The sequence below is a fragment of the Numenius arquata genome, chromosome 11, assembly GCF_964106895.1.
Source record: "Numenius arquata chromosome 11, bNumArq3.hap1.1, whole genome shotgun sequence".
Taxonomy (NCBI): Eukaryota; Metazoa; Chordata; class Aves; order Charadriiformes; family Scolopacidae; genus Numenius; species Numenius arquata.
The window spans coordinates 25,361,375-25,433,332 of record NC_133586.1 but is presented as its reverse complement, the minus strand read 5'-3'; the positions used below and the strand labels follow the sequence as shown (position 1 = coordinate 25,433,332).

The 71,958-nt window shown below is 40.9% G+C and overlaps 1 protein-coding gene across 1 annotated transcript; it reads right to left on the bottom strand.

The window, feature by feature from the left end:
* Positions 1–11,286: 11,286 nt before the first annotated feature.
* On the bottom strand, positions 11,287–57,951 carry LOC141470441 (protocadherin alpha-C2-like). The gene is given in 5 exon segments (XM_074156460.1): positions 11,287–11,589; positions 44,901–44,995; positions 46,521–46,522; positions 47,235–47,293; positions 55,438–57,951. Coding segments are annotated over 5 exon segments (2,973 nt in total).
* Positions 57,952–71,958: the final 14,007 nt, after the last annotated feature.

The following is a 71,958-nucleotide window of genomic DNA, read 5'->3' as shown; positions in this document are numbered from 1 at the left end:
GCTGACAGCACACATCAACACTAACAGAAAATGTCATCGCTTGGCAAAAGTGAATTTAAAAAAAAGGCAGAAAGAACAGAAAAGGAAAGCTCTCCTAGCAACTGAAAGAGCATCTCCTTCAAAGCAACAAGGAAATCCCAAATACCTTTCCAGGTAACAATATGGTTTCACTAGGCCCCCTCAGTCTCCCCATTGTCACTGTTCAGGCTAATGTTGATTGGAGCAGGCTATGAGGAGGTGCAAATATTGCAATGCTAATTGTTCATTAGGCTTTGGGATGTCAATCGTTGGGTAATGTTTATTAGTTGTTTAAATGACCAGCTGCCTCCTATTGTTATCTACTAAGCAATGTGGTCCCTAGTAGTTTTAGATTAAAGCTACAAAGCAGGAGGTGGAAAAAGAAAGACAATTAACCCATCAGTGTCCCACCACAAATCCAACATGTCGTACCTAACAGGTATTTACAGTGCCTTGGTGCAAGGCCCTGAGGGTTAGAGGACTTTGGGTGCAGAGGTGAAAGCACTGTCCCGGAGCCTAGTGGAGATAACAGGGCTGGAAGTGAAAGACAGACTGCAGGGATATAAAGGAAAATTGCAAATATCAGGAAGTTCACATTACGGATGTGAAAACACTATGACCAAATCTTTGCTATCCTTGCCTATTTTGGAGGGTAACAATGAAGTTCAACCTCCCATTAGTAGAACTACAAATACATATTTTGTGGCACAAGACAGTCTTTCTCATTAGAGGATGTCTTAATTGTTCACCCATCTTTCAATTTTTAAGTGTTAGAAGTAGATCTTCACAAGCTCGAAAAATCATTCTCCCAGGTCTCAAAAATCTAACAAAAAACCCCTTCAAATTCATAGCCAAAAATATTGCTATCCTGTACGGAACTAATAAAATTTGAGCTATTAGGTACTTAACACACAGAACTTCCAAACAATAATAAATAGGCGTTTTCTCCTCTCTTCTCTGTAACCAAATAATTACTTCACCTTTTTGTTAAAAATACTTTTTCCTCATGGTGTTGACATGGAATAACCTTCTTTCCTAGTCTGAAATATATTAAGCTGTGCATTAAAAGAAACTCAGCTATCTGTTAAATGCCAAAATCTTTTGTGAAACAATGTATTATCTTTTAAAAAATTACATGAGTGAGAAGTGCATTAGATAAAGCACTAAAGGATCATATTATAAATTCACAAAATGTATAAACTAGGTTAGTAAAATACATAAGATTTCTAACCTGAATCAAAACAATAAGCCCAGCTGAGCAATTATTTTGCTCCTCATGGTATTCAATTTCCAGACCAGCTATTCTGGACAAAAAGCTAAGTCATTAAATGTATATAAAATTGAGTTTCATTGTTCAGGATGGGATCTCCCACACAATACACCCTGGCAGTATACACTCAGTGGCACTATGAGATATTTTCCAACAGTGCCAGACTTCTTAAGGAGGCAACTACCTAAAATTGCCAGTTCTGGACCATTTCTCTAACAGCAGTACACCCATGCAGCTGCTCATGCACTCATTTCTTTGTAAGATCTGGTGTGATCATTGCCTGCAGCAGAAACGTATAAAGAACAGATGCTTTGTTACTCACATCACTTGGGTGGAAAAGAAATAGTGCCTTTTAATGCCTTGAGTGTACATGTGCCTTTTCTTAGCCATATTCATAGTAAGTCACAATGATCTTATAAGCAGCAAAAAGAAGCAGTGATATGATCACAGTGACCTTGCTGGACATATTAGAGGAAGAATCCCATTTATGTGACTGTAGCAGAAATAGTCTTGTACTGACTGAGGAAAGCAGTGTATGTGATAATCCACTGTTTTCAAAACATGCCAGCAAAGGCAAACTTGCCGCAGCTTTTATCGTGGCATGTTATTTCATTGTTACATTATTGTTCAAAGTCAGAGGCTGACAAAAGACCTTGTGCCATTTGCCCACTGCATGTTCAAATTCCTATTTTATTTCTGTTATTTCATGCTTGTCTTTGTCATACAGAAGACAATCTTGACAGCACATCTACATTTTGAAGGGGTTGCCCTAAGTCACCAGTGAGCCAGAGAAATATGAATCACCACACCTCAAAGAGCTGCAAATGGTGAAATGAAACATTCACAGGTCAAAAAAAATCTTTAAGTCTTTCATTTCTCTTCAGATTTACAGGAAATCTCCCTTTTCTACAACTCCTTCCCATATCTTTTTATGTGTCAAAAGCTCCAATTTTCAACAGTTTCTATGAGAATATTTTGTGATAATAGGACAACTGGGGCTCTTGAGAAAAAAAAGGAAAAGTGTGTCATGTATATAATTTCATATTAAAGCAAACAGTACAGAAGAACTGATTATGTGAGCAATTGAAAATTAAACCCCTGCAAAATTTCTAGTCTTTTGCACCAGGGACTGAGGAATGAGATACTTGAAAGTCGGATTTAGAACTCAGTTTGCAGCAACACATACATTTGAATGTATTGACAATTAGATTTGCAACATTTCCCTACCTCCACTAAACTGCATTTGGCAGAGGCATTATACTGAATATCACACTTCACTGTGGCCAGAGTAAACCAATGCATTGGTTTACTAACTTCAGTCACCCCACTAGTAACTATAAGATAAGAAACAAACTCTGAGAAGCTGTAACAACTTCATTCTACAGAGACATGAAGGAGCTGAGAAATTGCTAGACAAGTATCTGCCAAAAATGACTGTAATAAACGAGAACATTTCAAGGCAGATTTTTAATGTGCATGGATTTTCACTAGCAATTGTTATTTTATTAAAGCCCAGAAGCTTCACCTGAAATGGTTGTTAAGTATAAAATAAATAAGTATAAAATAAGTATAGACTATATACTATATACTATATACTATATAGTCTATATATATAGACTATATACTATAGACTTAACTATATGCGTTAAGTATAAAATAAACCTCTGCTGTGATAAGATGACAGTCAAAACAGATAAAATGCTATGAAGTGCAACAAGTGAGTGTCTTTTTACATGCGTTTACATTTGTGCATGTGTAAGTGAACCTGGAGCTGATGGAAGGTAAGACAGATATCTTCATTCAAGAACAATACAAGAATTAGCTCAGGTCCCTTCAGTGATTGATTATTTTAACACCTCTTGGAATTCTGGAGTAAGACCAGTGAAAGAGGCCAAATAGCAGGAGCTAGAAAATTATAGGGCAAAGGGCCTGAAATTTGTGCCAGGAAAAATTAAGGCTGGTATGGTATGGTATGGTATTAAGACTGGTATGGTATGCAAGCAGTCAAGAATAAAACTATGGTTTTATGAAAAATGGGTCTTGTCAAATAAATACAATACAATTTTTTAATGGACTATTGGCCTGATTTATAGAGAAAACTGTGCGAACAAAAAATGTGATCAATTTGTGTGCCTTAGTTTTACGCAACAGTGATCTTAGATAACAAAGCTGTAAACTGGCTACTAAATGTCTTACAACAGATAGAATGCAGCAAGTGTAAATCTTTCTCTGGGATCTTCTGTGCATCTCCAGGGGATTTCTTCTTCACCAAATGCTGCTAAATTAATAATGTAGAAGAAGATATAAAACTATTAAAGGAAAAACATGCAGATGGCATATATAGAAATAGAATAGAAAATAGGAATAGAAAACGAGACACTTAGATCAATTTTACAGACTAACTTGAACTGGTTTGGAAGGTAGAGAGCAACTAAGACACACATACTTTTACCACATCCAAAGGCATTGTCATTTATCATCCAGAATGTAGGTCACGTGTCTGACTAGAGGAATCATATTCATAACAGCCGTGTATTGAAAAGGACTTTGGACTAGTGAGCGAACCAGTTTCATTGGGAGCTTATGCTCAACATGTCACATAGGATTGTCCCTGGATGTACAATTGTTGCCCATGCATGCCAGGGAAGGACTGGGACACTGGTCGATGGAGGGTTGGGGATGTTTGCCTTCTTGTTCTGTGTCAGCCCTTGGCCGCTCAGCTTTACAAATGGCTAAAAACCTGTGAGTCATCAGCTGCCAGGAAAGAAGGAAAATGGCTTTTCAGAACATTTTAAACAGTTTTCTGAAACAGAGCTTGGAAGGTGGGTGGATACGAGAGCAGAAGAGAAGCCAACGTGATAGGATCAGACAGGAAGCATTTTGACAGTCTCTTCATTTCAAGGTGTGTCTGGACATCAGCACAAATCCAGTCTTGCTGAATTTGCCCAGTTCTGCATTTTAAAACAAGTTTTTGCAGGAGGCTTGGGGAGCTGGACTAAGGCAGGAGGAGTTAGTGCATGGTTTTCACCACCAAATTCTTTCATTTGTTTTGACAGTGTATAGAAAATACACAAAGACGTAATCCCCCCCACGCATTTAAAAGAGGATATAAGACGTGTGGTTGAGCTAACTTATCAGAGCAGAGGAATAAGCCCTGCCCTCACCCAGTTGCACGGATGTGAAGAGACCATGGAAGCTTTCAGGATGGGTTCAAGCAAATCACTTTTTGCTATATGGGTGAGCGAGCATCAGGGCATCTGTCTCATTTGCCACCATAATCCCACCATTGATCAGCAGCATGTGTGGATTCTGTAGCCAGTCCTTTACCTTTACACAGAGCAGGTACCAGCAGCCCAAAGCCCACTGGCACCTACAGTCGACAATATGGATCTGTATGGTGGAGCACACACATGATCTTGCAGAGTGAGGTCAGGGAGCATGGACAAGAGCCTCCAACATTGTTTTTACTACATACCGCTGTGTTGGGGAGGGACAAGACTTAGCATAACATAAAAACTTTCCAGAGTCTACCCTGTGCGGTGTGCAGCCACCCTGTACATGTTTGTTGCACAGCAGACTGTTTGGGTGGCACATGCTTACACCTGCAGTTTGCCTGTGACCTATTTATTATTTTACACAGATGCACAATTCTGGCAGGCACTGTGGCAGTGAGCGCTTTGCCACAAAACTCACTTGCTGTAGGGGTTTCGCTTCGTAAATTAATCAATGCAGAACTAACCGCACCATCAACATTGACCAGGTTGTGAAGGGTTTGGCACTATAGCACTGCAATATCCTGTTGCTTCCAGGTTGTTTTGCATTAGCCTGTGTGCATACTAATGAATGCCAGCATCTACATAACTTGGCTTGGCAGGTTCACAGGGGGAGCCCAGCAGGGCACAGTAAGGGCCTAAGCAAAGATATTTGACAGGAATTTTAATTTTTTCTTGGGTACAACCAACTGGAGCAATATAACTCACAGGTCAGCAGTTCCTACCATCAGCCAAAGAGCATATTTGACAGCTTTGCAGATGATAAGGGCTGCCCATTTGCTTGCTTGAAAGCTTGCTTGACCCAGGGGGCCATTAGGAAGATCTATAGGCAGGATAGTCCCTCCCTCTGACCGAAAGTAAGTGCATTTAGTGCCCTGGGTTGACCTGTCACACTTTGAATCCCTGGTATCTGCTAATGTGAAAAAATTCACCCACATAACACTCCCACTACTTTCTGGCTAATAAGTGTCTCCCTGCTTATGCTGCTGGCCAGAATCTGACCCTTTGTGGCCAGCTGAGACCTTCTCTTGAGCATGTGAAGGGAGCCTGAGGATAAAATAATTTCACCTTTTTGTGCCATATACTCCCTGAGAACAGAGCGAGGTACTTGTGCCTGCCAGTTGTCAGTGCAGTCACCCTTCAGGGTAAGATGCAGCTTATCTTCAGGATTGCATTTATATTGCAATTGCACTGAAGTAGATTAACAAAAGATTGTTATGTATGGCTCTGGAAAGATTAAGGTAGCTTTTGTGATGTGCCGTGGCAGCTTAAATTCAGTCCTACAAAAAACTTTCTGAATCTAGAAGTAGCTGCTCTAATGCAATTTACACAACCTTGGGATCAGGCAGCTCCTCTTTATTGGGTAAACACCCATCAGGAGCTTTTTGAATCAGTTTCTCCAATGTCAATACCTTGCATAATCTCTTTTTAGGCATCTAAGAAGACAAGCAGAATTTCGTGGTTTTTAGGCTTGTCCCTTACCTAACATGCAGTAGAGTCTGCACCCCAGGTAACTTCCACACTGTGAGGTATGAAGTTCAGACCAAATTCAGCAAATTTAAGCCCCTTCATCCTGTCACCACACAGCCCTGGTGCCAGATGAAGATGCCCACAGCTGGGGTTCACAGCATCCCCATACCAAGAGCTAATGGAAAACTAACAGAACATGGGACTCTTGGCACTAGCTTGAAAAAGTGTCTGTGTCAAGGAAGAGCCAGTAGCTTCCAAACAATTAAATAACAGCAAAACTCATTCTTTATGACTCAAATGAGGATAATGGTTCAGCTCCTTCCTTAATACTTGTCTTACACAAACTCCACAAAACCACTGCTGGGGGAGAACAGGATGAGGAAGGAAGATTGTACATGGTTTATTTTATCCAGCTGTTGACACAAACTTGGCTATATCTGGATTAAAATAAATGAGGCCAAATGTGTAAAAGAAAGGCAGTATCTGACTTGACATATTAAGAATGTAAATTACAGTTTGAGAACAGGTAATTTTAGAAACACAGAAAGCTCTAATTGAAGTGTGTAGTGGCATGAAACAGGAAGAATCATGGACTCCTTTTATTACATATAGATTAGGGAGCTAATAAAATGAAGTTTCCTGGAAGAAATGCTATTTATTGGAACCTTGAGACTGTTTAGCCCCAGAATGGTTAGGTCTAAGTTTTTGACTAGACAAAATGAATGATGTATCCTATTGAAATTGTAGTCACTGTATCGTGTTCTAATAAGCACTGTTCTATAAAGGTACCTTACTCACATTTCTCCTGGGGAGAAAGCCAATTAACAGTGTAACAGCTTTTTCCAAAAATGGAAGTGGTTCTTGAAATGCATTAAATGAGAGAAGAAGAAGGGAAATTGAAAGAAGATCCTAAAAGGTATCAAACCTGGCTGTGATTAATTCCATAATGGATTTTCATACATGAAATTTGGGAAATGCAATTTGAGTTTTATGTTCTTCTCCGTATGTAAGATCATTGGAAAACTTAAATTGGATCCCCCTCCTGTGATATGCAATGACCCAAGTACTGAGCAGAAAGAAACTGCATAAGACTAAGCCCCAGCCTAATGTAAAATGAGCTATATTTTTAATGACAGGATGTAATTGATATACAAGCTAACTCAGGCTTAATTGTTATAAACGCCTAATAGTTTCAGCCACTGATCTTGTATGCATACAAAACAGACTTCGAAAGACAATATTCTCATAGAAAGCATATGGATTCTGAGAGAAATAAATTGTTCTAGTGGTAAAAAGCCCCAAAATTGTAATTTCCTTGTTAACAAATTATGCAGTGCAAATTATGTAGTGCATTTATGCACTGGGGGTGTTGGTGGATGAGAAGCTCAACATGAGCCAGCAGTGCACACTGGCAGCCCAGAAAGCCAATTGCATCCTGGGCTGCATCAAGAGAAGTGTGGCCAGCAGGTCGCGGGAGGTGATTCTACCCCTCTACTCTGCACTCCTGAGACCCCACCTGGAATACTGTGTCCTGCTTTGGAGTCCTCAACACAGGAAGGACATGGACCTGTTGGAACGGGTCCAGCGGAGGGCCACAAAGATGATCAGAGGGATGGAGCACCTCCCGTGTGAAGACAGGCTGAGAGAGCTGGGGTTGTTCAGCCTGGAGAAGAGAAGGCTCTGGGGAGACCTCATAGCAGCCTTCCAATATCTGAAGGGAGCCTACAGGGGAGCCAAAGAGGGACTCTTTGTCAGGAAATGTAGTGACAGGACAAGGGGTAGTGGTTTTAAATTGGAAGAGGGGAGATTTAGACTAGATATTAGGAGGAAATTCTTTCCTGTGAGGGTGGTGAAGCACTGGAACAGGTTGCCCAGGGAAGTTGTGGATGCCCCATCCCTGGAAGCGTTTAAGGCCAGGCTGGATGGGGCTTTGAGCAACCTGCTCTAGTGGAGGTGTCCCTGCCCATGGCAGGGGTTTGAACTCGATGATCTTTAAGGTCCCTTCCCACTCTAACCATTCTATGATTCTATGATTTTGTCTTGCTTGTCTACTTATCAGCAAGAGGATTAAAGAAACTTTTGTTTCTTGATTCTTGTTTGTCTTGGCCACCTCTGATTCTCAATTCCCATTGTTGTGCAGTATTTAAACAGTAACCCCCAAAACTGTGGCAGAATGTGCAAACTCTGCCTCCCACCACCCCTCACCCTGGTCCTCCAAAAATACTTCATGCCAAGTTTTCTCTTCCTCCTGGACATCCAGAATCAAGGATGTCAATAGTATAATTTGTATACAAGTTTTGAAATAGCCAAATTTAACTTAAGATATCTCAGCATTCCAGTTGTACTAGAGGGTTCATATGGAAAAATATTTTTAAAATCTGGTAAGTTGTTTGACTAAGTCTTCTGAAAACACAGTGAATCTGTGTAATGTATATTTTACTAGTGCAATCCAGCCTCTTTTTAAACAATTTCACCAAGAGCATCTCCTCTGAGAGTTTTTTCTCTGTTCTATCTGATCTGCATACTGAAATTCTTATCTTCAGATATTCTGCTTCTGTCTATCAAGTCATGCAAGTGTACAGTTCTCCTGCAGTAAGCACCTGCAACAAAGCCAGCACTGGCAAATGTAATTTTGTGTTAAAACAGGCAAATCAGAGACATACTGCGGCTCTTGGTTGATTTTGATAGAAGCAAGCCTTGGAAAATCAGCTGTGTATGACCACTGAACAAAAATGAATGAATCAGATTGGCCTGTACAGAGGAAAATGTACTCAAAAAAAATAAATTAATTAAAATCTAAAAATAATCAAATGCGAAAGATTCCTGTAAGAATTAAATCTTTGTGCTGGATTTTTTGCCAGAGGCATTGAGGAGAACTACTTTATGATGAGTACAAAACAACAGTATTTTTCTGTGTGTTTAAGTTATCACTGTAACTCCAGTTAATGAACATTTTGGGAACTGTTGGATTAGTCACCAAATAAAAAAAAATTAGTCTAAATGTACTCGCATACAACACTTGCATAAAAGTACAGCTCCCTGCCCAAATCTTAAGTATTTTCCCCCTTGGATAGCCTTCAAAATGGAATCAAAGATTCTCTTTCTCAAGTAGCATGTTTTTCATTGCCAGTAAAACAAGACTGGTAGCAAAAGAAAACTCCAAATACACCACATGAGGCCATTGGTGGTACATGCTTTGAATGAATGAATTCTTTTATTAAAGCTTTACCTTCTGTGATATTTTAAGACTTGCTGCAGGTTCTTAAATATGAATAGGAATGGTCCTATTCTGAACTGTCAGCAGTTTGGAAATTTAAAACATCCAGGACATGTCTCAAGAAATCCAGTTGCTCTCTTTGATCGTAGATTAAAGGGCCTGTTAGAAATTTCAGAGCTATGTAGTTTCTTACACAGTTCCAATTAATATGACACTTGAGCTTTATTCTGTGAATGTACAATAATGTAGAAAACTCCTTGGAATTCCCTCATCAGCTATATTGTATTTAAAAATACATGTATTGGTTTTATATCAGCATCCTCAACCACGTTCAAGACTCCATTTATACCCTTAGGTTTAGTAATTCACATAGCTTTAGCTTCACAGATTCTTACCAATAAATCCCAAAATGCATGCATGGCTTGATTTAAGAAAGATATTTTACTTGTGTTTCATACACAAAAAACCTTATAATCAACAGTGGCTTAAAAAATTAACACTACTCCACTTTTTCACAAGTGTACAAAAAAGAAATAATGAATTTACATTCAACAGTAAAGCTTAAAGTCCACTCTAATAACAGTTGCATTGACATTCACATACACAAGCACAGAATAAATATTTCAGGATTCTTATAAGAGCATACAGCATACATACAGTACTTGAATTTTACATAATGAGTGTTAGTAGGGTCAGAAATTCATAATCTCATAGAAAAGTAAAACTAAAATCAGAAAAGGTTGTGTGGGAGGTAACACCAAGGTACTGCACAGAGCTAGCAGGTTATTAAATCCATTTGTGTGGGAAGTTTGCTTCTGCTTCTTCATATTAGGACAGTTTGATTGCAAAAGTGTATTCAAAGTGCAGATTAATGCAAAGAAAAAGAGAAGATATTCTTGTATTTATTAATACATGCAAGAGGCAGCCCCCAAGTCACCCGACAGAATAAAGCTGTTATTGGCAAGTGGCCGATATAATACAGATGTTTCAGGCAATTTTTCTAAAGCACTTTAATAGCAGCAATTGTAATTTATAATGGCTCTAGATTGACTTCTGTTTGGGTTAAAGGGCATCATATTTCTTTAACATTTACAGCTATATTTCTTTATAAATAAATATCTCAAATGACAAATAGCATAGTTAACGTTTCTTTTTTCTCTCTTTTGCATAAGTGTCGTGGAAAAACTCTGACCTTTTCAGAGACATAATGTGCAAAATAATGTTAGAGTGGAAATAGGGACACAGAGCATCACAGTTACATTCCTGGGATGTCAGCCCAGCCCTTCTTACACTCTGAGGGCACGCCGTGCCAGGATAATGCAGGGCTTTAAGGGATAATTTTCCCAATGGCTTGCTTGGTAAGAGATAAAATTTACGGTATTTTAAAGAGCTGTAAATGTGAGGTTTTATTTGCAGAACTGTGTACAATACATCATGTATAGGACTCAGTATTTCCACACAGTGACTTCTCAAGATTTGAAAAGTCTGGTCATCTCCTTTAAGACATTTTCTCCCCAGCCTGAACATCTTTGAACATTTGTGTTCATTAGGTGTTTCCTCTGTTGCATATTTACCAGCTCTTCTTGCATTTTATAGTCTGATCTCGTATCACCTAGCTGACATCTGCACACAAAGATTTCCAATCAGATAGAGGGTGCACAACATTAAAACTTTTAAACCTGTCCTGTAAGTGTCATCAAGACAGGAGCACAGGAACCACAGTGCAGAGTCCAACCTCTCACTGGCTGTACTGTGAAGATTCTCCTTTTCGGCGTAGGAGAAAGGAAACTTGTGTCTGCTTTTTAGATTCTGAAAATAAGCCAGAGTGGAGAAAAAGAGTTAACACCAGACTTAATAAAGCTTTTAAGACAAAACCTGTTAAGCAATTTAGACAGACACTGTGAATTTCCTGCTGATTTTCTCAAGTCTGTACATACAGGAAATCCATTAACAGTAGGAAGAAGTTGGGAGTTGCTACATAGGAGAAATCTGCCATTATTACAAAAACTGGCTAAGTGGCTTCTTTCAGTATAAACCCCTCACTGGTCACTGTTCTCAGTGGTGCTGTTGCCCTTTTCTTTTTTCTCCTGAGTCTTGTTTCCCTTCTTCTTTTTCTTCTTTTTCTTCGTCTCTTCCTTCTTGCCAAAGGTTATGAAGTCACTTTTGTCAATTTGGCTGTTTGGTGGCTCCTGCCGGATGGAGATGATTGCAGGAGATCCTGGGATAATGAATTTGTCTGGCAACTCACCAGGACCACCTTGTTTGGGATTGCCCGGTCCAAATTTAAAGGTCCAGCTGTTGCTGTTCACACCAGCTCCCACTGGGGGGGACACCTCTCCTGCCTCAGGTTCTGAAAAAGTCAAAACAGCAAGAAAAGCTTAAAGCATCATTAAGTACAAGTATTCAGTGAGTATCAGCTTCCTATTTGAAAGCAGTGGCTTTAGCCTGGCTCTACATTGACTCTTGGTTGCGTGGCTGCTCGTCTAGGTGTTATTAGCTGGTTCTTGTCCAGGCTGCCCATTGTTACTATGCACTGATTCATGAAACACAAGCATGCGCGTTGTATGGGTATGTTTGAGGGTGTCAAGTCTTTTATGAAATGGTTAGAAGAGTGTCCAGGGCAGAGGGAGTCAGCCTTGGCAGTACGTACGTCCACACTAGATATCTTAGCAAACCATCCTGTCATCTCTGGCCAGGATTCCTCATGGAGGGAATGAGTTGCTGCATCCCAGAGAGGAAGCTGAGAGCGAAATAGTGTGTATGTATGTGTGTACATATGTATGCAAAGATCAGCAGACATGGCCTTAGAGTGAAAACTGGAGTGAACTGAATTGCCTGGACAGAGATACCTCAGGACTCCTTCAATCAGGGTGCAGAATCTGCTCTCAGAAATATTCAGTCTTCAAGGTGAAGCTCTATTAACCTGTTCCCTTTTGCCAGGAAATAGGGTGACTCTTGTAAGGGAGATGTAAAGTTTTTCTAAACTATGAACTTATAAGCAAAATGGGAAATCTGAAAGGGCTGGTGCTAAATTTGTGGTAAACTGTCAAGAATAGTTCAGAAGTATTATGTTTCTTTTTTCTTAATGTAAGATCAGGACATAAAGGCTGAAAAACACCAGACTGGTGACTAACACTTGGTTCTCTGAATTGATATGGTAGAATGATAGATCACAATATTTTTATACAGGCAAATATAAAGTGAAGCTCTGTCGCAGCTTTAGGCTTGCAGTATTAAGCAAGTTTTAACTTTATTGCCATGATTCTGCCAAGACTGAGCTAATCAGATTGAAATCTTTATGTATGTTCTCCTGACAAGGATAATTTTCTAGCATAATGAGATGCAACACGAATCAGGTTCTTCTATCAGAGAAAGTCTTAAACCTGGCTGTTTTTTTTTTTTTTTCTTCTTAAACCTTGAAAATTCTTTGTAATTTACATAACTCCCAGTTTTGAATAGGAGCAGCATACGCATTTTAGTGTATCATTTTAAGTGTTTAAAGGATTGTGATCAAGGGAAAGCTCAATGTTTATGTTAAAGCCCTCAAACCTGATGAAAACATTCTTACCTACACTCTAAAAATACAGTATCACAAACATAGGACCTGTGACACTTGTAACAACTCCTAGCCACACACAAATCCTTGCAATACGACACTAACAATGTCAATACCACAGTCTGATTAAGTCTCAGCATCATTGTATTCTGCATCAGAGCTGTCCAGTTGAATAGGTAAAGATGTTTGGGGGAAAGAAGGGTGTGGGATCTGCATTGCTACAAAGTAAAGTTGGAAAACCAGTCAAGAGGAACTCCATATGGCTTGGAAGAGGAGGCAAGGGCACAGAAAGGAGAAGAAGAACCAGAAGTCCTAGGTCTCCTGCTGGTGAAAGAGAGCAGGAAGAGGAACCAAAGTAGAGAGGGATCTCCAACGTTTTGCCAGACCAGAAGATGCTGTTCAGTAAATCTCAGCTACTGACTTCTCTGGACCCATGTAGTAGTAATGAAGAATATTGCATTTGCTTTAGCAGCCGTTTCATGAAATGAGCAGCATCTCCTGTACTTCTTATTCTTTTATGATTCTTCATCTTCTGTTTTCTTTTTTTTCTATTTTATGAAATAAAATGTATGTCATGCATGCAGATGTAAAGTTTTCCTGGTTCAAAAGCTAAAGAACACCTTCTCTGCTTGACAATCTTTCTCCCATCTGGCCGCAAAATAAACACCACTGGAAAGCATAATTCCTTTTAAGCTTTTCCATACCTACACAGTACATCTGTGTTACAGAGCTGAAGAAATGTGTATACGTGATACATAAGAATTGTCAATGAGACCATCTGTGCAATAGGTTTGGCACATGGATTCTTTGTAAACGAGGTGATATGACTGTTTTTACAGTGTGATGTTTAATCAAGAATTAGAAGAGCCTGTACACTTCTTTTTCCCCTAAGACTGTATTTAACGATGAAGAAGAATTGACTTTGAGTTTATGTTCTTTCCAGGAACTGCTGAAATTGTTTTAGTGACCTTAACCTCTCTAGTCTCAAATATCTTATTATTAATAGTTATTATTAATGTGGAAGTTCCTCCAGTTGTATCTTATCTGCAAATTTCCTACAGTTTTAACTATCAGCTTCAGATTTTTTATGTTTTTGTTAGCAATAGCAATGTCTTAGCACGTCCTTTCATACTAAATGCATTAATATGAACCAGCTTTCATTTCTGCTTAATAAAGTATTTTGGTCAGGTACATTTCATGTCGCTTTTGTTTCTTTGAGATGATAAATTACAAAGGTGAATGTTGTGTGTCTTGGCCTTTTCCCAAATTATTAATCAATTGTCTTTCTCCAGCAATACAAAAATGTGAGCTTTCATATTGTACATAATAAATTAAGCCCTATTTGAGAAATAAATCCTTTCTCCTTCTCAACAAGACCGTGCAATATTCATTCCAAACAACATTGGCCAAGGTCCAATGCTCTTTTCCTGTTCCTGGTAGGAAAAAAAAAGCTGAAGGTCACCTCAAATAATTTTTGTACCATCCTTGCTCTGGCTGGGGAGAGCCCTGTAGTACTGAATAGCCCCAAAACTGCTTTGAAGTGAACCCAGTTACAACACTCTATGGACCCCAGTGCCACCACATCTCAGCTGAAATAACAGAGTGTGGTTGTGCCATTTTGACATGAGCATATTAGGCTGATACAATGACAGTGACTTTATATTATTCATTTTACCACACAAATACAGTAATTTGCAAGAGTAGAGTATCCTTAAGGTACAGCATCTCTTTTTCCTTGCATGAAAACTCTTGCCAGTATAACAGAGTGCACATCCACATCTGCATTACTGAAATCTAATTCAGAACAGGATACTGACCCTTTAATCTGGTTCTGCCTGGACAAATCCACTCACCAGATGAAGTCAGTAACATTTACCGCAAAGCCATTTGGCATAACGTATCCAAACAAAACAAACCCATCATATCTACCCTGGCATCAGGATTCCATCAGGCTAAAGACTAAGGGGAGTTGCTTGCATTTCTGTGTGGTTTTTTTCCCAGCCCCTGAATATGTTTGTTGTCCATATAAACTAAGCATTTTCATACTCCTTAATACTCACTAAGCCAAAGGAAACTAATTATCCTTACAGCTGTATGGAGAGCTAACATGCAAAAAGACAGAGACAGACAGAACTTAATGAGTTAATAGCCATCATTTCCTATGAGTGGGGCTTCAAAAACCTCCTCAGGAAATTTCCCTTCTGCGTGATTTACCTGATAACGTGTGTTTATCTGTATTGGCAGGCTGGAAGGTCAAGGTTCAGCTGTACTAACAAAGTTGTATGTTTAGGCATTTCAGATCAAGGATAAATGTCACTTACTACCTAGTTTCCAAAGCTTTCTTAAATATCTCTTCTGTTTCTTATCAACAGGAATTTAACAACAAAAACTTTCCACTTAAAGGCTATTTTACATTTAACAGGATTAGTTGTACATCTCTTGTATATTTTCTGGGTCTTATTGAATGCTTTAAAGTTGTTTATTAAACTTAGAGGAAAATCTAAATAAAGCAAATCCGCCAGCTACATTTATATCACAATTTAAAACATTACACTTGTCTTCTTCCTACAGCTACGTAGGTGGTTTTTGCCAGAGTTCCTAAAAAAAAGCACAGAGTCTGGCCATTTCCTGGTGTAACTCAAAGGATTACTTTGGAGACTACCCCTTTGCCTTATTCTCAAGGAATATAACAGGATTCATGTTCAATGACCAAATGATTAATTTTTAAAATGCATGCATGCAGCAGAACCCAAAATCTAGGCTGCACCTGCACCTCCTGATGCTTCTTTGCCTGTGTGTCTACATGCTAAAATGGGAGATGAACTTTTCACCCCTTTCATTTCCTCGTACTCTCACCAAAATACAAGTGTCTCAGTAGACTTTAAATGGAACCTAGAGCAAGAGAGACTTGGCAGTTGAGCACATCATATATTTAGTTGGGAGAAAAGGACTTCTGGCTTGTCTTCCAAAATACTACTTTTTCTATCCAGTGACTGTCTGTCTGAAATGCACAGGCAGATCTACATACAAAAAAAAAAAAAACCACATCCTAAAATCACCTTTCTGAAAGCTTAAAGCAGTAGGGTATGGTGTCTAGCTACTTCTTCCTTGTCCAGAAGCATTTACAGGTCATATACTGTAGTCCTCTGCCTCTCACAGGTAGGTTCTCAATAGAATCATAGAATCATAGAGTGGTTTAGGTTGGAAGGGACCTTAAAGATCATCTAGTTCCAACCCCCCTGCCAGAGGCAGAGACACCTCCCACTAGAACAGGTTGCTCAAAGCCCCATCCAGCCTGCCCTTGAACACTACCAGGGATGAGGCCTTCACGGCTTCTATGGGCAACCTGGGCCAGTGTCTCACCACCTCATAGTGAAAAATTTCTTCCTGAGATCTAATCTAAATCTCTCCTCTTCCAGTTTGAAGCCACTACCCTTCATCCTATCACTACATGTCCTTGTAAAAAGTCCCTGTCTAGCTTTCTTGTAGGTCCCCTTCTGATACTGGAATGCTGCTATAAAGTCTCCCTGGAGCCTTCTCTTCTCCTGACTGAACAACCCCAACTCTGTCAGCCTATCTTCATATGAGAGGTGCTCCAGCCCCCTGATAATCTTTGTGGCCCTCCTCTGGACCCACTCCAACAGGTCCATGTCTCCTTCCTGTGCTGAGGATTCCAAAGCTGGACACAGTAGTCCAGGTGAGGTCTCACCAGAGGGACAGAGGTGCAGGGGATAAAGGGGCAGAATCAGCTCCTTTGCCCTGCTGGCCATGCTTCTTTTGATGCAGCCCAGGGTACAGTTGGCCTTCTGGGCTGCAAGGGCACATGCCTGGCTCATGTTGAGCTTCATATCAACCAACAAAAAGCCACTTGTTCAACAAGTCCTAATTGCTCTGAAAGTACCAGATTTCCTATACATTGTCAGATAGAAAGTATTATGTGGATGTCATAGTCTTCAAGATCCCAGAAAGGGAGCAGGTTGCATGTAACCTGTGTCACATTGATGTGTCTTCTTGTTCTCATGCTCCAGGCAGTCCTGACCTCAGCACACAAGTTTTTCAGAGGTACCTAACTCTCCCTGTGTTCTGTGCAGGGTGTCCAGGCACTGCTACAAGGAACAGGGTCCCTAAAAATTAATTTCTAGTATCTGTAGGCACCTAATTATTTTTTTTAAATGTCACCCATGGAGTAAGGTATCCCTTTCCTAAATTCAGCCACCAAAGAAGTAGGCATACGATTTAAACTGTCTAATTTAGTTTTTGCTACAGTCTATAAAAAGAGACATGCACTCTTAGAAGACAGTTCAGCCCATCTAGCTTAAATGCCTGGTTTTAGATGCACTGAATTTTCTTTGTTCGTCTCCCCTCTCTGATGGAGCTGTATTGCCTTTGCTTCTTTAACTACAGATAAAGCATGGGCAGCCAACTTAAACTAGCTAACTTTTAGTTAGCTAAAACTAACTAAAAGTTAGGGTGGTTAGTGTGAAAGAAGCTGAATTTCACCCTCAGGACCAAGCTAAGCAGCATCATGGCTTGGGGGATGTTGTATTAATGACCATGCCAGAGTATTTAAAAAATAAAAAAAAGTTTGAAACTAATCTCTTTAACAGTGACAGCCACAAAATCCTGTGCAACTATTTGCAAGATAAGACCACTTTCTCAGCCCTAATCCCTTCATGGGATTTTCATCTAGGCAGGCATCAGCATCTTCTGTTCAGAAATACCTGAGAAAGCTCAGCCATATTGCTTAGGTTGCACCAATTCCACCCCTTAAAAGGGTACATTTTAATTGGGACAGAAATAACACCAGTACAGTTTAGGTCTTGAGTGATACTCCGCTGCAAAACTCCAAACTATAGGTCTGTCACTGAGATCTACAGTGCTGTCTTTTCAGGTGCGGCATTTGCAAATTCACTCCTCTGAAGGGTTGGCTTTCATCAGCTTGTAAAACCATCCGAGCTGATATGCAAGTGGAACAAAGTCGAAATGCTGAGTGATGGGTACAAACAGTCTGAAATTGAGACGTCTTCTAAATTTTGGGCAAAATGCCTGCTTACAGAACATGTCATCACTCTGCCCATACATCAATATCCCATCAGGTCTGGGCAAAGACTGCAGTTTCTATCTCACTGATATTTTTCTCTCTTTTTTGGGGGGAAACGTTTTTTTCCTGTCCCTGTATAGCCCCACAGCTCCAATCTGGTGTTTACTAGGAACAGGTGGTGCTCACTTCCCATAATGCGAGCTGGCCGTATATTCTGTCATGTACATCATCTCCACCTCCTCTGCCTCTCCTGCTTTCTTAAAGAACCTTTGTCGGAAGAAGGCTAACTCGTGTTAGAACAGATGTGCCTATGCACAAGGGGGAGAAGGGGAAAGCATTTCTGTGCAGCTCTGTCTCCCTGCAGAGACATTTTTGACTGTGTGACATGCTCAGCCAAGGCAGCAGCTTGATTTCAGTCTGTTCCACCCCTCCCTGCTCACCACTTTGTCCCTGTCTTTAAAATTTTGGTGGCTCACGGACTTGGGAGATCATTTAGATAAAAGCCTTTAATCAAACCATCTATTATTATTAAGTTTAAAGGAAATCTTTTTCAATCTTTTTTTTCTAGACACCAGAACATGCCAACTAAAGCCACTGAGAGACTAGGAATGCCCTATCATTAATCACAGACCCTTCTGTCCATAGGTCAAAGTAGCAAAACTCATTAATTAAATGAATTTATTTAAAACTGAGATCAGGCAATAAGCAGGAAGCAAATTGCAAAGAAAGCTAGTCATTAACCTGATTTCTCTCTTTCCTGCCTCCCCCACTGATGCTGTACCGACTGCAGCTCCTGCCTCTGGCAGGCTTAATGAATATTCACTGTTATAAAGAGTCTGACATTCTGCACTGATTCTGAAACAGCACATCAAATGCAAACAGCGTGCACTGAAAAACCCTCTCTGTCATTTGGAGGATGTCTGTGGACATTCTGGCTTCACTGATCATCCCTAAGCCTTTTTGGGATTAAAATGCCCATTTAATCTTTTTTTTTTTTTTTTTTTTTTTTTTTAAAAGGCAGGAAAAAAAAAGCCTCAAACCCAAGCCACAGCCAACAATAAAGCAAGCAAATAAAAATCCATCATCAGCATGATAAAGTGGCAGATACTGAACTGAAAGACAGAAATGATTCAGCCAGAATAAAGTTGAACCATTTTAACTATCAGTTTGCCAAACAATCCCAACCTTCGCTAAGGACTATATCAATTTGGAGTCTTAAAGAAAAAAAAAAAAGAAATAAATAATTCTCCTTCTCTGCCCTTCCATTTGTTTGACCTGTTCTGCACTAATAATTCAGAGAGAGGAGGGATGAACAAAATGAAAACTTCTCCCCAACCAAGGAGCCTGTAGCTTTAAACCATTGCTTGGATTTAAAGTCAGTAACATTAAACGGGGTAACTATAGCACATATGTTGTGGGAGATCCATAAGCCCCCACTACTTCAACATCCAGATACAAAGCAGGGCACGGGCACAGAGGTCACTTCCAGCTCAGTCTCAGGTTACTGTCCTAGCTAACACTGAAATCTAATTTAGATAGAGATTATCTATCTCATTATAAGAAAACAATCTTACATGGCTGTGTATTAAAGCAGTTGTCTCAGCTACCAAATAGCTCTGCTGGCATATTCTGAGATATGTGAAAGCAAAAATTTATTTGCTTGGTAGCACAGCCTGCTGTGGCCAGAGCACCACAAATGGCTTCTTGCAGCTGCTGAAGAAGCAAGCAGAGCCCAGTGTCTGCAGACACCAAGCTCCTCTCACTTCCTTTTCACTAAAAGAGATGTTTCCTCCCACAAAACCATCAACCTTCTCAGGTAACATCCTTCTAGTGCTGTACTTGAGCCCAGTCCTGCTCCCACCAGTAGAATTTGTCTTGGAAAGAACCTGTTAGTGCTTGCTCAGCACAAGCTTTAACCTTTTCATCACTAAACTGAGGATTAATCTGCATCACCAAGACAGCATGCACACACATCCAGGATGCTCCATATCATCTTTCCAGCTCTAATTGGATCCTGGACTCTGGAGGATGCAGCATATGAACGTTTGTGTCGCAAGCAGAGGTTGTTAGGGAGAGTTTACTCCTGCAATATAGCAAGATGGATTTTTATTTGGCCATTTCACCATACCTACAGGCACACAGTGATCATTTTTAAGAGTTCATAATTGAAAACAGGAAAAAAAAAACCAAAAACCACCACAAAAAAACCCAAAAACAAACAAAAAAACCCAAATTATTTTTGTCTTATAAATGCATTGCAAATATAGTGTGGGCAGCTAGCCATTCTGCCCTTGTTTTAAAGCAAACAAACAGTAAGGTAAAGGGCAGTGAATAGAGCATGAAAACGAGTCGATGTTGGGGGGACTGCTGTGCCCCTCAGTACCTGGACAGTGAGAGGAGAGAGGTGGCATGGGAAGCTGCTGGGGACAACGCTTCCCCTGGGGACCTGCAGTGGGTTGGCCTCACCACCACACACCCCCCATCACACCAAAGAAAAGGTTTTTCTTTGCCTTCATGTCAAACCAGGTGCCTCCTTAAATGCCCTAAATTTGAACCGACCAGAGCAGTAAGCAGCTACCCAGGCCTCTGCCCAGGGCTGTTTTTAGGATTGCTAGGTGACACATCCCAAAAAGCTGGACTTTAAGAACTGGGATGTCTGATTTGTGGCTCAAATCTCCCTCTGGATGTGACCAGGAGGGAGGTAGCATTGTAACTGCTTTCAGCTGACAGGTGCTGTGTGTGGGTGCTGCCTCTATTATATGAAGACATGAAATATTGCAAAGAGAGCACAAGTCATTGCAGAAGACAAAGCTCTGAATGGTGGGAGGACGGGAACAGATCCATGCACCGTTTACTCTGTATTATGGAAAGCCAATTCTGGTTACTGTGTTGTGTCAAATTTAAATAAAAAATAATTTAATTCTTCTATACAAGTGTTTTTATGTGAAAGACAACAGGCTCACAGGAAATCATAAATCCTGCTGTGAAGGTGAAAAGGACGAAGCATTTCTTGGCTGCTGCTGCAGCCTGTAACAGTATTCTGCAGCCAGCCAGCCCCCACTCCCCTGGCTCTCTGCTAGATGAGCTATTTAACTGAGGCCAAGAACACAGACTATCTCTCTGGTCGCCTCCTGCCACTGGAGGCCACTCTGCTTCTATGGAGTGATCACAGCATCAGCAACTTGGACTCCTTCTGCCTCAGCCCCTATCTCAATGGCTGGCTGTGACTGATCCCCCAAAGGAAAATTTCATGCTAGGGCTTTCACGTTACCTGAATGAAAGAAAAAAGGTGGGATTGGATGTTTTCCTAGTGTTGGATCTCCGGAACAGAACTAGGTTTTTATTTGTGTTCACCTTGGAGGGTGAACATTCCTGAGAGAATACAGTTGAATTCAGTCCCTTCTGAACAAAACAAACAAAAAAAACCCCCAAAAATTCAGTCCCTTCCCTCAACAAAACTCTTTACCAAGTACCAGACTCTACAGCTGTGCAATCCTTCTGCAGGTGAATTTACCTTAGCACAGCCCATATTACTGCTGGTGCCTAAAGAGGAAAGAGCCCAGCATGACTGCCAAAGCCCAGTGCTGTGAGGCAGAAGAGAATCCCCACTTTTAAACTGAGCACAATTAATAGAAAGACAGTAACTATGGAAACTTCAAGCATTAATTTTATTCTTTCGAAGCAGAATCTAATTTTAACCAACTAATTGGATGCTTGAAGTGATAGTGAAAGAAAAAGGGACACATTTATTTCACTGCTTTTAGAGGCATCTATTTTAAACATGAATGAATGTGTGAGCTTCACCACTTAGAAAGGATAGCATAGTAATGGATCACAGACACCTAAGCAATGGTCTTAAAAGATAACCTTTTTTTTTCTGTCTTCATCATCTATGTTCAGCTTACAGGCTTCAACCATTCCTCTTGTACAAGGGTCCCACCCCAGCAGCCCAAACTATTGCAATGTTCAGGCCAGACGACTACAGTGTGACACTTTCTGCTTGGATCTTCCTTTCAAAAAACACCCAGTATGTTTTCCATTTCAGAGAGTGGAAAATGTGGTGCCTTGTCTCTTAGAGGATGAAAGTGGCTCTGTGCTCTAAGCCTCTGAGTGGGAACCTGTTCCCTGGCTCCAGTCACTGAAAGGCATAATTTTAGTGGAATTTTATGGATGAAAGCTTAAACTGGCCTTTTCTCTGTCTTGACCATAAAGGGGAAGAAATGGTACTATTACTGTTTAGTTTAGTTTGGTTTTGTTATCCTCAAGGGATTTCTTCATTTCAAAAGTAAACTATACTATTTTATATACAGGTATATAAAATTAATTTAGACCTATAAAATCCTTTAGCTGACCTACTCTGACTAGTTTATCACTCAATCTCTGCAAACTTCTCCTCCTCCAAAAGCCAATTAACTAAATACTAACTAATGTCTACTTTGATTCTCACTGATATGGCTGTTAGGCAACAACTTGCCCTAAAAGAGGTGTGTTACTTTGATACCTTCCACAGGAAGGGGCTGTAAAACTGAAGACATCACAGACTTCAAAACAGACTCTAGCAGTCGCAACCCTCTTTCCCTTCCACAATATGGATGTCACATTAGCAGCGTCCTGTCATCTCCTGTTAGGATCACGTCCCCTTATTATTCCTTTTCACTGATATGGGATGAATGGAGCTAATAATATTTCACATTAGCTGAAAAGGAATCTTAATTAAATGTGATGAGTAACTGCTAATACAAAATGATAAGCCCCCTGGATAAGCATGCTACACTATTTCTCTATTTTTTAGAATCCTTTAAACATTCCCTGGGAAGAAAATGGAGGTGTCCTTGCAAAGAGTCCCCACATCCATTCTCCCACTGCAGAAATAGCTTTGCTCTTTCAAGTGGTTGCAAGGTCCACACTTGGAGGATGTTTTATTAATGAACTCTCATGAAAGGCATTGCTCAAACAGTCATAGTAACATTTATATATTTATATAAATATATATATTTACATAATATGCCTGCTATTTCACTTCTTTGAAGGAAATATTAAAAATGGAAGAAATAGCCTAAAATGAACAGGAAGATCAAATCTGGGATATGAATTATTACACATAAAGTGTAACAGATGTGAAATGGAAGTCTGAGAGCAAAGTAAGGAAAATTAACTTCATTTCTACATTACTGCTTAATGAAGGCTAACTTAGAAAAAAAAATCCTATCCTGATTAAATTTTAGGAAATTCACATTTCTTATAGATATGATTCTGTTAAATGAAAAGTGAGGGAGAAAAACAAGGACAGACTGTATCTGGATTGATAGCATAGCTATTTTCCTTCCAGGAAATGTGTCATATGCCCAGGTAACTAGGACAAGCTGTCAAAGAATAGAGACACTGAAAAGATCTTTGTGGTAAAAAGGCTAAAAGGTGATGTTATTGCTTCTTGAATATTTCAAAAGGAATTTTAAATTACCATCTGGTGGCACCTACATGTAGAATATTAAAGAAATATTTTAACTCTGAATTAAACTTCAAACTTTTGTTTTCCCATTTTAATTTTGTGTATATTCATACATATTAATTGGTTCATTTGTTTTGAATTTCTGTGATTGTTGAGGAGGTGACTGGCTTAATTATTACGTATATGCTCTACGTGTAAGTGTACTTAGAATGATGGAGAGAGCAACTCCTGACAGCAATAGGGACCATCTTGAAGTGCCAGCCTCATGTATGCCAATCTGTAATATGGGCACATCTCCGAACTGCAGCAGATGGGGGGCTGTGCACAGCACTTCCTTAGCAGAAAGGAAACCGGTGACAGAGATGCATGCTTTAATACATTCTTTCCATGCATTGTGGCCTGCTAATACCCACAGTAGTCCTGGCACTGAGGTGGACATACATAATGAAAAGATGATGTTTCTTTCAGAAACTCAAGGCCAAATCAGGTGCTTACACCTCAGGAACACTTTAAAAAATTGATTTGGGTGGGAAAAGTGAGATGAGATCTCATTTGCAATTCCATCAAAGCCATATGCAACCAGAGCCTCCTGAACTAGTCCTTGTGCTTCCCAGGATGGGCCAAGCCCTCTCCCACCTCAAAGAACAATTTCCCCACTCACACCAACAGCAGGTCAGGTTATGGAGGAAAGGGCTTGTTACATTATCAACTCTGTGTCTGAAATAGTACCTTAATGGGTATTATGTCCCAGTCCATTTTAATTCATGGAGACCACTCAAGTTCACTCAAGTTCACAGGGTCCTGATGTGCAGTGCAGCTCCCATATGTCAGATTATATGATAAAAAAAGCATATTCCTGCTATACCAGGGACTGTTGTTCTCCCACCCAGGGATCCCCAGTGCCAGACAAACCAACTCACCCACCAGCTCTCAGCTGACTGCATTTGGTGTGTGAGTTGGCAACAGCAGTGATTCTTCATTACGAAGGTGTGAGGCCAGTGTGTGTCAGCAGGGGAGCACAAAGCTGAAAGAGCTTCTCACACACCCCTTCATAAAGAGGGACTTTGTCAGTTATTTCAATATATTCCCTCACTGGAAAGGGGGAAAAAAAGGCAACGTCTGCAGCAAAAAAAAAGGCAATCTTCTGTCCGCAGCAACTTCCCAGTTGCCTGGAAAGCAGCAAGAGCAGCCATTCATTAATCTTGATATGCCTTGTCCCACTAAGCACTAGGTGTAAATGGCTGCAATCCTTACATTGCTTCATATTCTCCCTAAGATCCATGACTGCAGCACTGAATCTCACTTAAACGTATTCCCTTTACACCAGACTTGAAGAAGAAATTGCTTGGGGTAGCCAGCAGAAACATAGTTTTTGACAACAAAGAGAAAAAGGCTCTATTTATATCTCTTCCTGCTGACACATGGAATTGCATACACTTCATTCAAGCATACACGCAGCTGCTCAGTGGCTGGAATTTCTGCAGTAGCTCAGAGACTGGAGGAAGTGCAGTCAAAGCACACATACTGTGTACTGAGGAGAAAAGACAGCAAAAGGATGCTTTAAAATGCTGTGCTTGATCTATTTCATTCTACTCACCAGAGAGGAACACAACTCTGAATTTTATATTAAAAAACGTGTGTGCATATTTACTGAAACTAGCACTAATATTTAAGAACTCTTCCCATAAAAACAGTATAATCATGCACGCAGATCTTCGACAAGCAGCTATTGACAATTTTTGCATTAGCAATTATCCAATTTGCATCTCTGAACAGGCAAACAGATTTGTTTCTCTGTGGATGAACAAATCTGCCATTTGCTTAGAGCTGACGTGTCAGTCTTTAGGAGGGGACAATACATGGAGAGAGGACAAATATTTAGGATCAATAGCAAATACAGACATGAGCCATATAGCCTTGCCTGTAATATCTGAGAGAAACAAATAGCAGAAATGAATTATCATGGCTTTACTCTTGGTTGTGGTTTTTTTTTTTTTTGGAAGGGGCAAGAGCTTTCCCTTTGGCACATAAATATTTTTTAGAGATACAAACACAATTTAAAAAGAAAAAAAAAGGTGAGAGGGGAAGTGAACAATAAGCCAACAAAACAACTTTTTATAAATACTGGAAATAATCTGTTAATTGCTCAAATGCTCTGTTCAGGGCCTCAGTCTTTCATCAAAGTACATCATACGGTGCCAGGGGAGATGACTTTCCCCTTACTGAAGAAGCTGAGATAAACTCATTGATCCAAGACCACACTAGGACTCAAAGTCACCTGATTGGACACCTATTTTTGCGATGGCACCCAAACAGAGTTTTCTTAAGGCAAAACCACCTATTTTTTCTCCTCTGCAAATAACTTAGGAATCAGTTCATACTCCTCCCAAATATCCTTCGCGCTCCTGCCTGCAGCTTTGATTTAGTGCTTGTCTGCAGAAGCTAAAGTGAATCACCCATTTCCTGCCTCCTAATCCTCAACTATCACAAGCTTCTCTGCAAGTTTTCTGCAGCTCCTCCAAGTAATTCTTCTTTGGTCTCGGTAGAAAAGCTGCATTAAGAAGGTAAAATGCTGAGCAGGTGGCACTGCCATAGTCTAACACAGAATGGAATCAAGCTTGTTCCCTTGTGGCTGTTGCATTTTAATCACAATTAAATAATGAAAGAGCATAAACTGCAGCCTGAATTTTCTCATGTAGCCCTTTCTACCCATGTGGGATTTTTGTGTCTCTAGTCTTTGCACTGTGGGATCCTGTCATGCCCATTCATCCTGCCAGTTCTCAGAATATTTGTCACTTTACTTAAGTATCAGTAATTTTGTGATTTTGTGAAAATCTCAGGTTTCACAGGGGTGGGGAGGTGGGAGAGGAGTTACTTTTGGCTGCTAATGCACCAGAAAGCAAATAAAAGGAACTAATTCTTTGAGTTTGAGTTTGTTTTGTTTTGTTTTGTTTTTTATTTTAATCCTAATTTTTAAAACAATCTCTAGTTGAGGCTTAAGTTTTGAGTGTTCAGGATTGGCAGCATAGGACTGACCCAATGCAATTTCACAGTCTGTTTATCCATCCTATTCTCTACACCACCATGCATTTAATAACAGGTGCTCTTCCTTACCCAGGCATCTGTAACAAACAGAACATGCCATGCATGTGTTACTGCTGCAGAGAAAGCAACTGCCTTCATAAATTTAATTTCAGTCAATGAAGAGCTCGGATCTGAGAATCACAGAACTGAGTAATCAATAATCATGGTCTGCAAGAGAGAAAAATATCCTCTGATGGCTTCCTTCAAAGTTGTGCACTGTTTTCTGGATTCTTTTTCAGCATTCCAGTGTTATGCTTTTTCCCTAAAGGCTGCATGGACCAACACTGTTATCCTGCATAACTGTATTTGGCATTTGACCTGAATATGTTTCTCCCGATTAGGCAGTGACATTCTCATCTGGAAACTCTGTTTGTACATTCAAACTGTTGTCTCAGCATAAAGGTGTACCCAAGTTATTCTGAAACCCCAGCTGAATGTTTGTCAGGATGTATTGCTCATATCTCAAAAACTTTTGCGATTACTATGATTTGGAAGCTTCCAGATTCTAGAACCTGCCGCAACTTTTACCTCCCAGCCTATGTGTTATGAAGTGATCGGTCTCTGTCAAGTGGTGGGTGGGACAAATCTCCACACCACAAATAACACTTACAACATCCTTTTCCCTAACTGCCAACATCAGGACAGAAATAAAAGCATGATTAACACATAAGTAAGAAATATCCAGTGGCTGCTGCCCCTGATTCTTACAGGTCAAAGATGAAACACCAGCAGGCCTGCAAACGAGGTAGGAATTTCTGCCCAGCAGAGGGCAGAGGATCTGCAGTAAACAGGAGACCTCACTGTCAGGTGCCCTGCTTTCACAAATACTAAATTCATCTCAGCAACCAAATATTCCCCTTACCTTAATCCATGCTATATATTCTTTATATTTATCATAGAACTTCAGTCTCAGACCACATGTTTTGTATGAAAAAGACCTGAAAAGGCTGCCCCTTTTCAGAGTGAATAAAGGCCATTCAAAACGCAAACAATCCTTCCTTGTCTCCTCAGTTCCTCTGTAAAAGTAGAAGGAATTTGTACATAGCCCAGAAGGCCACAAACTCAGCATCTGGCAGAGCAGAAAGCAAGCTCTGCTCTACAGGAATCTCTATTCACCAGTTTCAAGGGTAACATTCTCAGCATCTGAGCTGAACTTAACCATTAACCCAACATATGAAGTGAGCAGTTGTGCATCCAAAAGTCAGGATATCTAAAAATTCACGATTCATCAGCAATGCTGTATGTTCAACATTGGCTTGACTCGCATGTCAAAACTGTTGTAGAAAACTGTATTTATATGTTCACAAAAGTTAATACCATGGAATTATTAGAGCTCCACTTTTTACCAGTAATTACTCTGAAGTGCACAATTGCCAGTTCTCTCATGTTATACATGCTACATGATGGCTGCTAGACTTTTTGAAGGCTCAAATGCTGCTCCAGCACTATATAATTTTAGAATTTAACAAAATCAAATCTATAATCCCTACAGATTTCAAAAAAGCCTGGGTGGGAAAAAGAAGAAAGGAAAAATAATCATAACTCTGGTGATGTAAAAAAACCCAACAAACAAGGAGTTTAATTTTTAAAAATAAGATGCTTCCTGGATGTTTGACTACTAAGCTTTAAATGTACCAGTGGTAATAATTAGCTCTCAAGTAACTTCTCAAGTATAATGTTCTGCACAGCTCAGAGGAAAGGCTATTGCTGTGAAGCCCAAACGGTAGAGCAAATATTTAATTACTATCTTCTCCACTTCCCAGTCTATACCTCAAAAGTAGATGTATGACCAGTCCAATGCAATCTTGTCCATTTTTTGCCAGAATATGCAGAATTTTGAAGGAACTCTGAATTACGTTTTTTTAACTCTTTCAAGAATCTGGTCTTGTTGCATTATTGCAGTCAACAATCTGAAAGGCTTCCTGGATACTGATAGGAAAGTACAGAACTTAGAAAGGCAGTTGGTGACACTATAAACTGCTTACTCCCTTCCTGTCCTTTGGTCTGGGCTTGTCCATTCAGGCTCTCAGTCTCCTGTGGACTACTGGAGTTTTCAGAAGTTAGCATTATTCAGATTTCTTCTGCCTTACTCATCTTCAGCTTGTCTGCCTGGCCAAATTTTCCTGTCCTGGGGCAGGTTTCATCTCACTTAGATATACTGCAAAGCTGAGTCTGCAGTGAAAGGGAGATAGTTGGCTACATCCTTCCTACACTCAGTAGAAAGAGGTGATTCTAGTGTGTGATTTGGAGATTTTTCTCCAGGCTTGCTTTCTTTTCCGCTAAAATGGTAATTTAGTGCCATTTCTCTAAATGGGTACCATTCAGAAGTCTTGGAGTTTCTCCTATGGTCTGCATATACCAATAGTAAAAAAACTTTCAAGCCCTAATGCCCTTAAGCATTTACTGCCAGAAACGCCTACCAAAAGCAAAGACAAATGCAGTCAGCTGGTCTGGTAAATCTGTCTGGCAGAAGGCAGTCACCACAGTCAGGGAAGACTGCCTTGAACAGATCAGTTTGTCCTCAGATGGTGGAAACATTTTTCAATGAGCTGGCAATGCTGATTCTCACGTTGCCTGTGAGGTTTTAAATAAATATTTGGCTGTGGATCTGCTTTTCTAATTTTAGTGGATATAACAATTTCTTTTCTTCACAGACCCTGTTCTTTCTACAGTAGTATTACTACATCTGATGGCCATCTGCATTTCAGTAGTTTCATGAACTCCACAGTGGATTCTGTTTTCACTTCAGCATGCTCTTAGAAACATACCCTTCGAGTGCATAGGAAGGGCAAGAAGAACCCTTGATGAGTTCTGCCTCCTCTTTTGTGAATGTGCTCATGCAGCACTGAACCACGTGCAAGGTTTACTCTCCCTGCTATGATGAATTCCAAGCAGTAGTGTCTCGGGCTTACCGGGTTTCTTCTCAACAGCCTGCAATTGCCCACTGGCCATTAAATAGTTCTGTTAATACAACACAAGCATTCGGTCACATTGTCCAATCCAATATTGCTGCTTATCAGTATTGCTGATTATATTGCAGCTGGCAGCACCATCCATCTGAAATGGAATTGGTCATCGATCAAGTAGACTGGCTGCACACACAGCAGCTGAATGCCCAGCAGCTCTTTCTGACTAGCGTATCTACTGAGAATGTCTGCGTCTGCTGAAGTCATACCATAGGTCTTATCTTCACTGTAAGTTTCCACATCGCCAGGTGGATTCTTGTACCTAGTTTTTCTTAGGCTGGGTAGCTACAGCACCCAGACTTTGAGTAAATGTGTTCCCATACACAGTGTCACGGCTTGTCCTTCCCAGCTCCAGGGCAAATGTTATAGTCTTAACTAAGAACACAGAAGTCATGGCTCTGTGTATTCTGGCCTCCGTCTGCAACACAGATGTCAGCATTTCCAGTAGTCACGATAAACTACTCGAATAATAGTGAAAAAGGAACTTGGTGAACATAATTCAGCTGATCTGGTTTAGCTACATGCCCTAGGAAGTGACAAACTAAATGTAACATATCATTTCTCTCAAACAGAATTTACCTGAGTTCACAAGTTTGTGTGACCAACTGGGATGGTATTGCTTGCATCACATGCAACCAAAGTTAGGAAAAAAACAGATGGTTGGTTTTTGGTTTAATTCTTAGTTTCTTACTTGTTGGCCTGGTACCCTTGTGTTGTGCTCACAGCAGTCAAATGTCAATTTCTCTCCTACATGTGAGCATTTCTCTGATGTTGTATCTCAGGTTTTCTCTGATTTTTTTTTGAGTGGTCACAAAGCCATATTCACTGACTGTTGCGATGCTTACCCAAACCTGAGGTTCTGCATAAGCAAACTGGGGAGTACAAATGGGGGAAATGTTCAGTATTTTTGCAAATCCACTGCAATATGGAGGAGCCATGCATGCTGAGCACAGCCTAAGTTGTTGTTACAGCATAGCTGTAACCCATCTGTATCTCATCTCTAATTTTGGAAATGATGTCTCCAGGGCTGGAGTTCTACGTTCTTCATGCAGATATCTATTCAAAATTCTACTTCAAAAATAATATATTTCAGAAGAATTAATTCTGTTGGGATTACTTTGCTTCTCAAACCCCTTATCAAATCCTTTATTATTCTTGGACATATGATCTCTTTCACTGTTTGTGTTCTTCTTATGCAGAAAATGAAAGTCCTTATCTTCCTTTTCTCTTCATTATCTGTTACTATCAACTCCACAACAAGATTAGTTCTTGTTTCCTCTTTCTGCCACCATGTTTTCACAAGGTTGATTCTCTACAAGCACAACAGTTCTTTGTTCTGAAGATGCAGTTCAACATATTTAGTCTGTAGTATTCCTACCCCTTTTTGTACCAGTATTAGTTCTCAGCAGCAGCTAATTGAGTTGAAAATTAAGCCTACACAAGACTTTTCAGGGAAATCACCTCCTTGAACCAACTAACTCTATAGTCAGAGGAGAAACAGCTGATTTGAGAGAGGACTGGGATGTATGGCAGGAACTAAAAGAAAAAGCAAACCAAAAATCCCAGACTTTGTTATAAACTGATACGGAGTTACACATCCATTTAGTCCACAGAGCCTCCCTCAAATCCAGGCAAGCTCTTCCCTGCCACAAGTCCCACTGTCTTCCCTGCCAGCTGCCTCCATATTTTTTGGAATACAAGCAGGGTAAGAGCAGGGAAGGATACCATTGTCCTGAGTTGAAAACTGACTCTTTTTAAAATTAAAATTACTTGCAGTAATCTTGCAAAACAGGCAGGACTACAGATATCAGCTTTCTAGTGCTTCCTCCAAACTCTGCTGTATGCAGCCTCTCTCCATCCTCCACAATCTTGCTAAACCATCACCAAAAAAAAAACCAAACCCAAACCAAAAGAGGAATAGCAGCAAAAGCTATCATGCTCATGATATTGCTGAGCTTTGTAGGGATTTTTATTTTGGTTTCCTAGCAACTCTGCAGGCCATCTTGGCGGTGATTTTGTACTGAGCACTGGTTAACATAGGGCTGTTGCAGCTCTTCTTAAAGAGGTACTTTAGTCTCTTTAACTGTTTCTTTCTCTCCTTTAATGCAAATGTGGAGTGAACTCTTAAGGCTGCCTGGAAGACTAGTATGAAGCAGGAAGAAACACCTACATTTTACTTTTACCTGCATTCCATCCTCTGATGAACTTTTACTCCACATGAAAGAACTTTGGTTCTTTCCAAAGGTGAAGCATTCTTAAACTAGTAGTTAATTAATTCATATTAATCAAGGGAAATTAACAAATGGAAAGGAGAATGTGCAAATTAGAGTGAAGTTGTTATCAAAGATCTCCAGCCAAGGCTGACCTCACATCATAGCTATGAAGGACCCAGATGCACTTTCTACAATGTCTGTTACAAATACTTGCCAGCTGGGAATGGGAAAAAGCAAAATACCAGGCAAGAATAAGGAGGTTAATTGTAAACCTTGATGAGGATTAGCCTTTTAAATTTGTATTTGACATATAATTTGAAGATTCATAAAAATGCATCAAGAAATAATTTTAGCATCAGTATTGACAGCTGGGAATATATTTTCCACTGAGAACAGCTACAAAGCTGGCGGAAATGCTCCAAGCATCCCGTCATGCTGTCTCGCCAACACGCCTCAGAAAAGATCAGAAGCTGACCTGCATGGATTTAGTCTGCATGACCCACTGGCCTCCCTGCCAGGGCTGCCAATTAGTTTCAGTTGTGATAATGTTTTCTCCAACTTGGTAAATTACCTGTGGGGAACTGGATTAGGATCACCAAATTATTTTGCCTGTTGACCCAGAAGTAAGTAGTTCTCTTTCCCATTAACAGGTCTTCTAGATAGGTGTAGCTGCAGATGAAAGTCTGTACGCTGAGATGGATATACTGACTTACAGCGTGGAACAACAGAAATGTGCTTTGTTCTGTCTCCATACTTCACTGCTGAAGAGAGTTTTACTATATAACAACACCTGCACTCTTCAGATGGTTAAAGACAGGGATCCAGAGTGGACCATAGCGTGTGTGGTCCTCGTGAAACTCTGTAACCTTTCCTGCCCCCCGGGAAATAAGCTCAATTAAAAGCAAAAGGTGATGATCATCATGGTGCTTTATTTATCCCAGCTGCAGAGAAGTCTGGGAATAACTGAGGCAGATAATCTGACACTAATGTTATTCATTTATTTTAATTCTTCTGTTTCCAGCTACAAATGTGGGAGACTCTGCTACCTACTTAGCATAAATTTGCAGCAAGATAATAATCTACTGAGAACAGGTAATTTTTGCCATGAAGAAGTGACATTATATGTGATATAACCAGAGAGAACAAATTCCTTGGAAACCTAACAAGTAGCGTGGTGCTAGCACACTCCTCCTGCTGATAGTCTATGCATGCCGTAGTTGTAGGTTACTTCTTTGGGACAGCTTATCCTCTACATGTGACTGAATATATTTGACTCCAGCCATTTGGAAAGGACACTTCTTACCATTACAGTCTGTCTGCTTAGAGTGTCTGAGATGACAACAGGAGCAGTTTGAGATGGTATGGTGAACACTGAAGACAAAGTATTCAGTTACTGTAGTTATTAATTCTGACCACTTAAACAGCACTATAGGCACGCAAGCTGATTTACCACTAAAACGACAGCCTCTTGCTCCTGGGAGTATCCAGGATCATGGCAAAGTAATACAGCACGAGAAAGTGAAAAACTGAGAGCAGGAGGGAGAGGAATGTAATTTGCAACTGCAAATCCTGAGCTGTGTTTGATGTGTAACATTCCTTGATAATGAAACATCCAGTTTGGATTTTCTGTTTTAAACACGTTGTAAGGTCTGCAGGCAGTGTTTGAAGGAATCCTGTGGGAAGAATTGTTAACTGTGCATTTTTCAGTATTGTGATAATATTTTAAACACAGGTTTTGCCATCTTCCATTCACTGTCTTTGTTATAAACCCCTCTAATTTTATTCTAAATCCTACAATATTCTGTTCTTCCTTAAAGCTGAGCTGCCATATTCAAGTAATTATGTGCAACAAAAATATCACAGAATTGAATCAAAGAAGGCTCAGAACTTTCCTGGTTGTTTTTTAGCTCAGTCTATGGTTTCTTGATTTCCAAGTGCCTCCCAACGTATTAAAAATCTGAATGTGATTAACTTCTGCTGGAATTACTTGAAGACCAGAGCTTGCCTCTTGAAAATAACTAGGTATTTTTTTCTCAAGGTTTGAATAACCTGGCCAGAATAAGCAATCCATAGGACCAGGCACAAGGCCAAGGAGGTGTGATTACAGGATAAAAAGGTATAACCTAAGGCAAAATCCCTCTGCCAGCTCTAGTAACCACAGGGACAAATGCAGAGAGGGAAGGGCAGATGACCTCTTTTGCCATTAATTGTCTAAGTGAGCCTAAGGAGATTAGCTGCACAATTAGGTATTTAATGAGTGCCACTCCCAGTCCGGGCAGCAGCCTGACTTGCGTGCGCTTCAGTATTATATGTCTGAGATCTGAACTTTACATGGAGACTGAACTCCCTTTGCAGTCCCTCAAATCCCACCCCACCCTATGCAACAGCATAGCACACACCCTCCAAGAGAGCCTGTGAATCCATCAGCATAGGATTTGCTTGCCAGTGGCCAGATTTCAGTAGCCAGCCCGGCCAAACCACGGCAGTCAACAAATCTTATTTCCTTTTTCAACAGCTCCTTTTCTTAAAAGTCAAAAAACAAATCATGGGACGTGGGCACAAGACAGAACTGGGCCACTAACAAATGGAAATGAAACACTTGCTTGGTTCCTAGTAACAAACTCAATCAAAATATAAGCAATTTATTTTCATCATGTTCAAAACACTGCCAGTGAATTCTGTTCCAGCTCCAGCCTCCTTGACAGCATTTGCTGTGGTTTAACTGCTGCTGTTTTAACTGGTTTAACTGTGCATTTAACTGCTGCTGTTAAATGTTTTGCTCTGGTTGCCTCTTGGAATCTGATCCCAGCACTGCATGGGCTATGCACAAGGTTCCGCAGGCTCCGAGTCTCCCCTGCATCTCTGGACCTGTCTGATCTACCAGTGCAAGTAGCAGCAGCACACTATTTTTCTCAGCCTAAAAAACATAGAAACAATTTCCACAGGACCACAAAGGGTTTGCGGGTTTTGTTTTCTTCCTAATCAACCCAGTTATTTCGCTAGCTGTGTGTGCATGCTAAGAGGGGATGCTTTTAGGGATGGGTGACTGTAATTATACAAGACAAGAGCAGAGAAGCTGCACTCAGATTCATTCCTTCCACAGCCAGAGCCTTGATTTTCTGAGAATTAAATCCCCATAATGAAGGGATTGCCTTTGCGTGCTGCTATTACTGTTTTACATCTCTCATTACACCCTCTGAGTGCACACAAGTAATGACTGAAGGAGTTCAGAGCTTAGCTCTCAAAGTAAATTCAGCATCTCCAGGTCACTGTTACATAAATAGTCAGAATGTTTGCTGGAAAAATATGCACAGCATTGCAGTATTGCTTTCTCTGCTTTGTGCAGCCCAATTCTATCCTGGTGGTCCCACCAAAGCAAGGATACAGCAAAGAGATCAGGGAAGTGCAAAAGAAAGAAACAATGTCCACGAGGAATGTGAAGCAGCCCCTGCCTCTTTAAAAGCAGGGCTTGTGAGCTGCTAAAGGTCTGCCATGGGAGTGAAACATGAAGGCTGAAACAATAATCACATGGTGTTCAGGAAGCCCTGACCTAAGGGGCTGTCTATGGCTCAGCAGGCTGGAGAGGAGCTGGGAAGGACACCCCAAAACAGGCTCATAGCTCTGTTATCCTCTGCTCACCCCTGCTGCAGTGAGAAAATTTTGGGTCAGGCAGATGCTGATCCAGTCTTCAGCATTGCCATAGAGCACTCTGTGATAGGAATAATTTTAATTTTTCTGGACCTTGCTTTTTCTCCTTTTAAAACCAGAATAATGATCATTCCCTTTCCCTTGTGTTCCCAGACTTTGTCTGCCCCGCTCATGTAAGTGGTAAGTTCCTTAAGGCAAGACTTGTCTTCTGCTACTTGTGTCAGCTTTGTGTAGCGCCATGTGACCTGAGAGGCACTGCCACACTACAACATTAATAACAGATGCTGAAGCAATGCCCGGTTATAAAAATAAACACAAGAAAAATACATTCATGACCCTTGTGTACAGCAAAGTGCTGCACACAGGCAGACATCCATTAGGGGAAGTGTGCCTTCCCTCAACCTCTTTTCTCCTTCCATCACTTGCAATACAAAAACATTCCACATCAAAATTTCTTAGAATTGCTTAGAACCTTCCTTATTTTATGCACCTATTTTCTATCAGATAGTGAATTGTATATTGCAAGAGATAACAGGGTTGAAATTTCTCTGGGATCATTAACATAATAGGTTGTTTTAACATTTACTTGAGTATCTTTTCTTTTAAGAAAATCTAAAGAGAATAAAATTAAGCCCACAGCAGTAGAGAAAGAAAAAAAAAAAAAAAAAGGAAGAAAGAAAGAAAGAAGAAAGAAAGAAAGAAAGAAAGAAAGAAAGAAAGAAAGAAAGAAAGAAAGAAAGAAAAAAAAAAACACACAAAAGGGAGGCACAACAGGGAGAAAATAAAGCAGCTGTAATCTCATGTGGAAATATGAGATCAAAATCTTTGAAATCAAAAATTTGATTACCATCAATTCCCCGAAGTACTGACCAGATAAACACTTGTTTAGCTTATAAGTTCTGACAAGATCATAACACAAGGTAGTACAGCTGTGAGTGATTTTTTCTGTTTATTTATTGAAACCTCTGAGAAAGTAATAGAGATGGGAATCAAAATCCATGTCTTCTGTGTAGCTACAGAATATTACCAGTAGGCATGGAAGGCAAACTCACTGGTATTGTTACCAGGATCGCAAAGAAGCACATGCCTAGAGCAATGGACAAGTGAAAAAGCTGCTTAGATTTCAAAATTGGACTTTATTTTATCTACAAAATATTTTCCTAGCAGATGCCTAGGAACCAATCACATTATGTGGTAAATCTATTTTTTTGTTAGAAGTGTTGTTCCCCCCCTACCGTTTTGCCCAGTTACAACATCATTTGGGGTATGACTAATATCTTGCTAGTAGGTTAATCAGGGTAGGAAACCTGACAAACTACCTGGAGGTTTTGGTGTTTGATTCAAAAGAGTTAAAAAACTATTTGCCATTACAGACATAACAAAGTTAACCATAATCAAAATCAGGTCCTTTTCAAGAGATGCTACTTTGTTCTTAAAAGGAAGAGTAGAGTGAGCAATAGCTGTCAAATAAGAAACACTTTTTAGGAGCAACTGTAACTTCCATTTTGAGGAAGCAAAGAGGTTATTACAGGAAAAGATTAATTAAGTAGATGACAAGTTATTGACATTAAACTTTCTCCTAGTACCTAAAGACACCCATTATGGCCAGCTAAACCACTTGTGTAAAATCTCTTACTATCTCTTACTTTATGTCCTTGAAATTACAAAGTCTTGAGCTTCAGCAGCTTTTGTCCACAGTTTAAGAACACTCGCTTCATATTACTCAGTCACAGAAAACCATTAGCCTTTTGCTCCCGTTACCCTTATTTTATGCCAGGTTTTAGAAATTTTGCAGGTTCCCTGTGTTATTAGTATCTCATCTGGAGCTATCAGTCTTACATGAACCTTCAAGAAACCTGCCTTGGAACAACCACCCCATGTGGAGATCAGAAGTTGGACATGGTCATCTCCACTTTGGCAAATTCAACATCTGGCTCCAGTCAGGGACAAATGTGGCCCTAATATAAATGGAAAGGCTGCACATGCACAGGGACTTGACTGAATGACAAGATGCACACATTCTGCATTGCCTGGGGCTAATGAGAAAGGTTAATTCCTCTCGCACATCTTTGCAGCAGGTGGAATCGTGAATTCTCCACAGTATCTGAAGACATAAACTCTTTGAAGACCATTCTCTTTCATAGTCAAAATGAGAGCAAAGTCTTAGACAAATATATCAAGATAAACAGACCATAGAACTTTGAAGTTTCCAGCATTAGCCTTTGTCAAATTCTGATGAGTCCATTTTTTTTCTTACACTGAGTCTTCAAGGACTAAGGTATCACACACTATTAAATATCTCATCCATGTCATCTAATTTACTTCCTACACTCCACTGAAAAATAATGGACCCCATAATAAAAATCACAAATGCTATTTCAGGTCAGTCATGGATTTTCTGGATCTAAGAGGAAAATAACAAAATAACAGAAAGTAAATTTAACAGTCGCCAAATCATGACTGTAGTTTCTGTATAATATAATCTTCTTCCCCTCCTTTCTTTGCCCACTCAGACGAACAGAAATTTAAACAAACCTATTAATTTACCTAGTCCTGGCTGCAAATACTGAAAACCTAAACTGCTGGTTCAACTACAGTTTGTATGTGGTGAAGCAGATGAGTTCCTGGTCAGAAGAGTCATCAGCTTCTAAAAAATAATAATCAATATGCCAAGCTGCCTCTGTCATAAAAATATTTAATTTTTTGACATGTTCTTTTGAAAAATCTTTCTGATTTCAAAATGCTTTTTTTCAGCCCAAGTAGCATCTGAAATTCTCATTCCCCTCCAGCTTCCATCAGGCTGTCAGAAATGAGAAGCATTTGTAACGGAAAATTCTTAGCTCAGTGTGCAATATTGAAAAGGTGATGTGTGGCCAAGCCAGTGATCTACATTTTAGCATTCCTGCAATAACAACACAGAAGGGAGACACAGTGGACAGATGAGCAGGAAGAGACCAGAGTCATTAGATGAAAGGAATAAACAAGTTTTGAAGGGAAAAAGGGAACAGAGAGGCACATACTTGGCAGACCAGAGGGGTAACAGGAAAGAGGTGAAAATGGAAGAAACAGAAGTGGAAAGCCAGGAGCAGGAAGCATACAGGGAGCATCCTGGGAATAAAGTGTACTGGGAGAAGGGGCAAAACTGAGGACTGTGCATCACATTGAAGGTCTCAGCAACTAGGTGAAACTAACTCAAGAATTTGACGACCAAGGTCAAAACATGAGATAAAAGAAAGGGATTTAGCCTTACATGTTCCTTGGAGATTATTTCTATTTTAGTATAGCATCACTGCACTGCATCTACATGAGAAAGCTGGCATGATTTCCTTCTCTGGACTTCACTGAGCTGGTAGAGATACTGCAGCTTTAAATAATGATTTTAGTGTGCTTTATGGGGATAATTTTTTCTATTATTACAAGAGGCTTTGAACCAAATCTCTATGATACTTTACTGTGTAGGGTTAGGAACTAGTTAAACTGCTTATGACCTTCATTTTGGGGATTTATAAAATCACTGATTTGAAGACTAATTTTCATGAGAAACATGGGTGGTCTGCATTTTCCCTATTTTCTTATTTAAACATATTATACATATTATCACATTGTTTCTTTGACTTAGATATGGTTCTTAGGGCTGGTATTTTGTTACGTAGATATTTCTTGTTTTGAAAGCAGGAATGATGAAATTCCATTGAAAATTGGTTATTAATTAAAATAAATATAGAGGATAGAGACATGCACGGCTGCATTTTCTAGCTCCTTCCATTTTAAACAGCTGCAGCATTCCTCAATAAACCAAGATCCCAGTTTTGTGTTCTGGGTTGCTAATTAGTTATTATCTTTTATAGCTTTAATCAATAAACTGCTAGAGCTAAGCCAGACCAGTGTTCTCTGCTGTTATTTGTAAATTAACCTTTAACAGTCTCAAAGAAGCAGCACTTTCAGCCCCTGCACATTCTTTGCAGTGACTGCTCAACAAGTCCTAATTAGACCCCTTTTCTGTAGATAAGGAAGGTCATTTGAAGAAGGTGAACAGAAGCTCACTGACATTTAGGATGAAATTGTTCTCCATTTACAACCACAGGGTAAAGCTATATCATATGAAATACATAATACCTGAGGTCTCATGACTCTCAGAGTTATTTTCTTAGGCTCTTTCTCTTTAAACTGAATTTTTAGAAAAATACTTCTGAGGCCAAGAGCCTTGTGACAGCCCTGTGGCCCCCCGTGAGCTTTTAATGGAGTGTTACGCCTGCTGCATTTCAAGAGCAGTGTCTGTTGCAACAGTGAAAGAGTTAACCTGAAAAAAAATTGCTCATTCCTTCTGTGCTGATGTTAAATGGTTTAAAGACACAGACAGATCAAATGATGATTCCATGAAAAGAACAACTAACTGCAGTGTGGCTTTCTGTCCCCTCATCACAATCTATTACCCAATCTCAGTGTGCCAATTTTCTTTCCAGTGACCTGTGCTCAGTAGTCACTTAAGAGTCTACACTGTGCCATTCCCAATGATACCTGCCTCCTGTAGACCTGCTAGCACGCTTTTCCAATTGCTTCCCTCTACCAGATCATCTATGCTCACCTTCCTATTCCAAGATCTTTTCTGGTGTCTCTCCTCATTCCTCAGATTTCTCTGCTCATATCTCTCCTGCTTACACTAATGCCACAACTCTCATCTGGGCTCTTCTCATACTGTTCTGTTGGAAGAAAGTGTCTCCAACAGAACGCTCTTATTCATGTAGGATTTACTTGCTTGACATATAAAACCACAGAATTACGTATACCACAACTTACACCAGATAATGATAATAATTTGTTCTCCTATCAAAGCATTCTTGGACATTTTTATTAAAGTCCATGCAAGCATCCCCTTCCCCTTTCTTCACAGCTTTCCTACAGTCATTCCCTTCACAATACCCTACCCAAAACCAGCAGTACAAAACTTACTAGGAAGACTGACTTTGCCTTTCAGATAATTTTGCTTATTTGCCATATTTATAGTTCGTTCTCATTTAATTTTCAGTATTCATCACTTATGCTAAAGCCCACGCCCCATTGATGGACCTCTTCTGCATTACAGCTGATTACAGCAGGAATCATCCTATGAGAGCAACATAAATCTATTCCAGAACAACTGTAATTCCCAGAATAAAACCTAAGAGTCTTTATAGTCTTTCAGGACAGGCTGAGATTATATGGGCATGGAATACCCCTAGCTAGCATGGCATGTGTAAAAAGGTCACACTTAGGCAGGAGGTAAGGAACGGCAGGAAAAACAACAGAGGAAAGCCATGATAGACACAAACTTCAGAGGACAAACATTGAAAGAGTCAGGGTTGGGGTGATGGCAAACAAGGAGCTATAAAAGTCTTTGTATAAAGATTTTATATATATACAAACATACGTATATATACAAAAATATATACACATACATATATAGCACATAGAGTCCTCTTCAGACCTAGAGTTGATCTGCAGGTTTCTTGGTTATAATATTCCCCCTGCCTTTTCTAGTAGCTATGAAACCCACAGCCAACCTGTCTCTCCTGCTTATTTCTCTTAAGGAATAGCAGTCAACATTACTACTGCTGTTTACTTGGCCAGTTCAAGGGATAAACATATGTACCATAAGTGTCAAGCATGGAGGACTGCCCATGTTGAGGTCAGTAGATTCTCACACAATATAATTGCCCTTTTTGTAGGAGTGCTTTAAAAGAACAAGGCTACCACTCCTCCCCAGTGAATTACCTGGGAAAAGGAAATAAAAATGACAGATATATTTAGAAGAATGCTACCACTGCAAAATTAGAAGCATAAAATTAGCATATTTTAGGATTGCATTTGCCTATGGGACCTTAATTCAGTCCCTCGTGCATATTCGTAAGGCTAGACACTCAAATCCTAGCCTCCTTGAAGTCAGTGAGCTATTTGCCATGGACTTCAGAGATGCCAGTATTTCACCCACAGTCTTCACCTACGTGCTTCCAAATTTCAGATGCAGATTTTTCCATGAGGTCCTTTCCTCTTTTGTTTACAGAGTTGTCTGAATGCAAGTATTTTTTTCCCCTCTATATATGCAGTGTGTGGCCCAGTGCCTTATTTACTGTACACATATAAAGACTACATTGAATAGAGGATTTAAAAATCTTCATGGCTGCTTTTCATCACAAAACCTTGTCATTCTCCTGAGTCTTATGTATGCTATGAATGCATCCTTAGACTGTTTTGTGAAGCACTTGCATTACCAGTTCTGTTTTGTAGATTGGAACACAAGCCTAGAGAATTACGTACAGATTTGTCTAATGCCCACTAATTCTAAGTTCTGAACTATGCATAGGTCTGATTTATTCGGAATCCTCAGTGTTGTATGATTAGAGCAAAGTTTCTGTTCATCTTGGTTTCTATTATGTGCTCCCACCATTTCTGCAAATCAAGCTCCATTTATTCCAAGTTGGGCATCTAGGAAACAAACTTCAACTTCAGAAAGTCTGATATAATCACGAAATCTGTCAAAGGACATAGAGCAGAAACCAGAAATCTGTCTGCATTTCCTGGAGTCACTATATAGCATGTGGGGGACAAATGAGTTGCCTCTGAGAGCTAAACCCAATGCTATTCTCTACCCATAGAAAGCTTGAGCCTTCTTGTCCCACCTCTCTTAGGAGTCAGTATCCTGACTACAAACTCTTGGACTGGTGCATAAGAAAATGCAAAGACAATTAAAAAATGCCAGATCGAGATTCACTGTCCCCTACATGGGTGAAATATGTAATGAAGTCAATAGAAGTGCTGTCAGCCAAATGAGGAACAGGTTTTGCTTGGGCAACAAATATTTGCTGAAACATCACGTGATGTTCGAGTACAGCTATGCCTTAGGAATTAAGGATTTACTGATTTAACACTTGACTTGTTCATCCTTCTTAAAGTGTTCCTATGACATCATCTTTGAATGCTCTCATTGATTAACTCTCTGAACCTGCCTCTGTGAGGCATCTTACCCATGGCTTTTGTGGATTGTTAAATTAAATGAATGGTTTAGCGACAAACTGATTGGGATTAATCAATTGACTAAAACAACTGCATGAAGAATGTGTGCACAGAACAGGCTTGAAAGTGGTTTCCAGTAATCAGAAGTCAACACCTGCAGCTGCCACAGGATGCTGATGATAACAGAGATAGCAAATAACTAATCTTGGAGTTTATCTGGACCCAGGTGCATTCCATTCATATGCAAATGATGTATCAGGAGCTAACACATTTGTTGACTCAGTTGACTGCAATTGACCATAATGAGTTGAATCTCTTCTGAAAAGAATCAGCTGTGTCCGTTAACCTGATGCAAAATATTACAGGTCTTGAACTTAAGCCATAAAAAGAAAGAAGCATTGAAAGAGATATTTGTGGGAAAGTGCAGATAGGATTCTAAAAGAGTGGTATTAAATTGCTGAAAGTGTCATGCATGATGATGTACTCAAGCTATGAGAATTAATACAATCATTAAGCCTAACCAAGATCTCCCTATTAATTGTCTGTCTGCTATTAAGGACTTGTGATATCTGTAGCTTTTGCTTACAAAGAGTGGAGAACAATATTACCTGAAACCCCTTAAAAAAAAAAAAAAAAGAAAAAAAGGGCTGATTAATGTTATGTCAGGGTCACTAATTCCTTGGGAGTGGACAAAGACAAAACAAGTAAGTCTTCATTGTGCAGGAAAAAATATTAATTTATGAGGAACCTTATTCACAAAAATTGGATTTAAAGGTAGTTGTAACTAGCGTCAATATTCCATAACGCAATTTTAATCAGTCATATTTTCCTGTATGGCAGAAAAAACTTCCTGTTGCTGAAGGTATTTTTCACAACCTGTTTAAATACATTACTTAGAAATAAAAAACACAGAGAAACAATAATCTACAATGCTCAATCCAAGGGCCAGAGTGTTAGCCTTGGTACCTGGACTGTCACTTCTCCAGCTGCCCAGCTCCACAGAGCTTCCTGGCAGCTTCTCATACTATGCCTTACAGTCTTCTCCACCCTACAAAGCCACCAACATCCAGAGCAGCATGTGATGGGTGCATTCATTGCACAAGTGCCCCATTTCATGGTCATGGAGGGAAAGGGCAATGAGAGCCAAGGGTTACTGCTGCTCCTAAAACAAAGAGATGCTCAGGTTTCCAAAGTGATTCTAAAATGATAAGACCCAAAAAGAATAGCAGGGAGGAGTTCAGACAGTGGAACAGGGCTCTGGGACCCAAATGCCAAAGGACCTCCTCAGAAGACAGCGCTATCCTACCTTTGGATTTACATTAACGGACTTAGAAATCTGCATTACCAGCAAACAAACATCTGGCTGAATATTTGCATCAATACTGAACTTGGTATAAGGTAATATACTAAGCTCTCTGCCAAGGACGATTAGTGCAGCTGAAAGCCTGAGGGAACACCTTGCAAAGGTTAGAGTGTACTTGCGGTGACATTTTCAAATGCAAACTCAACAGTTATGCAGCCTTCAAAGCTGTGTCTTCCTGCAAACCCTGCAACAGAAGGAGGAGCACACGAAAATCAGGTAATTATAGCCTAGGGGCCCATTATATATGATATTATTTTCCCAATCTGTTTCCGCAGACAACCCTTCTGCAACACCAATGCAGGTTTTGCTGGGCACCATTAATTCATGAATATGTTGTGACTCTGATTGCAAATCCTGAGGTTACTCCTCAACCATTTATCCAGGTAAAATTCCCATTTAAGCCAAGGGAAGGTTTTGTACAAAAAGCTATTAAATAAAGCTGCTCTCACATGTTTTCTGCTGGAGACCCCACTTTTTGGCCTTTGACTTGTCTCTGTGTTATGAGCGTTACTCTTCATTTGAATTTCTGGAGGACTCACAATGCTCATGGAGCTGTCATACAGGGCTCACAACCCTACACAGGGCATTCACTAAGTAGACAGCTTAGTTTGGACGTGACTGAAACCACTGATCACACCAGTGACTGGCTGCTCCACTACGTGTCTGTATTATTCCTCCTCCAACATAAAAAGTGAGAATATTTTACTTCCTGCACTGCAAAAGATACAGGTGGTTTTCTTTTTTTTAACTCAAGGAGGACCTTTCGCTAATTCTTATTGACTGCTGTGAAGTCATCAGTGACTAAGTAAATGAAGCTACATTCTAAAATGTATTTTTGGTCATTAATTTTGTCAAGCAAAAAACAGTTTAGTTTCCATCATTGTATAACTAGAGAATGAAAATAGCTAGCAAAAAAAAATAGGTCTGATTTCACCACAGAAAATGAGAAGAGACACTCGAAGAGACTTACTGGGTTTGTAAAAGCTCCTACCCAAGTTTTACCATTCTTTTGAAATGAAGGACAAATCTCCTCTAGACCCAAGCACGGGCATTTTGAATCTGAGTACACACATCAGAACTGAAGACCTTTCATTACACAAACCAATAACCTCCAAAGGCAGGATGAGAGCTGGGATCGAGGACTCAATCTCCACTGCTCATCCAAGACTGAGTAAAGAAAAATATGTATTTTATGTTTCATTATTCCACTCTGTTTAGATTCCATAGATTAATTTACAAGAACTTCACTCAGAGACACAAAACAGAGAAAAACTAAGACGGAAGCATTAGGGGGTCTACTTCAGTTAACATTAGTTCCTCACACACATTCTGGATTTTCACACGCTTACCTGTAGTAGCACTGGAGACTGTTGGCCACTGCTGATCAGGCCCTCCTGGTCCTCCACGAAGGACTCCTGCCTCCTCTACATGCACAGCACTGAATAAGCATATATCATAGTTAGATTATACAGCTCCCAACTGCTCTGGGCTTTATAACTTTTTCCTTTCTTGCTACTCTTCAAAGGTCATAACTGTTTGTCGGTGTGCAACTACTACGACAGTATTGCAAGATGTTAACAAATTCTGCTGGAGCACTGGAGAACTAGTTATTTTGACCTGTCAAAATTATCTTTGATTTTTTAATAAAATACAGTTGTGGCACAATTTATAAAACATACCTGCAGGACATTGCTTTTACTGACTGGAAGTCACTTACAAGGAAGTTACACACCTTCTTTGCTGTTATGATGTATTAGCATTAAAGCAAATAACAAAAACTTGTTGGAGTTGGTTCTGACCTTCTGTTATTACGCTACTTTAGCAGATCCCATCTTCCTGGGTTACTTCATGCTTCTTGTGAGCAATTCAGAAAGCAAAATTCATTTTTCTCAAATGCAAAAAATAACACAGCAAATTTTACAGTGTCACACCTTGAGCATTTGGCCTTGAAAACACCAATTTGGGTATTAGCCAACACTTTATATGGAAGGAAGAGAAAAAATCCACTACTTTTAATGCAGAACTAGGTACGTATTTGTGTTCAATTCCTTAGAGAAACAGGATTTTGTGACTGTGTCCCTGCCTCTGCACATCTGCTTCTCAGTTCCCTTCCACAGTCCCACTTGAACTTAATGTGAAATTTCAACACAAATGTCAAGGATCCTACGGATACCAAATTTCTACAAGTTCTATTAAAAATCAGCATTTTATGAAAATCTTCAGCTAGGCAGGTCACACAGGCTCAGAACCTGAGCTTTCAGGTATGGAGGGGGGCTGCCAATGTGAGAGAACAGAAGAACACATAATTTCACAGAAAGGCTTCATTAGCTCCCCTCCTCATGGGATGAATTGCTTTAAATGAACTCTGACTTTTCATTGAAGTTCAAGTAACTTCAGGCAAGATCTTGAACTCTGTATAGAAAGAAACATGGATCCACATGATCCCATTTGAATACACAAGAGCAGGCCTGAGCTCAGGTAGGCAAAAGAATTCTGGCTTCAGGATCCTGCTCCCCAGACTGTTTATTCATTTTGCAATAAGCAGTCGGGGATTAAAAAAAAAAAAAAATCCACAAAAAAACCCCAGCAAGAATATAAAAGAAAGAAACCAGTTTGCCCAAAAGGCCACAGAATCAAGCTTGCTCTTTCTTCCTTCCCTTCTGGTCCCTGAGGTTTAGGTTCTTTTTTACACAGCAGCCCAAAGTCTACTGGAGAGGTACACTCTGCCCTCACCCACGTGAAGTACAGTCTCAGGGATGGACAGTTTGAGTCTGGGTTTTGGGCTTCAACTTTATGAAGACTCTTCAGCCCTATAGATAAAAGGTGATGTCTACAGTCCCATGGCACCAACAGTTTGGGGAAAAGCATTACCATCCTGCACTTTATAGTGCCACTAGGAACTACCGCAACCTTATAATTGCATCTAAACCTGTAAGGTAGTCTCATTAATCATGTCAGACTACACCTGAATATATAATCAGTTTTCCAATCTGCTCAGGAAGGGAGAGCAAATATATTTTATTTAGGCTCTACAAAACCAACTTTATTATAATCCTTTTTTTTCCAGGTGTACTGAGTAGCAAATTCTAGCAGAGACTGCTTGTGATGTTAGGCAGAGGACTTTCAAAGATGTCTAAAGAGATTTGGACACAGCCTCACTTTTCCTTCTTTGAAAATCCATCTCATATCTTCAAAACGTCCTTTAAACTGTGTTAATCATCTTGATTGCACCATGTGGTTAACAAACTGACTGCAGGAGCAGCATTCTTTTATAGTAAGGAGAGACAAGAAGATGGAAAACGCATCAATGCTGCAGACAATCCATTGAAACATATCAGCACAGGTGATTACAGGGAGGTTTAAAGTAAACAAAAAGTGTATAATTTCTTAAATAATAATTGGAGCAATTATGCCTTGACAGTCAACGTATAAAAAGGCAGGAGGTAAACACACACAAAAAAAGACAGATCTATGGTAGAATAGAAATAGCATAAGATGCAGTCAGACCGAATCTCTAACACTTGGAGACTGGAAGTGACAGCAGCAGAACTCAGGTGCTTTCCATCCCAGCGTACAGATATCATCAGTCTGGGACATCAGAGGAACCAGACAGCTTTGTCCTTTTCACAGAGGACAAAGACAGAATTCCCCTTCATGTGGGGAAAAAAATTACGTACCTTTGCATTCCTGCCCTTAGGGACGCAGAGTAGCGCCAGTCAGGATTGGGGTGTTTTGGCTGTAGAAACAAAAGCCCAGGATAAGGTTGTTAATGTATGTTAGACATGCTGAAAAGTACATGCATCTGGCTAATTTTGTCAGAGGAGTCTGTATGGAGCTACTCAATTTTTGTGAACATTCAGAACTGACAAATCCTTCTACAAATCTCAAGAAACTTTCAAATGGACACACAGATAATGTCTCTGTAATAGAGAAACTAATCTGCGTCCCAAGGCCTTTGGGTTTTCCTCTGCTGGCAATCTTCTCATAGCAGGGAAATGGCTGGACTGAGGGTGGGGGGAAAACCCCTTTGCTCTTTTTTGCAATGGCAGAGGTGCAGAGATGAACTCTGTGGAACGACATTTAAAGCTGGAAACTCGTGGACAGTTATTTTGTACATTTATCAATGTTCTCGACATAGGGAATAAAACCATCATAAATCCATAAAAAACACTGTTTGATTACCTGATAAGCTGAGGAAACTTGAACTCCTGCACTGAATAGCGTCTGCCCGAGGACATATAAAATACAGCCCCCTGCGAAGGGGACATGCAGGATGGTCTGTCTGCTGTGAGGTTTCTGCTGGCATTTAGTGTGTTGCAGAGGACTGCACTGGATCGTATCAGATTTGCAGACTGCAGCAGGTCTTTTATCAAAGGCAGACGTGCTCCTTCATAATATCAAGAACTACTACATTCTCCATATTCATGAGAGGGCAACAAAAGGTGGAAGGGGAAAATAGCCAGCAATACCCTTTGACCAACAAACCTCAGCATATGCTGACCTGAATGAATGGCTTTCTAAATAAAGAGATAATGAAGAAATCCTGTTGATCAAAAATTGCTCCAGAAAATCTTTTTTGCATTGTCAGGGGACCATCATAATAATTTTCAACTACACCAGTGAATGCAAGATCAGGTCCTTTAAAATTAAGCCCTAAGCACATAACAAGGTTATTTCTCAGGATTCTCAAGACATTATTCTGTAGGTGATACTGCAGTCGGAGCTTAACTTCAGGCACCTGAATTCAAAGACAGAACTTATGTCCAGAAACATAATGGACTACACCCATTCCTGGTGTGGCCTTGTACAGTGCCAAACACACAAATAATATATGACAGTAATGGTTTAATTCTCTTCAAGCCATTGGAGGCAGATCAGAAATTACTTTGGTTCCATTACTTGAAAGAGAAAAGGAAAGTGTTGAATGTTCTGAATTATTTAACGCCAACTCTTTCCTCTTGAGGCTTGGTGTATGCTCTTCCCTGGATCAATAGGTTTTATTCAAATAAAAATGGTGCAATTACAACTTATACTATCACTCTATCACCATATTTCCCAGGTCCAGCATCACTCAAGAGTGAGATGCTCTTGGATGATGCGCATCCTAGGATTCTTTATTGTCTGAGTTACACAAAAGGGAGGAGGCTGCTGTTTGCAACAACACATTAAACATCCGTGCTAGCAATTTCCTTCCCATTTAGCCCCCTGTTCTCTGGCATGCTCAGATTCTGCTGAGTTTAGCAGAAAGTGGCTTGACAAGGAGCCCGGTATGCACAGTTCCAGTATTTTCTGATTCATTCCATTTTGGCCCCAGTCCCAGTGATGTCAAAGCAACTCTGAAGTCAACCCTGTAATAACAGTCAATGAAAGAGGGTACAAAATAATACACACTGATCAGACCGCCTCCTGAGTTCGCCTTTCTTGATGCATGAAGGATGCTGACACCAGATTTGACTTTCCTCTGCTAGGGATTTTCTTGTAGCAGGGGAACTGCCAGGCTATAGGTAGGGGGAAAGGCCCTTTGCTCTTTTTTTGCAGTTTAAGAGGTGCAGATTACTAACTTGTACAGGCAGTGTGAGGAGGAGACATCTTACCACTGCCCCAGGCAAAAGACAGATGAAGCTACATCAAAGAGCTGGAAAAGTCTGACATGAGTTGAGTAGGAGTGGGAAAAGAAGAAAAAGGCCACTTGCTCACATTATATAGATTTTTGTTTTTCAACTGAGAGCTTTCCAGCTCTTGGCTAGAAGACAAAAATCTATGTTCTATTGCAGTGGGAACTTTCAGACACCAGATCATAAATGGGTGATGATGGCAGGAGAAATTCATCATTCATTCACTCCACATGCATGGACCAACTTCCACCTTGTCAATATAACAGAAACAGCAGCAATTAGGAGATTGTGGTATTTCCAAAGGTTACTATCAAGAAGCTGTGGCATCTTACAGCTATTCTCAAACAGTTCTATATTTGCTACTACTCTTTAGGCAGGGCTGTAGTGCTGCTCCCAGAGAGGCAGCAGAAGGAAGGAGGGGGCAGGATCAGAAAAATGTACTCTTGAGATGGAAAGATCTATTGCCACAGTTGACTTTCAGACACATTCAGGGGTGTTTTTTTGTTTTTAACTAAAAAATTCAATCTCTGGAACTTCACTACTTTTTGAAGTCTTCACAGGCAAAACAGGGGGAGCAGGCAGTTGGGCAGCAGCCTGACTTTCTCCAGACCTGTTCTCACCCAGTTTTACTGTGTGCACTGCCTGACTGGGAACTTTCAGACCTCAGCAAGAGACACGTGCTTGTCCCACACTTGTGTTATCACAGGTCAGCATCCTGCAACTCACAAAATAGGTGAAATCCCAATTTTGTCAGTGTAACTGGCTTCTTCTTTTGTTCTACTACAGCCCGTAAGATCCTCTGATCATAAGAAAAGATCCTCTGATCATAAGAAAAAAGCTGTATCAATACACCTTTAAATGAGATTGGGCAATTAGGAGCAAAAAAAAGCAAAAAAGCATGGCTGGTAATAGAAGTGACAGCACAGTTGAAGAGGTAAACCTGTTCGGTAATATCTTCCCCCAGTTCTGATGCAGCAATGCTCCTTCTTATAGATCCATCAGGCATTCACAGTCTGTGTGTTTGGGTTGGCTGATATCTCTGGCTATGAACAGTCCACCTTTACTAGCCCACCCACCGAAACCTGTCACATTGCCCTGTGCTGTCACACGCCACACGACCACTGTGTCATGACACAATATGGCCCATCTCAAAGTACAGCAGTGCCTTCAGCACAGTCCCAGGGGCCAGGAGCCTGCACAGAAGCTGTCAATTGGCTCCTCTGCAAAGTCCAGCCACAGGCTTTCCTGTGAGAAGTATAGCTGTGTCATCAATCAACACCACCAGGACAAGGTACAGCTGGCCAGGAAGCACGAGTATAGAAGGGAAGCACAAAGAGGAACACAGACTCTGAAGTAGTCCAGATGCTTCCCAGTTGTACATCCCTGTACTCTCACTATGTCACACAATGCTGACAAAGATATTATTGTTCCTTTTACCTCCCCAGCTCCCAACTCATTACAAGACCCTGTTTAGCACACACCAGCCCATTTTACTAACTTTACAGTAATCGTAGTTCACCATTTCCCTCATAGATTTTTGGAGGCCACGTATCAAGTCCAGTAGTCCTGTATTTACCCCTCATCTGTGGACGTGAGGAAAATCACACGACCAAGAACAGAAGTCAAACATGCCTTGTTTCTCGCATCACATGCTTCTGCTGATTTAGTAACAGCACACCTTATCATATTTGTGAAAAGAGTCAAAATCTATCCAGGTGCCTATATAAGTGGTTGTCACTGCATCAGGTGAACACCTCATGCCAACAGTTTGCTCCTACTGATTCTTCCAGGCACTGGGGTTACAGTCTGCTAACTGCAAGCATTAATGTCACTAGTCCTAAACAACCAACCCTATTTGAAAATGAATGTATAATACAAAATGGAGTGACATTAGTAGCTTAGAAGCAAAAAAGCTCACGCAAAATTTCATACTTCCTTTTTTCACATTGCACAGCATAGGTTAGTTTAAGAATCATTTTACTGGTTCATGGAGAATAAATTTAATTAAAACCACATTGTTACAAACATTTTGCTCAGTCCTCTTTTTAGCTAATACTTAAACACAGTAAGGATTTGTCCCTGGGATAGAAGGAATTCCTAAAATCTTTTAATGTTGTCCTGATCCCATATTCATGAAAATCAATGCAAAGCCTCCTATTGACTTCAGGGGGTGTTAGAAAAGGGCTGCTTGAGGTAGAGAAGTGTGAATCAAACATTTACAAACAGTTATCAGATGATGAGACTGCTAAAAGCATCCCAGCCCATTCCTATTTCCACACAAGTGCATGACAGAATGACATAAGGTATGTTTATCAAATATATCCGCTTTGAAGCAGTAATAAAAGGCCTTTTAGAACCTCCAATCGCATACAGTTCTGCATATTTTCCAGTGACACGATGCTGACAAATGTGGGGAAACAGAGGCTTCTACTCCTGCTTTCCTTGTGTAAATGTTTAGAATTAATTTGATGTGGAAAACAAACTATTTATAGTCTGAACATGTGTTTATCATACAAGAAATCAGAATGGAAACTGGAAAAGGGCATAATTCAGAAGCCCAAAGAGTCTCTTCTCGGCAGTGTTCATTTGCATTCCTAACTCTAAGTAAGGTGAATGGAACAGGCACGTGCTTCTGTAAAGTATATTTAATGACTTCCAAGAGAAGAAAAACTTGTCTGCTTAATATTGGATGCAAATTTCTGCTGGCACAGCAGTAAGCATCAAACCAAGAGTCTGACTGCCCTGAAGCACAGAGTACTGGCCCTGCTTAGCAGAACAGGATTGGATACTGCCCCTGGATAAAAGAACAAACATTTATAGTTAACCTTTACAATGTCAGTGAGGCTGGAGAGTTTCTTAAAGGCTTAAGTTCTTGAACTGAGATTGTAAGATATTCCACCATTAATACTTTCAAAGCCTCTGTGAGAAATCTCTTGGAAAGACTGCTCCAGACAATGCTCTGTGTTTACTAGGTTTAGACACTTCAAAACATGCTTGTGTTTTAAAGTGGTATCAAGATGTGTTCAACTCAATTGTTTGGTTTTTTCCATGTGTTTAGCAAGCTGGTTTTGAAGTACAAAATACAGAGGAAGAGCCAGAAGCAGAGCAAACAGCTATAAAACTGCAGTGAACCCCTGGGTCTTACCATCACTGCAGGTTTTGTTCTTTCTGAAAAGTGTGCATAGAGCACAATGCAAATTTATTTACAAGCATCACATGAAACATCGTATTTTGTCAGTCACGTGTCACCACACAAGAAAGGGTACAAGGAAATGTATAATCAGAAGAGCTGATATCTAGTTCTATCAGGTACCCAGACTGCCCACTCATTGTTAGGAATGTGCCAGGCTTCCTTCTCCACTAGAAAACTCAAGTTAAAACATATGTTGGTTTGATTGTTATTCCCTGCATTAAAGGAAAAAGGTTGTCATGAGATGCAAGACATAAAAACAAGCTTAACTGCACAGAATATAAGAACTAGAAGGGAAAGATGAAAAGACAAACCAAAGACCAGACACTACTCAGACATCACTCAGCATCTTCACAGGCATATAAGGAAAGGGACTCCAGATTACAGCACTGAAACCTTTCCTGAAAATGCCGGATCATCACTGCAGCAGTGCTACTGAGTTTAATCCCAAATAACTTTGAAATATTTTTCCTCTCACTGGGTAACAACATTTGCAAAATATTAGCCTTCGTGAGACCCTACATATGATACACACACATAGAAAGCCTGTTCACCTGGTCCCATCCTCATCACAGAACAACAAATAGAAGATCAATTTCCAAAAACTGGGGGGAAAAAAAAAAAAGGGAGGGGGGAAGGGAAGGGAAGGGAAGGGAAGGGAAGGGAAGGGAAGGGAAGGGAAGGGAAGGGAAGGGAAGGGAAGGGAAGGGAAGGGAAGGGAAGGGAAGGGAAGGGAAGGGAAGGGAAGGGAAGGGAAGGGAAGGGAAGGGAAGGGAAGGGAAGGGAAGGGAAGGGAAGGGAAGGGAAGGGAAGGGAAGGGAAGGGAAGGGAAGGGAAGGGAAGGGAAGGGAAGGGAAGGGAAGGGAAGGGAACCTGAACAGGTCACATTACCCAAAAGTAACATACACATCAGACATTAACTTTGTAAATCAATGCAAGGACACAGATGCCTGTTTCTATGCTTCACAGGTGAAGGAATGGGCGTTAAAGACGGATTAAAAGTTCACTTTAACTAAAAAGAGAAACACAGTTCTCTGAAGATCTAGTAATACAAAGATCATTATCCTTATAAAGTAGAATTCTCTGTTGCTAAGCAATGGATGGCATTTTCAGTGGATAGGCTGAGCCTGAAACAAGGGAAAGACAACATTTCATAGTATGTAGTTAGCTAAGAACTAGCAATTAGTGAATGCCACTACATTCACCCATTTTCTCATGTACACCAGACACTGATACATTTTCATACTATGCACAACCAAGGGACAGATTAAGAAGCAGAGACCTAAGAAAAGAACTTGTGACAAGTAGAACTTGTCAGAATTTCACCTCTGTTTAAATCATACAGAACTGTTTGAATAATTGATTGCTCTTTTGGATCATAACTCTACACAGGCAGGCATTCTTTAGTTCCTTCTATACATCTCTGCTTTTGTACTCCAGGTCTGGTCTGGCTTTGCTGCCACTGCCTGATGTGCACTGCTGCTTCAAAACTTGCTAATTCATTGCATGTAATGGATTAATTCCCTAAAATGTGATAGGAATCTGTCTGTTAAACTAATTTCCTACCGGTCCTGCATCCAAAGGTAAGCCATTTTTCAATTATTTCTCTTCTTTTTTCCCCACAGAAAATCAAATGTAAGGTTTATATTTCACTCTTCGATTCCTCACCATACATACTTACAGAGAATGTTTCATGTTCCCTCCTATATCAAACAGATTCCAGGTATTTTATTATACTCAGAAAAATGTTAGGGTACAAAAACTGTGTAGAAAAATAAAATATACTTCCCTCATACCCTGCCACTGTGATTTATAGAAAAGCACTGCATTAATTTTAAATGGATTAGTTTTGAATGGATGATTATTACTCTCTAAAAGCATTTTTATGGAAGACTTGCTAGTCTTTAAGATCCATGCATCTTTGAATAACTAAACAGTTGCAAAAGATGGTAACATCTCCACATGCAAATAAATATAAAGAAATAAAGAGATAAATGATACTTCTGTGGCAAGAATACACAAGTTGGGTTCCTTTCTATCCCACCGCAGTTACTCCCCTAGCTTTCCCATGTCTGGAGGCATAGCACACTTTAATGCATGAACCCATCTTATGTCTGCCACAATTGTAAGGTACAAACAACACACAGTAATTGCAAAATTTTCCTTTTGTGAACCAGAATTAGTCTCTCCTGTGAGTGCTTCTGGGTTTAGTCACATTATATGTAGAAAGGAAACTGTACAGAGCAGGCAAACCTCACACTAAGTGCAGACTGCCTGTACGCCAGCATAAAGCAACCGTTAATTCTTCACTGTGGGAAAATATTGAAAAGGTTAATACACTGCTGGACAAACCATAGGTATTAAACAATTTTCAATAGCAACCCAGCAGGTTAGAAGCTGTCACACTGTAACATAACGACGGCAACTTTCTGGAATTGTCTACAAAGATGTCACTGGATTGTCACTGTCCAGAAAGCACGAAATGCAGCATTGGGTGGAACAAACATTATCAAAGGAGGGATTGCAGTTTTCAGACAACAAAAATATGCCCACATTAGTAAGCAAAGCATATTATTGCAATGATCTAAATTCAACAGCTTGGCCTAGGGATGAAATCAATGAAGTAGCAAACATCTGTAACTGCCATAAAGTAACCTATTGATTTCCAGGCTAGTAACTTTTTTTAAAAAAAAATTTCCTGCAATATTAGTTTTAACATTAAAACTTTAAGACCACATGTGCCATGCCCTAGCACTCTGTGGCAGCAGGCAATTTTAGATCTGTAAGAGAAAAGGGAAGGAGGCAATACTCTATACAGCATATGCCGCAAAAATGAAGCGAATCTTAAACAACAGACACATATACTGAACTTACCAAATGGACCCTGAAACTCCCAGTATCTACCTAGAAACAAAATGCATTGCACAGATTAGATTACTTAGAACTACGTTTCATAGCTGTGTGTCAGTGAACCGAAAAGGCAATACGCTTAACCTGAGTTTTCCAGTTTGAATCCCTGCTTAAGCATAGATTTGCTCAGAGCACGGTGCTGACCGTTTATCAGTGTAGCCTCACCTCATTAGGAGTAATGGAGTCATTTTTAAGTATGATCAGATTTTGTGCACTCTGCCCACTCTGTCCTGTCAGATGCCTCTCAGTCATCACTGCAGAGGGACCAGTAGTTCCTGTTGGGCCACAGGTATTGTAAAACATAAAAGTGTCACTTCCTGATCCTGCAGTTAGGCATGCCTTATAGCAGTAGGTCTTAGTGAGAGACCCATTGCCCCGCACTTCAATGAAATGGGGTTGTACTTTTAAACCGTGGGGCAACCTAGCATCGATGTTGTTGTTGGCCTGCTTGTACAATTCAGCAGGGCACCGTTCTCTGACCCCACAGAACCCTGCACAGCAGGAGTCCCCATACAGACTGTATCTGTAGCACTTGATAATAGTAAGCCCAATGATTGTGAAAAGGAAAACGAAGGATATGGCGCTCAAAGCGATAATGAGATAAAGAGTGATCTCTGAGTAATTGCTTGGACTTCTAATGTGCCTTCTTGTATCAGGGATGATTTTGGAAACTCTGTCCACCACAGCAACAGTGATGGCTACTGATGAGGACATCGGTGGGTCTCCATTGTCTCTCACCTCCACCGTCAGGTTGAAAATAGGTGTGCTGTCCTCACCCAGTTTGCGAGTAGTCCTAATCTCCCCAGTATGGAGCTCTACCCTGAACAAACCTGGGTCTGAGGTTTGCACCAGGTGGAAGAACAACCAGGCATTTTGTCCTGAGTCTCCATCAATGGCTATAATTTTGGTTACCAAATATCCAGCATATGCTGAGCGTGGGATCATCTCCAGGGCTGCTGAAGTGTTGGTTGAGGTAGGATACAGAATCTGCGGAGCATGGTCATTCTCATCCACCACATAGATGTAGACAGTGGCAGTGCTGCTCAGTGGTGGGATCCCGGCATCCTGAGCCTGGACAACCACCTGAAACTCCCTTAGTGTCTCATAGTCAAAAGACCTGACAGCATACATGTTGCCGCTGTCAGATTTAATGGAGACATAGGAGGCAACAGGTAGCCCTTCAATCTCACCATCTAGTAGCGAATAGGATACATAGGCATTTTCGGCGACATCTGGGTCAGTGGCTTTGATAGTGCACAACAAGGCTCCAATGGGGTTGTTCTCAGGGATGTAAACTGAGTACACAGGTTCCTCGAATCGTGGAGGATTGTCATTGATGTCAGAGATCTCCACATGGATCACCTTCTGGGAGGAGAGGGGGGGGCTTCCAGAGTCAGTAGCCGTAACTGTGATGTTGTAGGCTGCTGCTTTCTCATGGTCCAGTTTGCCCTGGGTGATCAAGGTGTAGGAGTTCTTGAAAGAGTTAAGTGTGAAGGGGAGGCCAGGGGGAATACGCAGAGTCACTTTCTTGTTCAGACCTGAGTCCTGGTCAGTGACACTCATCAGGGCCACCACAGTTCCTGCCTTTGCATCCTCTGGCACCGGGCTGTACAGGGAGGTCAGGACCACCTCAGGAACATTATCATTGGCATCTACAATGTTGACCAGCACTTTGCAGTGTCCAGCCATAGAGACAGGGCCCTGATCAGTGGCTTGCACATAGATCTCATAGGAGGATGCCTCTTCATAGTCCAAGGTACCATTAACCCGCACCTCCCCTGAATGTGGGTCCACACTAAAGAGCTGCCTCACCTTCTGTGGGGTGTAGCTGCCAAAGGAGTAGATCACATCCCCATTGGAGCCCTCATCGGGGTCTGAGGCGTTGAGTTTGACCACTAATGTGCCAGGCGGGGAGTTCTCCAGAAGGCTCACAGTGTAGGTGGAGCGGTCAAAGGCAGGTGGATTGTCATTGGTATCCACAACTCGCACAGAGATTTGGGCTGTACTGGACTTGGGGGGGTCCCCACCATCCACTGCAGTGAGCACCAGCTGCTGCAGGGCACTCTGCTCCCGGTCCAGCGGCTGCTGCAGCACCAGCTCCAGGAGCTTGCTGCCACTCTGAAAGCCTTTAAGGTCCAGGACAAAGTGGCGGTTGGGGCTGAGCTGGTAGCTCTGCACAGAATTGGTGCCCACATCAGGGTCCTGGGCACTCTCAATGTGGAAGCGGGCCCCAGGCACAGCAGACTCACTGATCTCCAGCAGGTAATCCTGGCGAGGAAAGTGCGGCGCATTGTCGTTGATGTCCAGCACCTCCACCTCCACGTTGTGCACCTCGATGGGCTGCTCGATGACCAACTCCAGGCTGAGGAAGCAGGCGGGGCTCAGCTCGCAAAGGGCCTCGCGGTCCATGCGCTCCCGCACCAGCAGCGCCCCGCGGCCCAGCTCCAGCTCCAGGTACTGCCGGCCGCTGCCCGAAGTAAGCCGCGCTCCTCTCGCCGCCAGTCGCCGCGGATCCACGCCCAGGTCGCTCGCCACGCTGCCCACGAAGGCGCCGTGCGGCAGCTCCTCCCGCACCGAGTAGCGGAGCGGCCCGCCCGCCGCCCGGCCGGCACACAGCCCCAGCAGCAGCAGGCCGAGCACCACCGCCCCGCCGCGGCTCCACCGAACGGCCGCCGCCATGGCCGGCGGGGGTGGGGAGCTGCCGGAGCCCGGAGCCGCCTCGCCCGGCCCTGGCCCGGCCTCACTCCCCGCCGCCGCCCGGTAGTTTCATGCAAGCGGCGAGCAGCAGCCGCCGGCCGCCTCCGGCCCCGCCGCCGCCCGGTCCATGCCCGCCGGCTGCCCGAGGCGGCGGCTCCGACCTCTCTCCCTCCGGCCGCTCCGGGGAAGAGAAGGAGGAGGAGGAGGAGGAGGAGGAGGAGGAGGAGGAGGAGGAGGAAGGAGGAGGGACCGGGGCTCGCCGGATCCGCTTTCTCCGGCTCCAGCTGCTGCGCGGGAGGAGGCGGGGGAGGACGCTAAGCCGCGGCTGGCTCCGGTTCAGCACCTGGGCAGGGAACAGCGACACGGCCGCCGGCGGGAGCCGCCCCCGCTCCCGCTGCCTGCGGAGCCCCAGCTGCCTGCGGAGCCCCCCGCTCTCTGCCGGAGCCCCGTCACGCTGTCCTCACCCACGTGTTGCGGCCCCTCGGTGAGCCGGGCCCCTCGCTACCCGTGGCGGCGGGCTGTCGCTGCCGAGCAGGGAGGGGTGCGGCTCCAGCGCCGCCACCGCCCCTCGTCTCCGGCTTCACCGCTGAAGCTTTGGGGGCGCTGGGAGGAGGATGGGATGGGCGTGGGGGGAGAAGGGCAGCAACCCGCCTGTACTTCTGGACCTGCTGCTGCAGTGCTAAAGTACATCCGCTTGGGAGGGTTAAATCAGCGCAGGGCTCCGAAAAAAAATGGGCTTCCAGCCAGGTCTGGTGCCGTCTGTGTGTTGCTGCAGTATGTTTGACGACCTCTTTCTTCGAGACCTGCCCTTCTGCTCCCTCGGAGATTCATCCTTGCTGCAGCACCGTCCCTCTGCCCAACCCCTGCGAGCCCCCCTGCTTCGCTTCCACCCTCCTCCCACTCAGCTCCCTCTCGACCTTGCTGTGCCCCGAAGCAGCTCGGCTGGTAGAATTCTGCAAGTCACACCCACGAGTTATGAATATTTAAGGTGGGCTTCAGTTTCTCATCCAATGCAACAGACAGGGTCGAGGTGATCAAGCGCAGCTGGAGAGAAGATGCAGCAAAATCTGTTTTCCAGTTACAGTCTTTTTCTCCTCTACCATTGTGATGGAGAACTGACAAACAGGACCACGAAACTGAACAAACTCAGCAGTGGAGGTGAGGGTGCTGCAGCTACAATAAGTTTTACCCCAGTGCCACAAATCCCAGCAAAGGCAATAAACTTAAGCATTCATTCATACAACACCTAAGTCACTAAGCTGACATGTTTAATGAGACAAACCATAGGACCAGAAAGGCCCTGAAAGATTGGACCAGATCATCCTTGAGGTCCCTTCCAACCTGACATTCTGATTATGTGCCGTAGTCCTCCAGGGGTGCAACTATGTTGTACCTACTACACAGTGCAGAAACTGCTTCTCTGCTAATATTTCTCTCCCTGTTATTTTTTTTCCTGGCTTGTCCCACAAAGTCTTTGGAATGGCCAATGAATCCTCACTGGATTGGGCTGGTCTGTCTAGGTGAGGGGATGACCCAAACATTCAGCTAAAACCTCTTTCATTCCCCTCTGTGGGCCTAGGCTTCCCTCACCATGTTACAACCTGACACTGTAAATCCCAAAGGTTTTTTACCATAAAGTACCTGAGGCAGAAACCCCAGAGAAAGATTGTCCTAATTCTGACTCAGCACTGCTAATAACAATTACCAGTCTATCACCTTTTATCAGCGTCCACCATTAACTGAAGAGACAATATTAAGAGCAGGACTACTCTATTTATGTTTTGGCTGATGGGTTTATTTGATTCTCAGCCCATTTTTTGTGGCCCAGTTATTTGCCATATATTTATTCTAACGTGCTGAGTACCCCAGTGTCTACAAATAATGCTGTGGAACCACCCAATCCTGCTTATCTTTATAAGTAGGATAAATGTAGGTCTGTGCAGACCAAGAAGGGCAGATAGAGATGCCAAGTGCCTAGAACACAAGGAAATGTGCCCATTTCATCCAGTTGTAAACAGGAGCCAAACATTTAAATATAAATCAGCTTCAAATTTTTGGCTACCTACCCACCTTCAAGATACAATATTCACTGATTCAGAAAAAAATGCCCTGACAGCCTCACAAAAAAACCCCAAAACAAAAACAAACAAACAAACAAAAAACCAAACCCAAAAATGACACCTTGCTAAAAGCTATAAAAAAGCTATAGCAGCGCTAATATACATGAACTATCCATTCATGTGTCAAAACAACTTGCAGTCACCATTTAAAACAGAAACCCAAAGGGACACACCCCCAGTTATCCAGACAATGAAATAGTGGTTTCATCCAGACAGTCCATGGATTATGTCTGCCCCACGGCTCCCATGTGTACAGCCACAAAGTCCTCTAACAAACATACAGCACACCAATAACAGGCCAAAAGCCACAGCAACATTGGCAACATCTAAGGCTCTGCCTTAAGAAACATGCTGGTACAGACTGTCCTGGAAATGGACAATGCCCTTGCTAAGAGGTGGAGGGAAAACAAAACTCATCTCTGTAGGCAATGCCTTTCTAGTCACAAGCTGATTTTACTTACTGTGAATGAAACACACCAATCACACATCCAGGGTTTTTTAATACCAGTGAGGAATCTTTCACGCTGTTCCTAGACCCCAATGAGTTACTTCTGATGGATGTTCAGGCTCTGCCCTACTGCATTCCAGCTGGGTCTCCCAGTGAGGAAGGGCTGATGAACACTCAAATCCTGGGTCACCTCACTAGTTACACCCTACCTAGGTTCATCTTTCTTCACATCCTGTCTCTCAGTGGACAGCTAAGACTGTGTACATCCAACATTTTGCAAAACACCACAGAATGTAAAACCGAACAGAGATAACACACACACACACTTAACCAAGACATTCTAGAACATAACCCATAATATTTTCATTCCCATCAAACATCTTTTTAAACCTAAGGTTCCTCAAAAATTTTTCTCCTAATTTCAGAATCGTAAATCCTACAATTGTCTGGCTTCTTGCCTTTTTGTAAGTTTTATAGCACACATAAAATAAGTACTCTGATTTTCATTTTACAAATTAATACTGTAGCTTGGTTTATGTACAGTAGCACTGTCCAAACGTAACAGTCTCTGTCAAAAATGTTAGCTTTATACAATTGATGCTGACTACACAGTTTATAAGTGATATACTGACACTTGTTCTGTTCTGATTGGATGTTTCCCAAGTCCCTCTAGATCTATATAAAAGTCATCAATGGCCACAATAATTTTAGTTATTTCCATAAGTTTCAGTGATAATGCCAAGTCAGTCCTGAAGGCCTCGATTTTTAATTCAGGAAAAACTTCCATTGAGAAAACACTTCAGGATCTGGTCTGTAGTAATATTGATTTTTCTAGCAAAAGGCAAAAATTGAAACACAGAAAAATGTAATTTCAGTTTTGATTGAATTGAGGCTTAGAGGCTTTCTAGTTTTCTTTTTCTCAGAGTTTTGTTTTCCAGTAATTTCTTGAAATTTCATCTAAGCATCAAATTTTGAAACACCTTCAAAGCTCGCTAGACAAAAATGTGTCCAGTGGATTCAGATGATTCCACAAGAGCAACAGCATCAGAATCCATCCCTGCAGCAAAAACAGCTGATAAAACATACCAGGTGCAAATAACCATTTGCTGATAAACCTGATAACCCCTGAAGTGATTGGATACTGCCCGTATGCAGTATCTATATACACAAGCCTATTGGGCTTTGCCGACATACAAAAATTGCACCATTTAAATTAGCTTGGTTAAATTAAATGGTATGAGTCCTTAAATGTGAGTACAAACATAAGGTCATAGCAAAGAATACACTGGTTTTATCAAGTCCTGCAGAAGAAAATTTACTATATCACAATAGTAATACACTGGCATGTATCTATACTAGAGGTTGTAGTAATGTAACTATTTTAGTATGAAAAGTCCTCACATTCGTATGCAAGCCTCCCTTGAAACAGTTCTACATATAGATATGCCTGAATTAGGAGCAGTGTAATGCAGTGCCACAGAAATATTTCTGTGCAAATATTTCTCTTGGGAGTGATACAATTATACACAGATATAGTTCTGTAGATATTTAGGGCCTTGAAAAGCTCATTGATTTCAAATCACACCTATACAAGGAACATTTTATATAACATTGTAACTAGAATCATCTAAATTTGCTTGAGCAGCAATAAATCTGTGTTCAATTTGCTTCATTGCAGAACACTATGCAGAGTCCTTCCTCTGGCTATTTCTGAGTCTCACACAGCAGAAGGAGAGAGAAAGACATATTGGAAAACAGAAAAACATGAAAATACAACATGTTAACTGAAGAACTCCAAGTTACTTCAACATCTGAAAAGACATTTTGCTTCTTTGTAAATAATATCACCTTCAGTAACTCACATCCCTGAAACACGATCTCCAACAACTCAATGTCATGATGTAGCTCCTTTCTGAACTGGTGGAAAGTCACCAGCTCCAAGGATCAGGCTCTAGATTTCTGCATGTAGTCTTGCCAGCATGTAAGTTTTTAGCAACACTGAGATTACTTGCATACCATATAAATGCACACACAATTTCTGCCTACTGATAAAACAGTGTGCAAAAGAAGGTGGAAGCAAGTCTAGATAATCCATATAGTTTAGCCATTAACAAGCAGGTAAGTAGTGTCAGCATCTAGAAAAAAAAAATTCTTCTCTCTGTGCCTGCTCACGTGTGGTGCCTACAACTTGCCTGTCTGACTCAGAATTAAATCAAGTCCAGAGGAAAGGAACAGCGATCAGTCACAGGCCAGATTACATCAACCACAGTGGAAAACAATACCCGTGAACTGTAAGGCAATGACTCAAAGTTATACAGTTTCTTATACACAGTTTTTTCCAGTGAGATGGTGGACTGTAGCATCATCTTCTACACCATGGGTACTCATGAGATCTATGGAAAAAACTTCTTGATAATTTCAGAGGATGCTCACACTTCAGTCCAACCCCATTTTTCACTTTACTGTCTTGGGATTCCTGCATTCTTCTGCACCCTACTAACTTCACTCAGGCATCCCTCCCCACTCTTCTCTGAAGGATGTACAGGATTGTTTCTGGTGAGTTCCCACATCTCAAGTACTACCCAATCAGAAAGATACTACCTAGAGACAATAAGGCAATGTAAAGGCAGGAGTGAAAGGGATTCATACCCTATAGCGGCTCCCTGACTGACAAGACTCCATCAGTCTCAGTTTAGGAATCTGATCTCAAACATCCCAAAATCTGAGAAAGTAGGGTCTGAAGTCAGAACCCAGCCACTGAGCAACCCCTTAAATAGACCCCTGCAGTTGAACTGGATCTCTTTCAGAATATGGTCTGCATTCTCTGTATGGGATTTTCTGGGGACATGGGATTCTCTCTCTTCCTGAAAATACTGCAAAATGCCTCCCTGAGGTAATGTAAAATTCTTGTTTCTACGCCAAACTTCTTTGCTCCTACATTCAAGTCATCTTCCATACTTGAATTACTTGTTGAAAACTCATCTTTTCACATGCAACTTGCCTCTCCCTTGTTTGAAATAGATAGGTATGGTGCCAAATTTCTCAGTTGAACAGGCTCTGTTCTTTAGTATCTTTCCCTAAATCCATTTTTCACATTGGTATGAATCTAACTGGTAAAAATTTTTTTTTTTTTTTTTGTATCCAGGACAGCTGAAAGCTTACAACATTGCTATTATGGGAATGAAGGCTGCTAAACAGCCAGAAAAAATCCGGTTCGTATTTAGGTCACAATTTCATTGCAGTAATGTACTAGCTGTTATTCTAGAAAATAGTTTGTAAAGAAAATGGGTGGTGGGTTGGGGTATAGAGAGGGATCTGTGTTGTAAACCTGAATTCAAACAAACCACACAGAACAAAGAGACACAGAAAATACATTTCTTTGCTTCTCCTGGTTGCCAGTGTACATTGAATTATTTCTCACTTCTAGTCTAAAATTTAAGGATGTGACTCATTGACTCATTCTGTTTGTCTTCTGCTATATTTTTCTGATGACTTCAAAATCCTTTCAGTAATTTATTGACCATAATGCACCATTCTAAATGGAAGGACATTAACAACTTGGACATTGACAAAATAACATTCACCTTTTCAAAGTCACCGCAAAGCCTACTGCCAAATGTTTTCTTGTCTTGCCACAGTCACTCTTTTATGCAGACTGTGATTCTTCAGCTCAAGCCATCACCACTAAATTTCAGCTCAGTGAACTGGTTGAGAAACACTTTGGTCAAACAAATCTTTTCCAGAAGATTATCACTTCATTTGTTTCCCTACCTCTGGCTACTGCCTCGCCCTATGCTTCTCTTCACCTGTGTTGCATGCCACTCATTACAGCTTGAGAACTGGGACAAAGTTACAAGGTAGGTCTCCTCCTCTTGAAACTGTATATGAACATGTCAGAACAGTTGCCCAGAAATTAAAGACTCAAATTAATTTTCTGCTTTAATGAGTTCAAGTTTCTTTCCTCGTCTCCCTAGAAAGTGCCTTCATCATAAGCCACATGATGTTCTCTACCTCCTTATTGAAACAAGGCAAAAACTTACGTCATTCAAGGTCAAAAGAACAGCAATATAAGACGGGTCATTCTGCATCCTAAACCTGAGGTACTCACTTAGAAAAGAGAAGGGGATGGTAGAAACCTGGGTTTGCTCCAAGAAATTTTATTAACTTCATACTAAACCACCTTGGGATATAATTCACAGTATGGTTATAGTATAGTATAGTATAGTATAGTATAGTATAGTATAGTATAGTATAGTATAGTATAGTATAGATCCAATGTTTTATTACTTTTGTGTTATATCTTATACACACGTCTGTTTGTTAGTGATGATAAACTATTCTCACAGCACGAGTCCTCCTATTTCATGCTCATAGTAACAGATCCTGACAGCAATTTGTCATAGACAATGCATAACCAGTATCATTACATGCACAATAGCACCCTTTATTTGCTGGTTTTAATCTCTTTTTTTTATACACACATTTTGAGCTCTATGATTGTAATTTAGTTTTACTTATGTCATCTTTTTCCTATCCTATCCACACAATTTAATTATTACTCAGGTAGTCCTTGACCTATTTTTTGGGGGGCCCATTCATACCTACACATGAAGCATTTCATACATATTATTCTCATGTTCAGGCATATTAGTATTTTGTTAATTTTAAACCTCCTATAAGATCTCAAGTCTGAAGGGTCTACCAGTAAAGCCATATTTCTGAGGAATAGGTACATTCTGGCACAAAGTTACTTAAAAGATTGCTTTATTTATCCTATTAAACAAGATCTTCTACTAGACTTGTATGGTCCTGTCAGTTCAAGTCTCTATTAATGGCTTCCGAGCTCTCCTAAATGGACAGTCAAGTTGGACTGGCAGCTCTAAATCTGCCAGTATTGTCTTCTTGTTCACAGTCTGGCTCTCAAACTTATCCTTTTCTTTTTTTTTTTTTTTTTCCCTGTTTATCTATTCTCCTTCTTAAATATTTGTTTCATATGTGATTTTTTTTTCCCCTATTACTAGCCACAGTTCAGCTTTCCGTATTTATACTACCCTCCTCTTTTTTTCATTTTAGTTTCTGTACTTTTCTCCATCTTGTCTGTTTCCACTGAATAGTCTCCTCTTTCCTTTCCATTTTCTAGTACATTCTTATTTTCTACTTAATTTTCAGTCAGCCCTCCTACTTCTATCTCTTTTGCCTCGGTCATTCACTCACTTTCTCTCTTTAAGTTGATTTTCCATATTTTTTCCCCCCAGTGTCCTCGGACTTTTGCATTTGTCCTTTTGGATATATAAGAAAGTTACTATGTTCCAAAATGATGCTGATAAGGTATGCTGATGTCTCCTTTTCCCTTCATTTTTGTCTACACAACTCAGGTAAAGTAGGAAGCTAAGCACCAAACAGTGGCACAGAACCAATGGAAACAGAGACCCAGGTATAAAAATAGATAGCGAGAATCAAAAGTACAGGCAAGGAGTAATATGAGGAACAGTCACCTTCTTCACTGCTGAGAAAGACTCACAGCATTTTCTCTAGAGCCTGTCAGTGCCTCTCTTTAATAGACAAAAGAGGTCAGGTTCGCATTATAAAAATTATACAAGCACCCAAGTATGGTGTATTCACTCTCTTGAAAACACATACTGAGTTACATCTATTTAACTTTATTTCTGCTCCCTACTTACTCCTAAGTGTCTCTGAGAAGTTAACCACCTAAATCTGAAACTGCCTACTTTGGATCTGAAGAGGAGCTGGCAATCACGTAGGTTTGTTATCACACTGTTTTAATGATGACCTAAGTTTGCCTTTGAGCATGTTAGAAGTATTGACTGTCAATGCCCTAACTATAACCTGTACATCTTGTGCTAGATCAGATTTTGCTTTTCGGAAGGTTGGTGCTTTCTCCTCCTCCATTTGCACTTTTCTTTCTTGGTCTACTGCTCACCTAATGACTTTTCCAGGTTGATTGCATTTGCTAATAGCATCTCCATGAATTCTCTTAATCTGTGAAAGCACATCAAGTTAGAAAATGATAACTTCAAGACATAAAAGCATATCTTAAGCTTTAATTTAATGTTTAATTTATTGAGTTCTGTACCTGGGCAATCATATTCAATTCAGAGCCACAAAACTGCACAAAAGGACTTCATGATGATTTCCTTTCCTTAGCAGAGTTGCCCTGCAAAGGTGTAACAGGACTACCCCTTGTATTGAATGGTTAACTCACGGTTTTATTCAAAGACTCTTTCACTACAACTTTCTTTTTTTAGCCGCCTATTTCATCCTTAACACATCTTCAGGTTGTCTAAAATGTTGCTGACCTTCTGCTAACTAAAAAAATAATGGGGAAGGGGAAGGAGAAGACTCATCTCTAACACCTGCTGCAACTCTGCTTCTTGATGCTTTCAAAAAAATATATACACCACCAGCTGAAGCATGCATTAACCTATCACACTGGGCTGCTAATACCAAGTGCATTTTCTCAGCAAAGCAAACCTAAGTGCAACTTCAGTTCCATGTGACATCTTAAGAGTGTTTTGTGTTTATTCCTATAGGGAATGCATTCCAACATACATTGAACACACTGTCTGCACCCACTCCAGACAGGCTAGACATGAGTAGAAGTTTAAGATGCACAATAGGAAGATGGGTGGATCATCCAATGGTTACAACTAAACAGTCTTCAGGTTATTCTACACTTCTTCCAGCAGCTGAGAGTCACAGTTCTATCCTTTCTTCACCCCCGGCACATCTCCACTCCAAAGCTATATGGGACTTTGGCACTGAGCTACGAGCATCTGTTCCAAACATAGAGTCATAGAGTCATAGAATGGTTTAGGTTGGAAGGGGTTGGAAGGGACCTTAAAGATCATCTAGTTCCAAGCCCCTGCCATGGACAGGGACACCTCCCACTAGACCAGGTTGCTCAAAGCCCCATCCAACCTGGCCTTGAACCCCTCCAGGGATGGGGCAGCCACAGCTTCTCTGGGCACCCTGGGCCAGGGTGTCACCACCCTCATAGTCCACAATATTCTTACACAGTAGCAAGCTACAACTTGCTCCTTAAGTTAAATATGTAAAGCAGCACAGAAATGATGGACAGATTTCTCAATCTAAAATCAGACCCAAAATGCTACTGTACGGAGTTGTATAGAGCTGCCCTAAATTTCAGCAGTTTCTCAAATTAATAGAACAAATTATACTTAACCAGAGTTAAAAATGTAGAGATGGCTTTCTTTTTCAAGGTTACACTTTAGGATTAACTGTTTAATTGCTGTTTTCTTGATGTTTGAAAAAGTCAATGTCAAATTTGCCAGGAAATTAAATCATTAGATCTATGTTTTTTGAAACATAGAAGAGAGGCAAATCTTCCCCTTCACCTCTGGCTGTTGCACTCAGACACAATGCCCATGCTTTCCACAGTGGTATTGTCTCCAAGCCAGAGTAGGTAGAACTGTCTAGACATCATGGAAGTTCCTTGCTGCAGAATGGATGAGCAACCAAAGGAACAATGGAAGTGTTGGTTTGGGCTTCCAGAGTTCACCACAGCAAACACACGTTGGGTACAGGTTGTATTCAGCACATCAGCAATGACAGAAAATGGGATGTGGAGTGAACCTCTGCATATCTGGTTCAAGCTTTTCACAGCACTCTAGGATTAGTCCCTGTTTAGACTTGAAATTCTCCATATGGTGGGAAGGAGAAAACTTCACCCCAAGAACAAATGATTGAGGAAAATCTCCATCACAGAATCTACCCAGCTTTTAGCACAGATGGGAAAGACTTTGCTCAGTAACATGCCCAAATCCCTTACAACCCTCTACTCTTACTGCCCCTGTGCTTTCAGCTGTGGGTCTTTGCCTACAGTTCTGATAGCTGCTCTTTAAAATAGTCGAAGAGTTTTCATTTTCTGTGTACTTGAGATCATGGTACAGCTGACAGCCATAAAAGAGGCAGGAGTGGATTAGAGCACAGGCCCCATAAAACATGCCGAGTCTGTGAGGATTTTTTGAGACCAGTATGTTGCTCCACAGATTCCTGTATTTCATGTGTCTGTAGAGGAATGGCTGAGCAGGGAAAGTAGGGCAGGAAAATATTTTGTGTTGTCTCCTAATTCTCAGCAAGCATTTCTGAGCTTAGAAGATTTTTACCTCAAATCCTATTAAAAAAAAAAAAAATCCATCTGCCCAAACTGTGCTGTGCTTGGACTATTTTTAACCTATAACCACATATATGATGCGCAAAATGTTAACACTGCAGATTCTGCTGATATTATTTGACCTCAGGACAAGTCCCATTGATTTTCTCACTCAGCAGAACCAGGAACAGCATTTGACCCTGGCTTACACTCTCTGACAATGATTTCATTTAATATTTTTGTTTATTTTCAGGGTCCTGGCACACAGTGCGATCCCACACCTTCCTTGCCCCCCAACTCTTTCCTAAATAGACATGCACAAAGCTTGTTTTTTTCTCTCCTGACTTGTAATCTATGTTCCAGCCATTTTATGCCCTTTACTGTAATTCTACAATCTCAGTCATATTTTACCTTTATTAAGGTTATCAGAACAGCACAGAGAATTGGATTCTAAGTGTGCACTTACAAGTAGCACCTGATAATGTGCCAAAAGATTGTCTGCCAATAATTCTATGAAAAAAAAAAAAGAGGAACCATTTTGCTTTCTCACTTCTTGTGAGTACTATATCAATAGTTTGAGTTCATTACCCATAACTAATCTGAATTTTTTCTTTCTGTAATCCACAGTATTTTACACGTATTGATTTATTATCTTTCTTTTTACGTGTAGAAATTTGGAAAAAAATGTTTCTAGAATTAGTATGAAGTAAGTATGAATATAAGGGTGTGCACATGTGAAAGCACGGAAAGAAAATACTAAAGAAGGATTAACAGGAAAATTATGTGTTAATTGCTACAGAGGACCCTATATGTGGATTTAATCCAAATTAATGAAGTGAAACAAAATGACCTAAAATAAGAAAATGGAGATGAGACCTGGAGCCTTAAAATGCACAGAGAGGAAAACAAGAGAACTGTGAAATTAAAGAATTCTACTTAAGACTTATAAAGGTGTGAGACAAAATAAGGATGTACAAGATCCCAAACAGCACCCATTCCTAAACGGAATCAATGGCAAGTCCCAGATGAGTCTGTTACCACCAGTGAATGAGAACCTATGAGCCATAATAGTCCATGTCCCTTGTCTTCTGCATTGCACACAGGTGATCCTGGTTACCAGTGACCATCAAGCACATGAGCTGATGCTTGTGAGTATGTGGGTGTGAGTGAGCAAAATCTATAAGAGAATGAGTGAGTGGGAAACTTCTACAGAAGTAAACAGTACAGTTTACCCACAGTACAGAGATTTTACAGAAGAAAATCAGTTTTCCGTTCCATAAGGTCTTGCATTCAGTTCTGTTATACTGATTTCCTACATAACAATTCCAGATTCTTCTCTGTGAGACACTGTTTGTACACAAGGTCAGATCCTGAGAGGCTAAGGGTTCAACCAGAAGGGATGAGACATAGCAATAACCAGAGGACACTGTGAGGAACCAAGAAAAAACAAAATCAAACAACACTATGTGGAAGTGAATAGAAGAACAGACAACAACTTTTGCAACCCAGAGAGAATTTAAGAAGGGGTTGAGGGCACGGTATTAACTCTCTGCTCCAGATCCACTTCCTCACCTACATACAGACATCAGCACCAGCTCCTGCATCCTTCTTGCCAGTTCCTCCCAGCCTCTAGCACTTGCTGCTGCTAGTGCTGCTGGAGAACAGGACTACCTCCAGGTGGCTGGAGGGGTTGCAAGGAGCAGAGCAGGAGGGAGATGAGATAGAAGTCAGCATCATCTCTCAACTCACTACCTGGATGGGAACAGCAGCAGAGAATGAGGCAGTGGTGAACAGACCTTAGAAAATACAAGAACTGTAACGTTGAACATAGTATTAAAAAAGAATTTGGCAGTGTGGCATGAAAAAAAAGCTGTGTTGCACAGGCTGACAGGCACACATGTGGGTGAAACAGTGGTCAAGCTTTTAAGAAGATGACAGAAAGCCACTGACCACAGCTGGCCAGTTCAGGGCCTGTATGCCCAGGTTCAACATCAGTGAGATAGCTCTGTTCAGATTCACCTGTGCAACACGCTCACCTCTGTTTTACAGCATGTAAGGGCATCTGAGAGTACTTAGAAGGGGAAGCAAAGAAAAGGGGAGATGCAATATATGTGGTGGGGCAGACTATGACCAGGAGGAGGGACTGAGAAGCAATGGCTCTCATATAGTAACAAGAAGGGGAAAAAAATTCCCTGGAGCTAAGTTGAGACTTTTGAAAATGGGACAAGACAAAAGTAAGATGGTGACAGAAGCAGCTGATCATGCCATAAAAGCAAGAAGACAGGAGAACTGGGTTCTGTTCACTGCTACATCAAGGGCTTCATGATTATTGGAAGTACCTTAATTGGTTCCTGAGATGTAAGCAATATCTGAGCTCAAATGGCCACTGCAAGGTTTAAAGCACTACCATAAAGGATACTTGGATCGTCCCAAGGAAGAAGGTACATATACATATGTATAATTTATTATTTGTAATGGATGCTGAAGGGAGAGAACTGTTTGGCTTTTTTTAAGTACACATTAAGCAAATCTGTTTTCAAACTTCTCTTCAGAATTCTTAAAATCTCAGTGACACAACATATTTATATTTTGAATTTAGTAAGAGTTCAATATATCTTTCCTTAGGCACCAGAATCCCTACTGAATAGGTCAGAGTGGCTGACCTAATACAATATTCTTTTAAAAGCTGGACTATATCCGGTGTTTAGTGCTAGTTAGTACTATAGTATTAATGCAGATTTGCCTTATGCATTTTGCATGGATCATACAAGTGGCAAACTCATTCTTTGGTACTGAGGGAAACCCACATTGTATGTACCTGTTCCTGCAACAGCAGGCTATGGTTCTATGATGTAGAGAGAAGGACCTGCCTGGTTCTCAGCCGCTCTCCCAGAAGGGGACAGATCTCCCCCAGGTCATATCTGCCAACCTTACAGGGATACATTTGTTAGCCCTGGTATACCTCAAATGACGATAGACTTCTAGCTTTTAACATCTCAGCTGAGCTCAGTGTATTTCTTCCATCCTTGAACAGAGAAACTGAAGCAGGACATGTGAGACTCTTGAGTGATAAGCAGTGATGATGATATCAAATGTACCCAATGAAATCAATCTCCCCTCTTGTACTAATCAAAACATTGTCCTTCACAACCAGAAAGACCTGCAATGTCTCGCCGTGATTCTTCTCATTTAATATTATTTTCAAGCTGTCCTGTTTGGAGACAGATTATAAGGTTGAGCATTTGGAATACAGACTACTGGCCACATGGTTAGGAAAAAACTAAAAT